The sequence below is a fragment of the Lolium perenne genome, chromosome 3 (assembly GCF_019359855.2).
Source record: "Lolium perenne isolate Kyuss_39 chromosome 3, Kyuss_2.0, whole genome shotgun sequence".
NCBI lineage: Eukaryota > Viridiplantae > Streptophyta > Magnoliopsida > Poales > Poaceae > Lolium > Lolium perenne.
The window spans coordinates 16,155,759-16,227,847 of record NC_067246.2 but is presented as its reverse complement, the minus strand read 5'-3'; the positions used below and the strand labels follow the sequence as shown (position 1 = coordinate 16,227,847).

At 45.1% G+C, this 72,089-nt stretch overlaps 3 protein-coding genes across 3 annotated transcripts; 2 read left to right on the top strand and 1 right to left on the bottom strand.

Moving 5' to 3' along the window:
• The first annotated feature begins 37,591 nt into the window (after positions 1-37,591).
• Positions 37,592-38,309, top strand: LOC127341114 (16.9 kDa class I heat shock protein 1-like). The gene has a single exon (XM_051366888.2). The coding sequence runs from the start codon at positions 37,690-37,692 to the stop codon at positions 38,143-38,145; it is 456 nt and encodes a 151-aa protein (XP_051222848.1). The 5' UTR covers positions 37,592-37,689; the 3' UTR covers positions 38,146-38,309.
• A 2,231-nt stretch (positions 38,310-40,540) lies between these two features.
• On the bottom strand, positions 40,541-46,586 carry LOC127341115 (LEAF RUST 10 DISEASE-RESISTANCE LOCUS RECEPTOR-LIKE PROTEIN KINASE-like 1.2). Its single transcript, XM_051366889.2, has 4 exons — positions 45,797-46,586; positions 42,335-42,370; positions 41,912-42,175; positions 40,541-41,613 (listed from the first exon to the last, which is right to left on the bottom strand). The coding sequence occupies exons 1-4, from the start codon at positions 46,533-46,535 to the stop codon at positions 40,694-40,696; spliced, it is 1,959 nt and encodes a 652-aa protein (XP_051222849.1). The 5' UTR covers positions 46,536-46,586; the 3' UTR covers positions 40,541-40,693.
• Positions 46,587-53,195: 6,609 nt separating this feature from the next.
• LOC127341116 (LEAF RUST 10 DISEASE-RESISTANCE LOCUS RECEPTOR-LIKE PROTEIN KINASE-like 2.4) lies at positions 53,196-56,483 on the top strand. Its single transcript, XM_051366890.2, has 3 exons — positions 53,196-53,876; positions 54,893-54,925; positions 55,050-56,483. The coding sequence occupies exons 1-3, from the start codon at positions 53,204-53,206 to the stop codon at positions 56,150-56,152; spliced, it is 1,809 nt and encodes a 602-aa protein (XP_051222850.1). The 5' UTR covers positions 53,196-53,203; the 3' UTR covers positions 56,153-56,483.
• The last annotated feature ends 15,606 nt before the right edge of the window (positions 56,484-72,089 follow it).

The following is a 72,089-nucleotide window of genomic DNA, read 5'->3' as shown; positions in this document are numbered from 1 at the left end:
ATTGCTATCTCGGTAACAAGTATCTTATTCATGCATACTCATATAGCACCCAACCTCTTGTAGGTTGCACCTTGGCATGAAATTATTTATTTCGAAAATATTGCGGTTATTGAAAAATCCTTTTTAAGAAAACTTCTTATTGTACATTTGAGTAATTTGAGAAGATGCATACGATGGGAATATATATATAAATCATGTTTATGATTCACCTATCCCAAATATGCCCTCTAGCAATTTATTGCATATCAATTCCTCAAAGAACTCTTATGTGCAATATTGATGAAATTACGAAATAAATCCTATTTGTGATACTTGTTGCCTTTCTCAAAACATTCCAACTAGCTTTACTTCCCTTATTGTTAGTTGTGATGTTTCTGAGATTTTCTTGGTTGAAGCTCATTCATATACCATAAGAAAAAATTGGAGCCATAGGCTATATATGCTTTATTAAGCAAACATCCTTTGGTATATTTTATGACTTCATCTTGGATATCTTGTCTTATTTGTTTTATTAACCTCTTGTGTGTGCATGTTCCTTTGTGGATCACTTTGTCCACTTTAGAAACTTATATACATGAGAGCGTTAATCCATCACCTTGATATCCTTGTTCTTTGCCGACCATCTTTTTATCCTTTTGACTTTAGTGGTGTCGGTAAAGAAGATTTATGAGTGCTTGGTTTATTTGTTTTTCTTCATGCACTCATATCTCATAATTGTTGGACTCAAGTTGCTCTTGATAAGCATATTCTCTTTATCTTGGTTGTGTTCTAAATGATATAGAGGGAGTGAGGATTCCATGTTTGTGCATATTGTATTCAAATGCAAACATTATAAATTGTGCACGAACCTTGGGGAGCTTCCTTATTTTATTTAGAGCACTATATCTCTCTTATCATGATATCTTTGTTTGTCCAATTGGATCTTTGATTGCTTGCTTTATTTGTTGAAGTTTACTTCACCATGTTATCTTTTTGCAATCTTTGGTCCTCAATATAGTTTGACTTCCTTCAAGTATTCGTCATTGGATATGTGCATTTGATTTCACTCAAATTATGAGAAGTGCACACCTTGGGGAGGAACTCACATTATATTGGCTTTCTAAATTTTTCACCCATTTTGGCACTTGATGCCAATGGGGGAGAAGTTTAGAGGGTTTAAGGGAATGGTTTTATACTTAAGTTTGGTTTGTGCTTAAGTGTTTTGCCTCTCATGCATTCCATATTTATATGTCTTGCATGGTTGTATATATATAGTGGAAACTGTCCCGAAGGTTAATCTTGACAATGTATGCAATGAATTCATGTTCATCACACGTGCATACATTGTGGGGGAGTTTGCTCTATATATGTTGGTTCTACTCACATCCCTTGCATTAGTTGTAGTTGTGTGAGTAGAGCTGGTTTTGATATGGGCTAATAGCTTTGTGTTACTTGACCATATCAAATACAACCTCTTGTATACAACTTATTCTCGGATAAGTTGCATACTTGTTTCTAATATTCATCATATAAACCCTCTTATTGTGATTGTCATCAATTACCAAAATGGGGGAGATTGTAAGGGTATATTGCCCCTATGTGTGGTTTTGGTAATTAATGACAACCCCTATGGACTAATGTTTTCATTGAGTATTATATGAAGGAATATTCCATAGGTACTACTTGTAGTCCATGTGTTGGATTCAAGTATGGATGCCATGAAGATAAAAGATATACCTTGAGTATTGGCATCAAGATCATCTATTTGAAGACATATATGTGATATGATCAAGAAGAAGAAATGGAGATGGAGTTTCTATGTGGAACTCAATATTAGCCATGCTCTAGCTTATGTGATAAGCAATGAATGATCAAGATCTTGAGTGCTTGATTCTAAGTGAAGAATTCAAGTTATGGCTGTAAGTCGGTGTCATGACAGTCTCATAAGTTGAGCTATGGTTGACTAAGATTTAGAGCATGCAACCAAATGAAGAATTCTTTATACACCTCAAGATAGTCGATAGAGCATGAGAAGATACAAGGTTGACCAATACAAAGAATGAATAATACATTCAAGTTTGGTCAACACATGAAGCATGAAGAATGTGCCACATAAAGTCATGTGGTATGGTAAGCCTTGGCAATTATGCTTTATGAACTAACCCATCATATATGTGCACTTGTGTTGTCTATGTGGGTTAGGTATCTTTCCATGGGCATGCATCAAAAGGGAGATCTCATACAGCCCATGAGAAGATGACATCAAGTGGTGATCGTCATCAAGGTTGAGTTGGGAAAGTTCAAGTTGAGCATCTCAAGAGGATCATATGCTTGAAGCTTGCCGTCCATTTGGTGATAATGGACATGTGAAGATGTGCATCAATGGAGCTTTCCCATCATGGTGTATGTGGGAGCATTTGTGAGTTTTCACGAAGCAACAATGATCAAGTGAGGCATTCCGGCTTGAGTGGAGCTTGAAGAGTTATCATCAAGATCAAGCGGGATGCGCAAGGCAAAGGTATGGCCTTGCTAGGTTTTCCTTTTACTGGTCTCAAGGTGGTTGATGGGAGACCGGATTATAGGATAGATAGCCGCACTATCAAGAGGGGCTTTCGGTTGGGTAACTTGATCACATCGTCTTAGGGAGCTCATTCCTTTGCATACTTTGCATATCCCTATTGCTTCTTGGTGTTTCTCTATGTGAGGTTCTTGAGCTTGTTGCTAGCTTTACAACAAGCCCAAGTTCATCGAAAACGGAATCCACATGCATCTTCTATTGCGTTTTCGAGTTTGGATGACTTCACCGTTTCTTGACGGTGGGAGACTCCCTCTCTAGAGTCATCTAAAATATTCTGTGAGGAGTCTCCATATTTCCAGTTGTTGTTGGAGTTCTATTCGTCGTTATCTTTCCAACAAAATTGGTTTCATCTCAATCGGAGTTCGGGAGCATTTTCTATTTTATAGAAAAGGGCTGCTCAGCCTCAGGTCGGCCATAGGCCCGGCCGACCGGCCGTGGCACCGGATGGCCCGGTTCCGACCGGCCCCAGGACCGGTGCACACCGGGCTCATTCCAGATTAGTTTTCAGCTTTGCCCGATGCTGGCCCGGCCTGTGGTCCGGTTTGGACCGGCCGGGTCCGGCCCCTCGTTCGGTCTGACCGGGCGGTGGACCAGCCTCCCCGGCGCACGTTCTGCCCGACAAAAATCCCGCTCCGGTCAATCGCCCGGTCGACCGATCTGTGGACCGGACGGCCCGGTCGGTAGCCCGGTCTGACCGGGTCCTGAACCGGACGGCCCGGCCCCAGGCCCGGTTGACCGGCCTCCTCGATGGTTGACTCAGTCCAACTTTTCCCCAACGGTTATATTTGCTCTTGGGCTATAAATAGCCCTTCTTCCACCTTGGGCTGGATATGTTCTTCCATTCTCTCTCCTCCATTGTTGACTTTGAAGAACTTGCCCTCTCTCTTGATTCCCCCCATGATTCTTGCTCATTCTTGAGGGATCTAAGAGAGGAGATCTAGATCTACAATCCCCACCAATCCATTTCTCCTCTAAGTGAGGGGAACCCCTTGGATCTAGATCTTGGAGTCATTTGTTGATTTCCTCTTTGTTCTTCCTCTCCAATCTCATCCTAGCATTTGTTGCTTTGGTGGGATTTGAGTGTGAAGGACTTGAACACCTCTAGTGTTCTTGCTTTGCATCATTGCATTGTGTTGAGCTCTCCACCACGATTAGTTCGAGTGAGAGACTGTGAGCTTGTTACTCTTGGAGGGAGACCTCCTAGTTGGCTTGGCGGTTGGTGCTCCGGTGATCTCTTCAAGGAAGATTGTGAAGAGGCCCGGGCTTCTCCTTCGTGGAGCTTGTGAAGTGGTTGTGGAGCTTGCCATCTCCGGAGTGGAGGAAAAGCTAACCATAAGGAAAGGGCCATTATCCTTCGTGGGTGTGGCTCGGAGAATAGGGTGAGCCTTCGTGGCATTGGGGAATCCTTCGTGGGACCTCCACTCCTCCAAACGTGACGTACCTTCTTGCAAAGGAAGGGAACACGGGAATACATCCTCGTCTCCGCGTGCCTCGGTTATTTCTATACCCGAGCTTACTTTCCTTGTGATAGCCATCGTGCTTGAAGTACATATATCTTGCTATCACTTGTGCTACATATATCTTGTGCCTATCTTGCTTAGCTCTAGTTGTTGTTGTTGCACTTAGGTGAGCCTAGCATATTTAGGGTTTGTGCTTGTAGAATAAACATAGTTTAATTCCGCATTCTTACAAGCCAAATCCGTAAGAGTTTTTAAACGCCTATTCACCCCCCCCTCTAGGCGACATCTCGTCCTTTAAATTGGTATCAGAGCAAGGTCTCTCCTTGTTTTAGGCTTCACCGCCTTGAGAGTAAAGATGTCGGCTAGTAATATAGTGCACAATGACACAATTATCTTTGATGGCACACATTATCTTTTGTGGGGAAATCGCTTGCTTTGTAATCTCCGGACCTTGTGTCCAAATATAGAGCGATTTCTAGATGTAGGTTTTTCTCCTCCGATGGATCCTCAAAATCTATCTTTAGAGGATGAGAAAAATTTGCATCTTGAAGCTCAAGTATCTAATGAGTTTATATCCTCTTTGAGCCCAGAATTTCATTCGTTCTTGAGAGATGATATGAAGTGCAAGTCATCTCATGATTTTTGGACCAAGATTAGAGGAGCATTTGGTGGATCCATTTCTCATTTGGTTGGTGGTGTCTCCGAGGAGCTCTCTTCCCATTCACATCACGAAGAGCTCCAAGTTGCTTCCACCTCCAGCCATGATGATTTATCATCTTCTTCCACTTCACCAACGTGTTGCAAGACACAAGGTAATGACATGGTGAGTGGTGATGGAAATTGTAATGTTGATATTGTGCTCACTATTTGTGATCCTTCATCTCTATCCCATTGCAATGTTTCATCTTTGGACCTAGATACATCTAGCACCAAAAATGTCTTACATACTAGTGTTGATAGTCCTTGCATATCATGTATAAACTCCCTACATAAATCCCATGATGATATGCTTGCCTTGTCTTGCTGCCATAATCAAAATGCTTCTATTTCCTCTAGTTGTTTGTTGACTAACAATGTAGAGGAAACCGAACACTCTATGGATCAAGACACGATTTCAAATAGGGATTCAAGAATATCCTCATCTTCATCCTCCGGTATGCACATGTGCCTTATGGCAAATGGATCAAAGTTATCTCCTACTTTGACTCCTAACACCTCCTCTAATGAGGAGAGTGATGATGATAATGATGAAGAATATAATACTTTGTTGCATGATATGGCGCTTGTATATGCTTCTCTTCGTGGTAACAAAGAAGCTCGTGCTAGTCTCGAACACTCTATGGAAACCTTGAATAAATACAAGGAAACCATAGTGGAGTTGGAGTCCCATGTTGAAAATGGGAGAATGAGATTCAATCTCCTCAAGCAAGAGCTAAAAGATGAGAAGCATACTAATTTTATGCTCACACAAAAAATTGAATCCTATGAGCTTGAAAATGAAAAATCTATTGATGATGCTTGTGCTACTAACTCTACTTCTTGTGAAGCATCTACCTTAGAGGAGAATGTTGAGCTAAGGGCTCAACTTGAGTTGCTAACTAGCAATTATAGGGAATTGGAAGAAAGTCATAAAAAGCTCTCGAGCTCTCATGATGATCTTCTAATCTCCTATGATGGGATAAAGTTAGCTCATGAGGCAAGTATCACTAAAGTAATATCTTGTGAGCCTCATTTGGACATTAGCACAACCTCAACTCAAAATGCTATATTGCCATGTGCTAGTCCTAGTAATCCATCTAGTGAAACTAGTGATACACCTTGTGTTGGATTACTTGCTTTGCCTTGTTGCTCTAACAATGAAGCTTCTACTTCCTCTAGTACTTGTATTTCTACTAACCATGTAGAGGAAATCGAAGAGCTCAAGGCCCAAGTTCTTTCTTTGAAGAAAGACTTAAAAAAGCGTCATGAAGGGAAATCCCGCACTTGACAAGATGTTGAGTGTGCAACAATCCCCCAATGACAAGAGTGGACTTGGATTCAACTCCAATAACAAGAACAAGTCCAAGAGCAAGAGCAACAAGAAGAAGGGCCAAGACAAAGTCAAAGATCCGGCCAAGTTGGTTTGCTTCAAGTGCAAGGTTGAAGGGCACCATGTTAGATCATGCCCATTGAAGAAGAAGAAGCACTTAAGTGAGAAGCAACAAGGGAAATGGCCACAAGGTCAAGGTCAAGCTCATGCTCGACCTCAAGTTGAAGATAGGCCACTTCCCAAGAAGAATCAAGATAAAGTTCCCCAAGAGAAGAAATCAATAAAGAAGAGAAAAGGGAACACTTGCTACTTATGCCGTGATAAGGGGCACCTTGTTCTTCATGTTTAAGTGGTACCTTATCTAATCCTATAATTGTTGATGATGATTATTCTTTAGGAAAGGATAAGGATGGCAATGTGTTTGCCAAATTTGTTGGAACTCAAAGTGGTTTTAAGAAAAGAACCATTTGGGTTGCCAAGCCTATTATGACTAACCTCTTAGGACCGAACTTGGTTGGGAACCAACAAGCTCAAACTTGATCAATAGGTGTATGTGGAGGGCATTGGAGACTTGGCTACTTCATGAAGAATTAAGGGATCTTCATATATTATATCTTTATCAAGCCAAGTCATAAGGATTATCATCTATATCTTATATCCAATGTTCCTCCTTGCGGTAACTTATACTTCAACTCATCATATTTATTGTAAGTTACTTGCCCCTTTGCATGTTTGGTTTTTTACCAAATATGTGTTTGTAGGTGTTGTGTCTTACTTACCTATCTTGTGTATTCAAGTATGTTTGTTTGACTCATCATCTACTTGTGTATTGTTTTGAGCCTAATGCATCTTGATGACATCTTATTTGGCTCTCTTTGAGTGATTAATGGAACATCCCATTTTGGGGGAGTGATATGCCTTGTGCATCTCTCTTCCTTTAAAATGTGTGTACATGGGTACCACAACTTAGTATTGATATTGCAAGATTATCTAGTCACTATGTGGTGTGTCATACTCATGAGAAATTCAAATTCTAAATGTCCATTAATCATCTCTAGTCGATTTTAATTGCCTCTTGATTAGAAGAAATACTTTATCACATTATGGGGGAGTAATATGTTTTGTACATATCACAAACCTAGAAAATGTGAACATATGAGGTTATGCCACTTAGAGTTGATACTCTTAATTATCTTGTTCCTAAGTGGCATGGTTGCTCAAACAAGCTTACACTTTTATTAAAAATCTTTTATTGCTCATCTTATGGATTCTTGTTTGAGTAAGAAATTCTTGCTACGGTTTTCCTCAAATACATATCTCTATATCTTATTTGGGATACCGTTTGCTTCAAGCTATTCTAATCATTGCCGTGCGTGATTGTTTGACTAGTTGAAGCTATCAAGAATCTTCATTTGTGCATAGTGCTTAATCCTATATATATTAATCCTATGCCTTTTATTCTGAAGATGATCCTTACTATCATTGTCAATACACCACCGGAAATTATTTCCAATATACACATTGTCTTTGACAATTGATAACCTTGTATGTGGTTGAATCTATGGATCACCTTCACCTTGGATTGCTTCTTATTGCCTTATTTTATTTCCATGAAATCTTTGTTGCTCCCATGTGTCTTCCTTGTCCCTTTGAAAAATCTTTTGATAAATTCGTTTAATTCATATCAAATGTTTGTTTTGGAAGACAAACCTTTTCTTTACGGTACATTGTGCCATTGTGAAAAGTGTAGAGGGTTTGGTTTATTTGTTGGAACCTTGCTCTTTCGGGAGTGTGTTGTCTCATTCCTTCTTACATGTTTTATTTGCTTGAATGAGATAAATCCTTGAGCATGTGTGGATTTGTTCATCTTTTATGCTCAATTATTTCTACTTAGTTCATTTGTTGAAATTTTTTGAACAAATCTTTTGTGATTTGCTTCTTTGATATAATTTGGACAACAAATTTGTTTGGTCACACCTTTATGCCTTCTTGAATTCATTTGGTGTTTTGTCCAAAGTATGTCTTTCTTGGATCTTTAAAGTCTTTATGCGTGCTTATATGTAATTTGTTTATATTTGTAGCATGCTTGCTTTCTTTGATCCATTATATAGGATATACTCCATCAAATCCTAAATGGCTAAGATGTGCATGAAATTCAAATTTCATCTAAATATGCACATATTTATATGGAGTGTGTCCTATATATTGTGGTTAGTCTAACCATGTTGGACCCAATAAGTTTGCGGGACCAAGATGTACTTGAATATTGTTTTAGGTACATTGGAGATGCAATGGAGGCTTGTCTCATCTTTAAGGAAGGTGTTGTCACCATATGAGAATTGGAGTCAAGCTAGGATGATCGATGAACTCTTATCTACTATGTTATGCCATTGCTATCTCGGTAACAAGTATCTTATTCATGCATACTCATATAGCACCCAACCTCTTGTAGGTTGCACCTTGGGATGAAATTATTTATTTCAAAAATATTGCGGTTATTGAAAAATCCTTTTTAAGAAAACTTCTTATTGTACATTTGAGTAATTTGAGAAGATGCATACGATGGGAATATATATATAAATCATGTTTATGATTCACCTATCCCAAATATGCCCTCTAGCAATTTATTGCATATCAATTCCTCAAAGAACTTTTATGTGAAATATTGATGAAATTACGAAATAAATCCTATTTGTGATACTTGTTGCCTTTCTCAAAACATTCCAACTAGCTTTACTTCCCTTATTGTTAGTTGTGATGTTTCTGAGATTTTCTTGGTTGAAGCTCATTCATATACCATAAGTAAAAATTGGAGCCATAGGCTATATATGCTTTATTAAGCAAACATCCTTTGGTATATTTTATGACTTCATCTTGGATATCTTGTCTTATTTATTTTGTTAACCTCTTGTGTGTGCATGTTCCTTTGTGGATCACTTTGTCCACTTTAGAAACTTATATACACGAGAGCGTTAATCCATCACCTTGATATCCTTGTTCTTTGCCGACCATCTTTTTATCCTTTTGACTTTAGTGGTGTTAGTAAAGAAGATTTATGAGTGCTTGGTTTATTTGTTTTTCTTCATGCACTCATATCTCGTAACTGTTGGACTCAAGTTGCTCTTGATAAGCATATTCTCTTTATCTTGGTTGTGTTCTAAATGATATAGAGGGAGTGAGGATTCCATGTTTGTGCATATTGTATTCAAATGCAAACATTATAAATTGTGCACGAACCTTGGGGAGCTTCCTTATTTTATTTAGAGCACTATATCTCTCTTATCATGATATCTTTGTTTGTCCAATTGGATCTTTGATTGCTTGCTTTATTTGTTGAAGTTTACTTCACCATGTTATCTTTTTGCAATCTTTGGTCCTCAATATAGTTTGACTTCCTTCAAGTATTCGTCATTGGATATGTGCATTTGATTTCACTCAAATTATGAGAAGTGCACACCTTGGGGAGGAACTCACATTATATTGGCTTTCTAAATTTTTCACCCATTTTGGCACTTGATGCCAATGGGGGAGAAGTTTAGAGGGTTTAAGGGAATGGTTTTATACTTAAGTTTGGTTTGTGCTTAAGTGTTTTGCCTCTCATGCATTCCATATTTATATGTCTTGCATGGTTGTATATATATAGTGGAAACTATCCCGAAGGTTAATCTTGACAATGTATGCAATGAATTCATGTTCATCACACGTGCATACATTGTGGGGGAGTTTGCTCTATATATGTTGGTTCTACTCACATCCCTTGCATTAGTTGTAGTTGTGTGAGTAGAGCTGGTTTTGATATGGGCTAATAGCTTTGTGTTACTTGACCATATTAAATACAACCTCTTGTATACAACTTATTCTCGGATAAGTTGCATACTTGTTTCTAATATTCATCATATAAACCCTCTTATTGTGATTGTCATCAATTACCAAAATGGGGGAGATTGTAAGGGTATATTGCCCCTATGTGTGGTTTTGGTAATTAATGACAACCCCTATGGACTAATGTTTTCATTGAGTATTATATGAAGGAATATTCCATAGGTACTACTTGTAGTCCATGTGTTGGATTCAAGTATGGATGCCATGAAGATAAAAGATATACTTGAGTATTGGCATCAAGATCATCGATTTGAAGACATATATGTGATATGATCAAGAAGAAGAAATGGAGATGGAGTTTCTATGTGGAACTCAATATTAGCCATGCTCTAGCTTATGTGATAAGCAATGAATGATCAAGATCTTGAGTGCTTGATTCTAAGTGAAGAATTCAAGTTATGGCTCTAAGTCGGTGTCATGACAGTCTCATAAGTTGAGCTATGGTTGACTAAGATTTAGAGCGTGCAACCAAATGAAGAATTCTTTATACACCTCAAGATAGTATGATAGAGCATGAGAAGATACAAGGTTGACCAATACAAAGAATGAAGAATAGATTCAAGTTTGGTCAACACATGAAGCATGAAGAATGTGCCACATAAAGTCATGTGGTATGGTAAGCCTTGGCAATTATGCTTTATGAACTAACCCATCATATATGTGCAATTGTGTTGTCTATGTGGGTTAGGTATCTTTCCATGGGCATGCATCAAAAGGGAGATCTCATATAGCCCATGAGAAGATGACATCAAGTGGTGATCGTCATCAAGGTTGAGTTGGGCAAGTTCAAGTTGAGCATCTCAAGAGGATCATATGCTAGAAGCTTGCCGTCCATTTGGTGATAATGGACATGTGAAGATGTGCATCAATGGAGCTTTCCCATCATGGTGTATGGGGGAGCATTTGTGAGTCTTCACGAAGCAACAATGATCAAGTGAGGCATTCCGGCTTGAGTGGAGCTTGAAGAGTTATCATCAAGATCAAGCGGGATGCGCAAGGCAAAGGTATGGCCTTGCTAGGTTTTCCTTTTACCGGTCTCAAGGTGGTTGATGGGAGACCGGATTATAGGATAGATAGCCGCACTATCAAGAGGGGCTTTCGGTTGGGTAACTTGATCACATCGTCTTAGGGAGCTCATTACTTTGCATACTTTGCATATCCCTATTGCTTCTTGGTATTTCTCTGTGTGAGGTTCTTGAGCTTGTTGCTAGCTTTACAACAAGCCCAAGTTCCTCGAAAACGGAATCCGCATGCATCTTCTATTGCGTTTTCGAGTTTGGACGACTTCACCGTTTCTTGACGGTGGGAGACTCCCTCTCTAGAATCATCTAAAATATTCTGTGAGGAGTCTCCATATTGTTGGGGTTCTATTTGTCGTTATCTTTCCAACAAAATTGGTTTCATCTCAATCGGAGTTCAGGAGCATTTTCTATTTTATAGAAAAGGGCTGCTCAGCCTAAGGCCGGCCATAGGCCCGGCCGACCGGCCGTGGCACCGGATGGCCCGGTTCCGACCGGCCCCAGGACCGGTGCACACCGGGCTCATTCCAGATTAGTTTTCAGCTTCGCCCGGTGCTGGCCCGGCCTGTGGTCCGGTTTGGACCGGCCGGGTCCGGCCCCTCGTCCGGTCTGACGGGGCGGTGGACCGGCCTCCCCGGCGCACGCTCTGCCCGACAAAAATCCAGCTCCGGTCAATCACCCGTTCGACCGGTCTGTGGACCGGACGGCCCGGTCGGTAGCCCGGTCTAACCGGGTCCTGAACCGGATGGCCCGGCCCTAGGCCCGGTTGACCGGCCTCCTCGACGGCTGACTCAGCCCAACTTTTCCCCAATGGTTATATTTGCTCTTAGGCTATAAATAGCCCTTCTTCCACCTTGGGCTGGATATGTTCTTCCATTCTCTCTCCTCCATTGTTGACTTTGAAGAACTTGCCCTCTCTCTTGATTCCCCCCATGATTCTTGCTCATTCTTGAGGGATCTAAGAGAGGAGATCTAGATCTACAATCCCCACCAATCCATTTCTCCTCTAAGTGAGGGGAACCCCTTGGATCTAGATCTTGGAGTCATTTGTTGATTTCCTCTTTGTTCTTCCTCTCCAATCTCATCCTAGCATTTGTTGCTTGGGTGGGATTTGAGTGTGAAGGATTTGAACACCTCTAGTGTTCTTGCTTTGCATCATTGCATTGTGTTGAGCTCTCCACCATGATTAGTTCGAGTGAGAGACCGTGAGCTTGTTACTCTTGGAGGGAGACCTCCTAGTTGGCTTGGCGGTTGGTGCTCCGATGATCTCTTCAAGGAAGATTGTGAAGAGGCCCGGGCTTCTCCTTCGTGGAGCTTGTGAAGTGGTTGTGGAGCTTGCCATCTCCGGAGTGGAGGAAAAGCTAACCAGAAGGAAAGGGCCATTATCCTTCGTGGGTGTGGCTCGGAGAATAGGGTGAGCCTTCGTGGTGTTGGGGAATCCTTCGTGGGACCTCCACTCCTCCAAACGTGACGTACCTTCTTGCAAAGGATGGGAACACGGGAATACATCCTCGTCTCCCCGTGCCTCGGTTATTTCTATACCCGAGCTTACTTTCCTTGTGATAGCCATCGTGCTTGAAGTACATATATCTTGCTATCACTTGTGCTACATATATCTTGTGCCTATCTTGCTTAGCTCTAGTTGTTGTTGTTGCACTTAGGTGAGCCTAGCATATTTAGGGTTTGTGCTTGTAGAATAAACATAGTTTAATTCCGTATTCTTACAAGCCAAATCCGTAAGAGTTTTTAAACGCCTATTCACCCCCCCTCTAGGCGACATCTCGTCCTTTCACCCGGCCAGTAGGCTCTAGGGTCTTCTTTGTAATGTTACTGGCAATATATAAGCCACACCACCCCTCTCGTGCATGGGGACGATGGATCACTTCTCATTTCCATACTGAGAGCTGCTCGGAGAGAGGTCTTCTTCCACCTCTAGCCCTCTCCTAGCAGTCGGATACAGCTCAAGGAGGACCTTTGTATTGTCAAACTTCATATACACTCTAGAGCAGGAGTAGGGGTGTTACCTCATTACGAGGGCCCCGAACCTGGGTACGTCGCTGTGTCGCTCGTGCTCATACCCGCATCCGGATACCGCCGTAGACCGTAGTAGGAACCACCTAATTTAAGCCACCCTATGGCATATGCCGTGACGATACCACGACAGTCCTCACGACCCTAACTGGGCTGGAGCAAGGAACTGACGCTGAAGAAACTCCGCCCAACGCCGGAATTCCAGGCCCGTCAAATCCGGAGACCCCACGTCGAGTGCGTTATCGCATTGTGCCGGATCCTAAAGAAGGACGTGTCCTCGAATTTGGGGAAGACCTGTCCATAGAAGAGCTCGCTAGGGCAGCAGGCCGGGGTGCCATCGCGCACTCGGAAATCCTAACCAAGCCAATAACTCCGAAAGAAGCCGCAGACCCGGAAGCTCTAGAAGCCAAAAGGAAGGAACTGCTGGCTACCGCTGAAAAGTTCGCCAATACCGTAGTACTAATGCTGGAGGAAAGGCAAGACGCGGAGGAGCTGATGGAACTGGTTGGTGAGAATGAGCGCGGAACCACAGAATACCTGTAGAAGGCCAAAGCGCTCAGCGATCGGTGAGAGACTATAGTCAAAGATGCTAACAGGGAAGCAGCAAGGATTCGCGAGGAAGCCATTTACCCCCGGAAGATCAACTTTGACAGCCCCACCAATCATCAGCCACTCGCAACCCCAAAAGATAATATGAAGAAGGCTGCAGAGCTACTGGCCAAGGATAACAAAGAAATCAACATCAACCACCTCCGCACACTCATAGCTTCAGCAATGAAGCAACACAGTAAGGCGGATACTTCGCGCAGGATGGAGTCCAACCCGGATCAATGCGTATCCACCGTGCAGAAGAACACCTCAGGAAGGGAACATCGTGATGAACACTCGCGTACTGGATCCACGGAGCGCAAGAGAAGAACCAGGGAACATCCAGATCCAATCCCCATACCCTCGGAAACTCCTCCGGCGGACAAGAACAAGGGAAAGGATCCGATGTATACTGGCAGGGACAAGTACCGGAACCCGTCGCCTCCGCCGCAGAACCCGCGTCCTCCTCCGCCACCTCAGCAACGAAGTCTAGCTGGAAACACCAGACCCCATGGGCCTGGTGGAATTAATATCCGCGACAACGTTGTTCCCCGAGGAGCCGGAACAAGGAGCGCACGCCGGAGTCCTGCCAGAACCGGAATGAAGAACGTGAGCCTGAGCCCCGTCGGAGCCGGAACGAAGAACGTGGTCCTGAGCACCGCAGAAACCGGAACAAGGGAGGCGACCGCCATCATAGCGAAGGTAGCCACCGTAGCCGGAGTCAGCATCGTGAAGGACGCGGAGAATCTAAAGCCGGAAGCAAAAGGTCTCATCGGCCCCCTCGCAGACCTCCCTCCCCACCACCTAGTGGGGGAGGTCCAGGCGGAGGCGGAGGCCGAAGGTCTCGCTCCCGCTCAAAGCCTCCCGCTCGCAACGGCCCACGCGACGCACGGGAACGCCTCGACGAATACAGGACGGAATACATCGGCCCAAAGTGCTTTGGCAGTATGATCCGAGAGGAGCCAACGCCAAAAGGCTTGAACCTCAAGCTACCCGGAAATCGGAAGCATTACGATGGCAGCGAAAGGCCCGATACCTGGATCGATGTCTACTTTAACGCAGTCAGCTTTGCCAGAGGGACCCCCAATATGGCCTGCCGCATGCTCCATGATAAGGGGGACCCCAGCAGATCCTCCTTGGTGTTGCCCGATCTTTCACAGCGAGAACCCGGGTAGATAGATACCTCCAATTACGCGCGGAACGCAACCTGAAGTAGGGTATAAATCCAGCAAGCAACGTGATGAAGATCACCACGCCTCAAGACCAAAGCACGACAATCCTTGATGAACACAAGAACCTCCGCAGCAACGATAATAGATAAACGGCGGCGCCGTCCCCGGAGGGATGCTTCACCAAGCACACACACGCGATAGCGTTTAGACTAAACTCAAATTGGTTCTAACCCTAAACCTAGCCGTGCCCACCCTTATATGAGGGGGTGGCCGGCCAGCCCCTAGTGGGCCTCTCTACCTTGGTTTGGACAGGCCCAAACCAAACTGACTCAACTCAATAAAATCCCTAATTGGCCCACATATGACCATAGACATAAAATACGATAAATAAGATAACTAGCTAGGTGGAGTCCTGAAATTGGGCTTCACCTTGGCCTTCATGCCCGTATCATCCTCCCCCCTTCAAGAAGCGTTGTCCCCAATGCGAGAGGGTCTTCTGGAAAGGTGACGTGATACGAACATCACACGTTCGCGCCGTCCTCAAGTCTTGCTTGCCTTCCACACCACATACTCCCTCGCGGCTTGCTTGACTTGATACAGCACTTGGCGCCTCCTTTCTTCTCCACATGAGCTTGGACTTCGGCACCAATACCTTCTTCTTGCGAGGTTTTGATGGACCCCTGTGTCGCTGAACATGACCCTGCACAAGATGTGTAATGCATGGGCCACATAAATGTCTCACACGTCCATCCTTGCCTCGATGCATCCGCGGTGTCGCGGAAAACTGGACTGCAGTACTCCTAGCACGGTAGTGCCGCTGCTCACTGTCTCCACTGACGCGCTTGCCTCCCACACCTTCCACGTGCATCTGCGCCATATGCACTGAAACACTATCAGCACACACATCATCAGTCTGTATCCTAGCATCAATACAAACTGGAACTGTAGCACTTGCTGCAACATCCACATCAACAACAAGTGTAGCTTCATCTGGCTTGTCACCAACAAGAACTGGCTTGTCATCTACAGGCATGGCTGAAACATCACCAACATCAATGCTCGGAACATCATGCACCTCATGCTGCACTTTAAGCTTGTGCAACTTCTCCTTACGCACCACTAACTCCACATCGGACTTGATATGATCATCACCCATAGGCTTCAAAGTCCGCTGTTTGCCACCATGCATAAAAGAATATGTATTTGCTCTCCCAGCATGTGCCACATTACGATCATACTGCCATGGACGCCCAAGTAACAATCCGCACACCTCCAATGGCAACACATCGCACTCTATCTCATCAACATAGTCATCAACTGTAAATGGTACACGCACCTTGTGAGTAATCTTTAGCATACCACAGCTATTCAACCACTCAAGACGTTTAGGTTCAGGAAGACGCCATGTAGACAACCCCAATGCTGCCACCATCGCCTTGCTTATGCCATTAGTACAGCTACCACCATCAATCATCAAATTGCAAGCCTTGCCCTTTATAATGCACTGAGTCTGAAGCAAACTCCACCGCTGAACCTTGTCAACTATCTTGCAAGCATCACCTTGTACCTTCTTGAGTTGCATATTCAGCCCGCACAATGGTACATCCTCCTCCATAATCACAGTAGTTCCCATGGTATCAGAGCTAGGTTCCTTCTCCTCTGAAGATATCACCTCGCCCTTAGTGACTGTCGGTACTGGACCAACCTCCTGAATAGGAATTACGCACTTGCCAACTTCCTCTATTGCATGCACAACTCCGGACGGCTGCTCACTTTCCTCCATATATGGTAACACGAAACCACCACGAAGAAAAGTCTTGAAGTCCTCCCAAGTACAAGCAAATTCACCTCTGTCAACCGCATCACACCACCAATGGTCTAACTCCTCGTCCACACGCCGGTGAGCAAGGACATATGCATCATACCCACTGAACTTCCCATTGTATGTGCGACATCTAATGAAACCCAGTTCCATGTTCCTCTCCCAATCTTCATAATCCTCAACTGTCGCCAAATGGTGTAGATACCAACTAAGCTCGGATGCATGACATTGTATTCGCCGCCTGATATCAAGATAGTCATTGAAAATAGCACTGGACTTCTTGCCACGAGAACACCGAATGCCAAAAACATCACGTGGAAACGAATCAACAGCATCAACAGTCAAAACAACAGGAGCAGACAACATCGCCGGAGGCAACATAGCAGCAGCAGCAGCTTGGCCGGTCAGAGAGCCGGTTTGTCCGGACTGGGCACCGGCCTGGCCGGTCTGTGGCCCGGTCATGCCGGCCTGGGCACCGGCCTGGCCGGACTGGGGCCCGGTCACGCTGGCCTGGGCGCCGGACTGGCCGGCCTGGGGCCCGGTCATGCCGGCCTAGGCACCGGCTTGGCGGCCCGAAGCCCCTGGAACTGGCCCGGTGTGCACTGGCCTGGGAACCGGTTTCGGCCGGGTTGGCCGGCCTGGAGCCCGGTCCGACCGGGTCTGGCACCGGCCTGACCGGTCCTGGAGCTGGTCGACCGGTCCTGGGACCGGATCTGATCGCGAATTGCCTTCTTCTTCCCGATCCCAAACACCAAATTTGGTGATTTTGACATCTGGAACAGCCATGGATGATAGGCAAACTGCACCACAACAGCACCAAACTTCCTCCAACCAACCTCCTTCAACCTAGAGCCAATCTCCTCCGATGCAAACCGATCTGAAGAGATCGATCAGAACAACCTCGCCGTGAGCAACCCAAAAATCTGATACCACATGATAAGGGGGACCCCAGCTGATCCTCCTTGGTGTTGCCCGATCTTTCACAGCGAGAACCCGGGTAGATAGATACCTCCAATTACGCGCAGAACGCAACCTGAAGTAGGGGATAAATCCAGCAAGCAACGTGATGAAGATCACCACGCCTCAAGACCAAAGCACGACAATCCTTGATGCACACAAGAACCTCCGTAGCAACGATAATAGATAAACGGCGGCGCCGTCCCCGGAGGGATGCTTCACCAAGCACACACACGCGATAGCGTTTAGACTAAACTCAAACTGGTTCTAACCCTAAACCTAGCCGTGCCCACCCTTATATGAGGGGGTGGCCGGCCAGCCCCTAGTGGGCCTCTCTACCTTGGTTTGGATAGGCCCAAACCAAACTGACTCAACTCAACAAAATCCCTAATTGGCCCACATATGACCATAGACATAAAATACGATAAATAAGATAACTAGCTAGGTGGAGTCCTGAAATTGGGCTTCACCTTGGCCTTCATGCCCGTATCACTCCAGTTGTACCTTGTTGGTCCAGCCCGTACTTGGCTCAGCGACCTCGAGGAAAACTCCATCTTTTGCTGGTTTGACATGAAGATCGCTTTCGAGAAACACTTCAGGGGCACCTACAAAAGACCCTCTACAACCAGCAACTTACAGCCTGTATCCAGAAGAAGAACGAAACCTCTCGAGCCTTTCTCACTCTATGGTTAGCAACAAGAAACGAGTGCGAGAACATGGATAACCGCACAGCAATGCTAGCCTTCATTGGTGGCTTGTAGCGAGGAGGGCTGCTCCGGCACAAGTTAACTTGTCTCGTTAACGAGCAAAAACTGACCTTGGATGACATGATCTCCATCGCCAGCACTCACACCACCGCTGACGACGACGCAGGTGGAGAACTTCCAGCCACAGCCATACCCCTGCATCAGCAAAACAAAAACCGTGATGACGGCAGCAGCAGCAACAAGCGAAAGAACCCCTCTAAAGACCAGAAGAGTGGCGGATCCGACATGGTCGCCATGACGTTCCAACGCGGAGGTCAAGGAGGTGGAAGAGGCCGCGGCCGTGGTGGCGGAGCCGGCAGAGGCCAGCAACGCGCTGACGAGGTCACCATCGCTGGGTTCCGCGCTCCTCAAACCTACGAAGAATACAGAGACATGCCGTGCCTGGCCCATATTGATCCGGCTACTGGCAAATCCTCTCACACCAATCGCAACTGCAAGTGGGTCAATGCTGGCGTGCTACAGGGATTGCAACGGAGCCAGAAAGTAGCTTCCTTGTGACGGTAAAGTACTCGTCCGTTGGGAACCCCAAGAGGAAGGTGTGATGCGTACAGCAGCAAGTTTTCCCTCAGTAAGAAACCAAGGTTTATCGAACCAGTAGGAGTCAAGGAACACGTGAAGGTTGTTGGTGAAGGAGTGTAGTGCGGTGCAACACCAGGGATTCCGGCCCCAATGTGGAACCTGCACAGCACAATCAAAATACTTTGCCCCAACTTAACAGTGAGGTTGTCAATCTCACCGGCTTGCTGAAAACAAAGGATTAATCGTATGGTGTGGAGAATGATGTTTGTTTGCAAAGAACAGCAGAGAACAATGATTGCAGTAGGTTGTATTTCAGATGTAAAAGAATGGACCGGGGTCCACAGTTCACTAGTGGTGTCTCTCCAATAAGATAAATAGCATGTTGGGTGAACAAATTACAGGTGGGCAATTGACAAATAGAGAGGGCATAACAATGCACATACATATCATGATGATTAATATGAGATTTACTTAGGGCATTACGACAAAGAACATAGACCGCCATCCAACATGCATCTATGCCTAAAAAGTCCACCTTCGGGTTAGCATCCGCACCCCTTCCAGTATTAAGTTGCAAACAACAGACAATTGCATTAAGTATGGTGCGTAATGTAATCAACACAAATATCCTTGGACAAAGCATCGATGTTTTATCCCTAGTGGCAACAGCACATCCACAACCTTAGAACTTTCTCACATCGTCCCCGAGATTCAATGGAGGCATGAACCCACTATCGAGCATAAATACTCCCTCTTGGAGTTACAAGTATCAACTTGGCCAGAGCCTCTACTAGCAACGGAGAGCATGCAAGATCATAAACAACACATATATGATAGATCAATAATCAACTTGACATAGTATTCCATATTCATCGGATCCCACCAAACACAACATGTAGCATTACAAATAGATGATCTTGATCATGATAGGCAGCTCACAAGATCTAAACATGATAGCACAAGAGGAGAAGACAACCATCTAGCTGCTGCTATGGACCCATAGTCCAAGGATGAACTACTCACGCATCAATCCGAAGGCGGGCATGATGATGTAGAGTCCTCCGGTGATGATTCCCCTCTCCGGCAGGGTGCCGGAGGTGATCTCCTGAATCCCCCGAGATGGGATTGGCGGCGACGGCGTCTCTGGAACTTTTCTCGTATCGTGGCTCTTGGTACTAGGGTTTTCGCGACGGAGAGTATAAGTAGGCAGAAGGGCAGAGTCGGAGGAGGCACGGGGGCCCCACACCATAGGGCGGCGCGGGCCCCACCTTGGCCGCGCCGCCTTGTGGTGTCGGCCCCTCGTGGCCCCACTTCGTATCCTCTTCGGTCTTCTGGAAGCTCCGTGGAAAAATAAGACCCTGGGCGTTTGTTTCGTCCAATTCCGAGAATATTTCCTGTGTAGGATTTCTGAAACCAAAAACAGCAGCAAACAGGAACTGGCGCTTCGGCATCTTGTTAATAGGTTAGTACCGGAAAATGCATAAAAATGATATAAAGTGTATATAAAACATGTGAGTATTGTCATAAAACTAGCATGGAACATAAGAAATTATAGATACGTTTGAGACGTATCAAGCATCCCCAAGCTTAGTTCCTACTCGCCCTCGAGTAGGTAAACGATAACAAGGATAATTTCTGAAGTGACATGCTACTATCATAATCTTGATCAATACTATTGTAAAGCATATGAGATGAATGAAGTGATTCAAAGCAATGGTAAAGATAATGACTAAACAATTGAATCATATAGCAAAGACTTTTCATGAATAGTACTTTCAAGACAAGCATCAATAAGTCTTGCATAGGAGTTAACTCATAAAGCAATAAATTCTTAGTAGAAAGTTTTGAAGCAACACAAAGGAAGATATAAGTTTCAGCAGTTGCTTTCAACTTCAACATGTATATCTCATGGATAATTGTCAACACAAAGTAATATGATGAGTGCAAATAAGCAAGTATGTAAGAATCAATGCACACAGTTGACACAAGTATTTGCTTCTAAGATGGAAAGAAGTAGGTAAACTGACTCAACATAAAGTAAAAGAAAGGCCCTTCGCAGAGGGAAGCATGGATTACTATTTTTGTGCTAGAGCTTTTATTTTGAAAACATGGAAACAATTTTGTCAACGGTAGTAATAAATCATATGTGTTATGCATAAGACATCCTATAAGTTGCAAGCCTCATGCATCGAATACCAATAGTGCTCGCACCTTGTCCTAATTAGCTTGGATTTCCATGGATTCTCATTGCATTACATATGTTTCAACCAAGTGTCACAAGGGGGTACCTCTATGTCACCTGTACAAAGGTCCAAGGAGATAGATCGCATTTGATTTCTCGTTTCTGATAGATCTCAACTTAAGGACATCCATACCGGGACAACATAGAAAACAGATAATGGACTCCTCTTTAATGCTTAAGCATTCAACAACAGATAATATTCTCATAAGAGATTGAGGATTAATGTCCAAACTGAAACTTCCACCATGATACATGGCTTTGGTTAGCGGCCCAAAGTTCTTCTCTAACAATATGCATACTCAAACCATACAACTCATGGGAAATCACCCTTACTTCAGACAAGACGAACATGCATAGCAACTCACATGATATTCAAAAAAAGTTGATGGCGTCCCCAGAAACATGGTTACCGCTCAACAAGCAACTTATAAGAAATAAGATACATAAGCTACATATTCTTTACCACAATAGTTTTTAAGCTACTTTCCCATGAGCTATATATTGCAAAGACAAGGAATGGAATTTTAAAGGTAGCACTCAAGCAATTTACTTTGGAATGGCAGAGAAATACCATGTAGTAGGTAGGTATGGTGGACACAAATGGCATAGGTTTTGGCTCAAGGTTTTGGATGCACGAGAAGCATTCCCTCTCAGTACAAGGCTTTGGCTAGCAAGGTTGTTTGAAGCAAACAAAAGTATGAACCGGTACAGCAAAACTTACATAAGAACATATTGCAAGCATTATAAGACTCTACACTGTCTTCCTTGTTGTTCAAACACCTTAACCAGAAAATATCTAGACTTTAGAGAGACCAATCATGCAAACCAAATTTCAACAAGCTCTATGGTAGTTCTTCATTAATGGGTGCAAAGTACATGATGCAAGAGCTTAAACATGATCTATTTGAGCACAACAATTGCCAAGTATCAAGTTATTCAAGACAATATACCAATTACCACATGAAGCATTTTCTGTTTCCAACCAAATAGCAATGAACGAAGCAGTTTCAACCTTCGCCATGAACATTAAAAGTAAAGCTAAGAACACCTGTGTTCATATGCAACAGCGGAGCGTGTCTCTCTCCCACACAAAGAATGCTAGGATCCAAATTTATTCAAACAAAAACAAAAATAAAAGCACACAGACGCTCCAAGTAAAGCACATAAGATGTGACGGAATAAAAATATAGTTTCACTAGAGGTGACCTGATAAGTTGTTGATGAAGAAGGGGATGCCTTGGGCATCCCCAAGCTTAGATGCTTGAGTCTTCTTGAAATATGCAGGGATGAACCACGGGGGCATCCCCAAGCTTAGACTTTTCACTCTTCTTGATCGTATTATATCATCCTCCTCTCTTGACCCTTGAAAACTTCCTCCACACCAAACTCAAAACAATCTCATTAGAGGGTTAGTGCATAATCAAAAATTCACATGTTCAGAGGTGACATAATCATTCTTAACACTTCTGGACATTGCACAAAGCTACTGAAAGTTAATGGAACAAAGAAATCCATCCAACATAGCAAAAGAGGCAATGTGAAATAAAAGGCAGAATCTATCAAAACAGAACAGTCCGTAAAGACGAATTTTTTCGAGGCACTTAACAGGCTCAGATGAAGAAGCTCAAATTGAATGAAAGTTGTATACATATCTGAGGATCATTCACATAAATTGGTAGATTTTTATGAGTTACCTACAGAAGGGGCTACTCAAACTCGTGACAGCAAGAAATCTGTTTCTGCGCAGTAATCCAAATCTAGTATCAACTCTACTATCAAAGACTTTACTTGGTACAACAATGCAATAAAGTAAAGATAAGGAGAGGTTGCTATAGTAGTAACAACTTCCAAGACACAAATATAAAACAAAATTGCAGAAATAAAATAATGGGTTGTCTCCCATAAGCGCTTTTCTTTAACGCCTTTCAGCTAGGCGCAGAAAGTGTAAATCAAGTATTATCAAGAGAAGAAGCATTAACATTATTACCAGGGGCTTTGCACCTCCCCTTCTTACTCTTATTCTTACTCTTTGGTTTAGGGAATATATGACCGCATCCGGGTGTAGAGGTAAAATTTAGAGTGCCCTTCCCCACATCTATGATTGCTCCCACGAGTTTCAGCAGGGATCTTCCAAGTGTGATTTGTCCTGTCCCTACACATTCAACAACGAGATAATCAGTGGATACTGTCCTTCCAAGAAAGGTTGTGAACACACCTTCAGCTATTCCCTTAGGAATTATAACAGAGTTATCAGTAAGAGTTATTCCATCTCCTCCTTCAGTAAGTTCCCAAAGTGTCAAAGATTCATAAATACTTTTAGGCATAAGGCAAAACTCAGACATAATATCACAACGGGCATAAAAAGTTTCACCACAAATAGCAACCTTAATAGTAGGCACCCACATTGAAGGTTCAAAGCTTACTGGAACATAATCATAATATTCACGAATCTGGTTGTACCCTTCTTTTAAACAAGATATATTTGTTTCGAGAGTGTTTAATCTATTATGAATGCTAGCAAGAGATGAATCAAAATTATTAGCGGAGCTAGATGATGTAACCAATTTTTTATGGCATTAAAAGCTTGATCCCCATCACAGTGAAGGAAATCTCCTCCCACTACAGCATCTAAGGCATATCTATAGCGAAGAATAAGCGCAAAATAAAAGTTACTAAGAAGCAAACTTAGAGTCATTTTAGGTTCAGTTTTAATATAAGAATCAAAAATCCTAGACCAAGCTTCTTTAAAACTCTCCTCACCCCCTTGTTTAAAAGTAAAGATCAATTCCTCATGTGATAGAGTAACAGCTACAGGACTAGTCATGATAACAAAATAAAGTAAATGCAAGTAACTAATTTTTGTGTGTTTTTGATATAAAGAAAGCAAACAAAGCAGAAAATAAAGTAAAGTAAAGCAAGATAATAAAAAAAGTAAAGAGATTGGATGTGAGAGACTCCCCTTGCAGCGTGTCTTGATCTCCCCGGCAACGGCGCCAGAAAAAGAGCTGCTGGCGTGCTACAGAGATTGCAACGGCGCCAGAAAGTAGCTTCCTTGTGACGGTAAAGTACTCGTCCGTTGGGAACCCCAAGAGGAAGGTGTGATGCGTACAGCAGCAAGTTTTCCCTCAGTAAGAAACCAAGGTTTATCGAACCAGTAGGAGTCAAGGAACATGTGAAGGTTGTTGGTGAAGGAGTGTAGTGCGACGCAACACCAGGGATTCCGGCGCCAACGTGGAACCTGCACAACACAATCAAAATACTTTGCCCCAACTTAACAGTGAGGTTGTCAATCTCACCGGCTTGCTGAAAACAAAGGATTAATCGTATGGTGTGGAGAATGATGTTTGTTTGCAAAGAACAGCAGAGAACAATGATTGCAGTAGGTTGTATTTCAGATGTAAAAGAATGGACCGGGGTCCACAGTTCACTAGTGGTGTCTCTCCAATAAGATAAATAGCATGTTGGGTGAACAAATTACAGGTGGGCAATTGACAAATAGAGAGGGCATAACAATGCACATACATATCATGATGATTAATATGAGATTTACTTAGGGCATTACGACAAAGAACATAGACCGCCATCCAACATGCATCTATGCCTAAAAAGTCCACCTTCGGGTTAGCATCCGCACCCCTTCCAGTATTAAGTTGCAAACAACAAACAATTGCATTAAGTATGGTGCGTAATGTAATCAACACAAATATCCTTGGACAAAGCATCGATGTTTTATCCCTAGTGGCAACAGCACATCCACAACCTTAGAACTTTCTCATCCTTTGTCCCAGATTCAATGGAGGCATGAACCCACTATCGAGCATAAATACTCCCTCTTGGAGTTACAAGTATCAACTTGGCCAGAGCCTCTACTAGCAACGGAGAGCATGCAAGATCATAAACAACACATATATGATAGATCAATAATCAACTTGACATAGTATTCCATATTCATCGGATCCCACCAAACACAACATGTAGCATTACAAATAGATGATCTTGATCATGATAGGCAGCTCACAAGATCTAAACATGATAGCACAAGAGGAGAAGACAACCATCTAGCTGCTGCTATGGACCCATAGTCCAAGGATGAACTACTCACGCATCAATCCGGAGGCGGGCATGATGATGTAGAGTCCTCCGGTGATGATTCCCCTCTCCGGCAGGGTGCCGGAGGTGATCTCCTGAATCCCCCGAGATGGGATTGGCGGCGACGGCGTCTCTGGAATTTTTCTCGTATCGTGGCTCTCGGTACTAGTGTTTTCGCGACGGAGAGTATAAGTAGGCGGAAGGGCAGAGTCGGAGGAGGCACGGGGGCCCCACACCATAGGGCGGCGTGGGCCCCACCTTGGCCGTGCCGCCTTGTGGTGTCGGCCCCTCGTGGCCCCACTTCGTATCCTCTTCGGTCTTCTGGAAGCTCCGTGGAAAAATAAGACCCTGGACATTTGTTTCGTCCAATTCCGAGAATATTTCCTGTGTAGGATTTCTGAAACCAAAAACAGCAGAAAACAGGAACTGGCGCTTCGGCATCTTGTTAATAGGTTAGTACCGGAAAATGCATAAAAATGATATAAAGTGTATATAAAACATGTGAGTATTGTCATAAAACTAGCATGGAACATAAGAAATTATAGATACGTTTGAGACGTATCAGTCAACGATCTAAAGACCGACCCGGAAGCAGGATACAAGCGCGCTCGGAAGCACCGCCCACGCGGCAAAGGAGGTAAGGGCAAGAACAAGGATAAGGATGAGGATAGCTCCGAGGCGATGGAAGAAGGTGAAGCTTCGCCGGATCCCAAGGAGGGTTCCGCAGCTAACAAATCCAATCCATTCGTCAAAAAGAGTGCAGGTGCATACCACACCTTCCTCGGAACTCCGACGGTCCGGGCCAAGAAATCAGCCCTCCGGATCTTGAACGCCACGCTTCCGGCTGTGCCATAGTACGTCAAATGGTCGAAAAACCCGTGCACCTTCGGCCGGGCAGATCATCCGAATGTCATCCCTAAAGAGTGCTACGCTTTGGTTGTTAGTCCCCGCATCGACGGGTATGACTTCTCCAAGTGCCTCATGGATGGCGGAGCCAGCCTGAACATCATGTGCCTGGAGACTCTGGAGAAGATGAACCTTTCCAAGGAGCAGCTCAAGCACAGCACCACGGAGTTCCATGGTGTGGTTCCGGGTAAAAAGGCTAACTCTCTGGGTAGCATCAAACTCCCCGTGGCCTTCGGCGATGTTAACAATTTCCGCGAAGAGATGATCACGTTCGAGGTTGTGCCCTTCAAGAGCTCCTACCATGTAATCTTCGGCAGGCCCACCTACCACAAGTTTCACGCAAGGGCGTGTTACATCTACAACAAGCTCAAGATTCTGGGTCCTAACGGCATGATTACCGTATCTGGAGACTACAAGAAAGCTCGAGATTGCGAGGAGGGCGAAGCCGCCTTTGCATAATCCGTGTTGTCTGAGGTGGAGCTGCAAGGCTACATGGCCGCGGTAGATCCGAATGAAATGCATACCACCAAGAGGCAGATCTCCGACCAGAAGAACTCGTTCAAGGCCGCGATAGACACCAAGAAAGTTGACCTCAAGGTAGGCGATGATACCAAGCAAGTGTCCGTCGGAGCTAGCCTGGACCCCAAATAGGAAGACTCGCTCGTCGAGTTCCTATGAGCTAACATGGATATCTTCGCATGGCAACCTTCTGACATGTCCGGAGTACCAAGGGAACTCGCCGAACACTACCTCAACATAAATCCGGGTGCAAAACCGGTGAAGCAAGCTATGCGACGCTTTGGAGACAAGAAGCGCCGCGCCATAGGGATGGAATTAGCAAAGTTACTAGAGGCAGGATTTGTACTAGAAGTTATCCATACTGATTGGGTCGCAAACCCCGTCCTTATACCCAAAAAGAATTCTGAAATACTAAGAATGTGCATCGATTACTCTGGCTTGAATAAGCATTGTCCGAAGGATCCGTTCCCTTTGCCGCGCATTGACCAAGTCATTGATTCGACGGCAGGAGCGGAACTTCTGTGTTTTCTTGACGCATATTCCAGGTATCATTAGATCCGGACGAAGAAGTCCGACCAAAAGGTGACCTCGTTCATCACACCCCTTGGCACTTACTGCTATGTCACCATGCCCTTTGGTTCGAAAAATGCAGGTGCCACCTACCAGCGTACGATGCAGCGGTGCCTGAAGAACCAAATTGGCCGGAACGTGCACGCTTACATCGACGACATCGCGGTCATGACCCGGAAAGGATCCGACTTGAACAGCGATCTCGCGGAAACCTTTGAAAATCTCCGACGGTACAAGATGATGTTGAATCCGCTGAAGTGCGTCTTTGGCGTGCTAGCCGGAAAACTCCTTGGCTTCATTGTATCTCATAGAGGCATTGAAGTAAACCAGGAGAAAATCAAGGCTATCCTAAACATAAAAAGGCCAACTTGTCTCAAAGATGTGCAACGATTAACTGGTTGCGTCGCTGCAATCAGTAGATTTGTTAGCCGTCTTAGCGAGAAGGCACTACCTTTGTACAGGTTGTTGAAGAAAACAGACAAATTTGTCTGGGACGACGCAGCAGACGCAGCACTTCAGGGGTTGAAAGAAATTCTCTCCTCCCCGCCTATATTGGCATCTCCGGAAGAGTCAGAGCCTATGCTCCTCTACCTGGCAGCCTCCAACAAGGTTATCAGTCTTGTCATCGTGATGGAGCGAAAAGAAGAAGGACATGAGCACGGAGTCCAAAGACCAGTCTATTACATTAGTGAGGTCCTAACGGAATCCAAGCAAAGATACCCTCACTTTCAGAAGCTAGCCTATGGAGTGTTCCTAGGTAGTCGGAAGCTGAGACACTACTTCCAAGAGCATCCTATGACAGTTGTGAGCAAGGCTCCATTGTCAACGATCATCAACAACTCCGACGCAACAGGGTGCGTAGCGAAGTGGGGAATAGAACTTTCTGCCTTTGACATCAATTACAAAGCCAGAACTTCAATCAAGTCTCAGATTTTGGCGGATTTTTTCGTCGATGGACTGAAGCGCCGGAGGGCACACCTGTGCCGGAACCTGAAGCTTGGGTCATGCACTTTGACGGATCCAAGCAGCATCAAGGCTCGGGGGCTGGAGTTACCCTGAAGTCACCTACCGAGGAAGAACTGCAGTACGTTCTGCAGATTCACTTCGAAGCTACAAATAACATGGCGGAATACGAGGCCCTGCTACATGGACTACGCATCGCTAAGGAAATTGGGATCAAGCACATCATATGCTGTGGAGATTCTGACCTGGTGGCACAGCAAGTAGCCGGAACCTGGAACGCCAGAAACTCCGTTATGGTGGCTTATAGAGATGAAGTTGACGAGATTGCCAAGTGCTTCCTCGGATACGAAGTCAAATACGACAGGAGAGACGACAACACAGCGGCAGACATGCTGTCTAAGCTCGGATCCGGCAGGAAACCCATTCCGCCTGGAATTTTCCTTGAGCACCTACGAACACCCTCAGTAAAGGGCGCTAACCCGGAAAAACCAGATGTGGAAGTGTCTCCGGCTAAGGAAGTGATGGTTATCATTCCGGCTTGGACCCAGCCTTACCTGGACTACCTTATTGACTAGAAGTTGCCGGAGGATGAAGTTCTCGCGTGACAGGTCATCAGACGAGCAAGGTCCTACACAATAGTTGATGGACAGCTCTATAAACGAAGTGCCAACAGGATCTTTATAAAGTGTGTCTCAAATCAAGATGGCATCGAAATCTTGCGAGAGATCCACATCGGTGATTGCAGGCATCACGCCGCTCCTAGGTCCCTCGTGGCAAAAGCTTTCCGACAAGGTTTTTACGGGCTAACAGCTAAAGAAGATGCTGAAAAGATAGTCAAAACTTGTCGAGGTTTCCAGTACTACGCTACTCAGCCAAATGCTCCGGCTCAGGAGCTGAAGACCATCCCTATCACTTGGTGGTTTGCGGTCTGGGGGCTCGACATGGTCGGAAAATTGAAGAAATCGTCTCCTGGCGGTTTTGAGTACTTCCTGGTCGCCATTGACAAGTTCAGTAAGTGGATCGAGGCAAAGCCAGTGAGAAAATCCGATGGTGCTACGGCACTAAAATTTGTTTGCAGCCTCGTAGTGAGATACGGCATCCCACACAACATCATCACAGATAACGGCACGAACTTCACGCAGGGAGAATTAAAGGATTATTGCAATGACGTAGGGATCCGGCTCGACCTTGCCTCTGTGTCTCACCCACAGTCCAATGGGCAGGTCGAACGAGCCAACGGCCTCATACTAGCCGGAATCAAATCTCACCTTGAAGCACCGCTACAGCGAGCAGCCGGAGCTTAGGCTGAGGAGTTAGATCCTATTCTGTGGAGTTTATGAACTACCCCTAACAGATCAACTGGATTTACGTCTTTCTTCCTAGTATATGGATCTGAAGCTGTGTTGCCCTCCGACATCATCCATGATTCCCCGCGAGTTTCTGCCTACAATGAAGAAACTACTAACGAGGCTCGACAGCTATCTGTGGACCTGATCGAAGAAGCTTGGAACCTAGCTGACCAACATTCCACCATCTACCAGCAGAAACTCCGACGCTATCATAGCCGTCGAGTTCGGAATCGCTCGTTTAAGGAAGGTGATTTGGTCCTCCACATTCGGCAGGTGAAAGAGCATAAGTTGCAATCTCCATGGAAAGGACCTTTTGTCGTCAGCAAAGTGCTGCACAACGGATCTTACTACCTGGTTGATATCCGCGAATTAAATGATAGACCTGCCAATTGGCATCGGAAACGCAAGAGGGAGGAACCGGGTGACGTCTACGATGAAACAGACCGCCCTTGGAATATAGCACAGCTACGTCCTTTCTACACTTAGCAACTTTCACTTTACATATTTTGTAATAGTTATTATACATGATCAATGAAATAAAGTTTATGGTTCACTCTTTGAGTCCTTTACCTCCTTTACTTTTTCATTTTTGGATCGTGAATGTTTTCCCACTAAAAACCGCAGAGCTGAATGTTTCCGCCTAGGTGTGTATAAAAGTTGTGATTTTCAAAATCGTTCTTTAGGACGTAAGCTTAAGTTTTCTGGTGGATGAGTTTTTTGTTGCGAACTTATGGATTCCTTGTAGCGACTTCCGGCACCTCAGCCGGGGGCTTGTTTCCGCGATTATTGATGAATTGCCATTGGGCTTCGTCGCCGTTGGCGAGCGTTTCCGGCTAACGGTCTTCCGGCTCGTGGAAGGTCAAATAAGTAAGCCGGAAAAATTCGAAACTATCACTTGCTTTCCAAACAACGAAACATGCATATTTAACTTACTTAAACGGATCGCAGGATAAGTTTCTTCCGCCCATAACATGCATTTGTTTCATCCTAGCTACTTAAAATACTTATGTTTTATTACAAACCCTCGAAAGGGCCAAAATGATGCAACTCATTGTTTTTCCAGGAATCATTCTGAAGATTCCGGCTTGTCATCGGAGGCTGCGTAGGTGCTGCCCTTGCCGGAGCCATCACTAGATTCATCACCCGACTGATGCGCGCTGGACCCGGAGCCCTCCGCTTCGTCATCTTCCTCATCGTTGGAGAAACCAGCCGGAATGTCATGCTTCTTGTACCACGACGAGTGATCCACTCGCTGGGCAAAAAGTGTGTCAAAACCTTGAGTTTCCGCGAGGGCTAGCTTGACATTGGTGGCCTTGGGGACTCCGCGTGCGATCGTCGCAAAGTTAATGGCGGGAAAATGCGCTTTGCACATGGCTAGGGCACAAGCAGTAGCTCCACGAGCTGAGGATTCTTGCCAGTCCCCGATCAGACCCGACACCAGCTTCATCAGCTTCGTCATTGTATCGATGACTGTGGTGCGGGCTTTCTTCAGGGACAGCTTCTAAGCAATGGTCCGGCAAGCTTCAATGAGGTCATCAATGGAATTTCTGGCTTCTTCATAGGCTTCAGTCCTGGAGAGTCCGTTATCCTCCTTCCACTCAAATCCCAGACACGCTGATATACACAAAAGCATCATGCGATCGGATTCCGGGTGGGGAAGAGAAGAGTGCAATATATGCCGAAAACATGAAGTCCTTATGGAAGATCATCTCGTCGACATCCGCCGCTTCCGCCTCAGCAGCTTTAAGCTTAGACGACAGAGTCTTAGCTCTGCTGTTGCTGGCCTTGAGCTTCTCAGCCATCTTCGTCATCGCCTAAGTATGCTTCTCCTCTAGCTCCTTTTTGGTTCTAGTCTCACGTTCGTAAGACTCCTTGAGGGATTGCTGGAGGGATTCATGTTCGGTTTCCAGCACGGTGAGCTTGGTGGAGATTTCATCAATGGATGGGCGGTTGGGAAGCAGTTCCGTAAGACGGAAGGCAAGTTCAAAGTAAAAAACATATTCAAATAGCAAGAGCGCGTTGAGGAACCTCTAATAGGGTGGAGACGTACCCTCGTTGTTTTTCAAATGAGTCTCTAGGTGTATGATCGCCTGCCGATCCTCCGCCTCCTTCTTGTTCAGCCGCTCAATCTCCGACTTCTGCTCCAGCACTAGTGTGCACAGGTCTTCGTGCAGCTGGCGAGTGTTCTGTGAAGCAAGTAGGATTGATTAGCCAGAAATTTAAAATCTGGAGGGCTGGACGTGAAGTTAAAGTTCTGCTTGTGCTAGGAAATTTCAAGTTTCCGCTAAGATCCAACCAAGATAATACAGTTGAAGCATCGGCTCACAAATTTTACTCGGAAATATCTAAACCAATGCTTGGGGGCTAGTGTTACCTGGCGCACGGCTTTGTGCTTCACAAAGAAGACACGGAGATTGTCCTCCAAGGTTGCCAGGTCATGTTGTTCTGTCTCCGCCGACCCCCACACTTCATTCATCCAGTTTGTCACTTCCGTGTGACGCTGGTGTAGGGGAGCTTTTCGAAGAATCGGAAACAATTGTGGGTGCGTTTGGGGTGTACCAGTGGCACCACTTAGCAATAACTTCTTTTCGGCATCATTAGCCGGGGCTTCAGCCGAGGTGGATTTGGGTTCTTCAGGCAGAGGTTTGGAGGAGGAAGCGTCTTTGCCGGAGTCTGTGGTAGGTGTCGGAATATCATCAATGTTGATGACATTCTTGGGATCTTGTGCGGTAGATGAGGAAGGCTTTGGCGGAACCTCCACTTCCGGAGTGACTGGCATAGAAGCAGGCGAGGGCTTGAGTTTCTTCTTCTGGGGCTTACTTCCGGCAGCTTTGCTCCATGATGAAGAGAGCATGACACTTAGCAGATTTCGAGATGAGAATGCGGAAAGAGTTAGTCGGAAGCTGAGTTATTTCCTAGGTTTGTTGAAGAATCTCTCGATGCTGGCTTGCGAGCTCCTGCCGGTGTCAATCTCCTTGAGGCGTTGTTTCTCCTTCTCGAGCTTCTTGGTGGCCGCGGCGCTGAGGGTATCACGCGCACGTTTGGACGTTGACCCGGAAGCTACACCTCTTTATCGTTTAGCGGGAGGAGCGGCGTCAGGAATTTCCGCGTCGGATGCGGCTTCCGGGTTAGTCGTGCCAGTGTGCGGGACTCGGGTCAGGGTCCCCAGATCCTTCTCCTCGAGGGAGTCGAGCTGTGTACACAAGACAAAGTCCTTAGACAAATTTGCAGGCATAAAAAGGGAAACAATGATCAGTCGGAATTCTTACCGCAGTGCCGGCGCCATCCGTGTAGATGTCAAAATGACACGCGTGAGAGTGAACGTCACGCGGGATCTTGATCATAACCCGGAGCCGCTTGTCCAGGGCGTCGGAGGAAAGGTTATCCTTGGTGGCGCGCATGGTATCATCGCGGCCGCTGTACTCATACATCAGACGATCACGATGTTGGAGGGGTTGGATCCGCTTGGTGAACCAGGAAAGCGTCAGGTCCTTCCCTGAGAAGCCGGACTCCATCAGCTTGCAGATCCGCCTAACCATCCTTGTCAACATTGGTGACTCGGAGATGTTCGGGCAATTAGTCCAGGCGGGAGTCTCGCTGGCGGGTCCCTCCTTGAACGCCGGCAGAGTCTTCGGGCTGGCCGGATCCGAGACATCCTTCACGTAGAAGAACCCCCTAGACCAGTACCTCACAGACTCGTGACGATCCGTGTGAGGGTAGATGCCGCAGGTGGCGAGCGAAGAAGTCTGCGGGACCATCTCCTTCTTGACGGAGAAAAAATATTGAAAGAGGGCCAAATCAGGTTTTACCCGGAGATGACCCTCGCATTGAGCGACATGGTTGGTGATGGCGAGGACGCTGTTGGGGGAGATGTTGTGGGGTTGCAGCTTGTAGGCCTCGAGGATTTCCGCGCTCCACCAACGCCCTTGTCAGCACCCATTCTCCGGCTTCGGGCGCCTGGCATAGGGCTCCCGGAACCACTCTCCAGGATCCAGGTTTGAGAAACCCTTCTGCCTCGAAGCTGCGAAGTTCATCTTCAGTGGTGGTGCAGAGCCACCATTGCCCCTTAACTTCTCCTTCGCGAGATCGGGCCTTAGATTTTTTGGTGGCGGCAACCTCCTCCACCTTCTTCTGCATTTGCTCTTTTCCGGTTAGGTCTACCGGATCCGAGCTGGCTCCTTCAATGAACTTGTAGGATCCTTGCGCAGGATCCAACTGGACATGGATGAATGGCGGAGGGGCGGAGGAGATGGGCGTAGCCGAGATTGGCTCCGGTTGCGATGGAGGCGGAGCAGAGGAAGACATCTACATTGAGAGTAAACTAACTTAGTCGGATCTACGACTACACACTAGTCATCCCTACCAACACCGATGAAAAGCTCGAGGCCGGAATACTTACCGGAGATGGATGCTGCGGTGGTCGGAGTTGCCGGCGACGAGGTTTTTGCTGCGGTTGCTCGCCGAAGTTAAGAACACAAAGAACGCTTCGCGGCGGCGCTAGCTCCAGCGAAACTCCGGCAGACTCCGGCACGGTGGAAGCAAAAGCTCTCTGGCGGCGCTCGGAGGAGAGGTGAATTGGGGGAGAATGGTGATTATGAAGTGTGCGGCGGGGATATTTATAGGCGCGGGATGAGATTCGTGCTCCGCATCCTGTGGTCGGAACGCAAGCGTCGCACCGTTGGATGATGGACACGTGTCGAAAACCCTAGCGGTAAAAATGGCTAAGGATCAAGTTACCGTTCAAATCACCCGAAAATGGCGCCAAGATTGGCGGATCCGTTTGAACCCTTCGAGGTTCCGGGTAAAAGTTTTAAATAACAAGCTTTTATCTCAGCTGGGTAGTAACTCGGAGACTTGTTGTAACCATAAGGTCGATGGATGAAGTCCCGTGGGATGGAAGATCTTTCCGGCATGCAAGTTGGAAAATGAAGCTTCATGAAGTCGGAGTTCTTCAAGTTTCCCCAAGTATCCGGGAAGATTGCCAGACATGAAGATGGATCGAGCAAGATGGATAGAAGAGGTGAATCTCGGAGAACTCTGTGGGCTACTGTTGTGGGTATACTTCATAGGTGTATCATCGACGGTGGCTAGATCCGGAGAGCCCGGGTGGCCCATAGACGGTGATGGTGGCGTATGGCCCATCGGGCGGCCCAGTTGCTGTTGATCAAGATGGAGGAAGTCCAGCCCAGGAACAAGGAGCCGGATCCAGCCGACCTGTATTGGAAGTCGGATCTAGCCTGGCCCATCAAGGGTAGCTGGATCTAGCACGACGTATAAGGAAAGGCGGATCCTTGACGCACACGGCAATGTATATTCTGTAGTGAGGCAACTTATATTCCGGCTAGGACTCTCCGTGTAAACCCTAGATCCTGGCGCCTTTATAAGCCGGATCCCGGGAGCCCTAGAGGCACAACCACAACTCATTGTAACAACGCGAAAGCGCCCAGATAATTCAAGACAAGCAGCAGTAGGCCCTGTCATCGTGCAGGTGTTCCGAAGCTAGGTAAATCGCGTACCACCGTCCCGAGGACTCTCCGCCCAATGGCCCCTACTTCTTCTTCCCCTCGTGAGGATCCCTCCTCCGAGGTACCGTCGAATAGGCAACGACAGATCCAGTAACTCATTCTTCGAGGAGTACATGGACATCTTTTACCCAGCCACTGCTATCACGACCGGAAATGGGTGGCCAGAAGGCCTGTTTTTGGGAGGCACCATGGCTAGGTGGGAGGAAGCCTAAAGAAATTGCGCCTATCATATTTGATATACCAAAGAGAAACAATGTTGGAAGGTTAATAAAGCCTTGAAAGATAATGCTTGGGTAGGAAAAGTTGATTTGGGAGAAATTTTCTCTATGGAACACCTCATCCAGTTTGTAGAGCTTTGGGTTAGCATACAAAATGTGCATCCTGCTGACAATATGGACGAGGACATTAGTTGGAAGCTCACGGCCAATAGACAATATTCTGCCAAGTTGGCCTATGAAGTGCAATTATTCAGCTCTATATCCTCCGTCAAGTACAAAATAGTGTGGAACGCTTGAGCACCTCCTAAAGATATTTTATGCAAAATAGAATTTGTACCGCGAACCTCTTACAAAAAATGAGGATTGCCGAATTGTGGGATATGTCCTTTATGCAAACAAACCGCGGAGCCAGTTTGTCGTCTCTTCGTCAGTTGTGGATTCACATCCCCCCCCCCCCCCCCCCCCCTTTGCAATACATCATAGATGGATGGAATATCCGATATCCATCATAATCAATGAACATGCGTCACGAGCAAGAACTGGTGGAGCACGACGATGGATGGTTCCATCTCCAACCACAAGTCCATTGGTTCCCTCACATTGCTAGTCACATGGGAAATTTGAAATGAGCGTAATGCACGGGTGTTCCACAACAACCATACACCTCCCCTTGTAATAATCTTATAAAGGAGAGGTGAGGTTCTCGTAAGTTTTCACTAGTGAGGAAAAGGTACTTATAGGTTGTAAATCGTGTTCCACTCCTGTTGGTGAAGCATCTGGAGTTCCCTCCCGTCGACGAGCTAAATGCCTAAATCTCTTCCTCTTTTTCAGCCTACTACTTTTCTAGAGCACTCTCTTGTCTGCTGTTGGTGGGTGGGCCTTCCACTTTAATTCTAGAGCTTCCTGGGCTATCTAGTTGTGTTTTGTTCGTTGGCCGCTACGTTGTACTCGTGTGGTTGTCTTCCAGTTTGCCAGTAAGAAATAAATTGTTTGGACTTTGGGAGTGGCCCATAATACTGCATTTCTTGCTATTTCCTGTGCACGGGCACATGGAGTTATGATTCTGAGAATTATGGAAGATCGATGACCCTTCTGTTTAATATTTTCAGATGGCTGGTCAGATTCAAAAACAATAGAGACAGGGGCATAAGCAACGAATAGTTTGACGACGAGCTTTTGTGCATTTCAACTGCCGAGTCACCCGATTATAGTACATCATCTCTTCATCACTTTGAGCTAATTAGCCATTTCTATTCTATGCAGGTGTAAGTTAGTGGTAGACATAGATAGACTCACGCCACCACAAGACTGATAAAAAAAAGAGCATGGAAAGGGCCTAAAAACTGCATGGAAAAGCATAAAACTTATTATGAACAATTAATATATAATAATAAACACTTTTTATTATTGCCTCTAGGGCACTATATCCAACAGGTTACACAATATTTATACTAATCTCTTTTATTTATTAATCAATGCATTATTTTCCATGTGGGTTTAGCAATGCTCAGATTAACAAAGTAATGTATATTACAATTTTAACATGTTTAATTACATTTATAAATCATGTATTTTTTAAACAATCGTGGGATTAATTTCTGAAAAACTATTTGTCAATAGTTCAGAAAACTTTAATTATATTATATGTTATTGCTAACTAACTATATGAATTATCATGACTATCAAACTTAAAACTTAATTGTCTACAATATTCTTATTTGATGATTACATGGACCTATGATAATACACCACACAACATTTTAATCAATATGCCCATGTTGGTGTCTTTGCTCAGGTTGACGTGGCATTGCCAAGTTTGCGAAATGTAAATCTAGATCGGCTACTTAATTAGGCTGTTGGTACAAATTTTCATGTTTACTCAAATTTCATACAGCTGGATGCATTCCGTAGAGATGCATGTTGGCCTGATCATTAATTTATATGTAGTTGAGATGTGCATACTTTTTTGTGTGAGATGATTGGACAATTTTCAGGGGTGGTAAAAAAATCGGAGACGAACAAAATTTACAAGATTGTGATCTTTCTCATCTACGGTGGCTTGAGGTTTAGATGGCGAGGTACTCATACGTTTTTATTAGCGAGGAAAAGGCACTCATAAGTTATAAATCGTGTTCAACTGCTGTTGGTGAAGCATCTGGAGTTCACTCAATTACTCCGGTCGACGAGCTAAATCTCTCTATGTTTTTCAGCCCAGAACACCTACTACGTTCTAGAGCACTCTTTATGGGTGGGTCATCCCCTTTAATTCCAGGGCTTCCTACACTGAGAATGAAAAAACATGCAAAATCCAGAGAACTCCAGGTGCATCAGGAGCGGCACGATGCATAGTCTCCTTGACGAAGCTATAAATAGACTGTCGCGCACTTGAGCTGAAACCAACGAAGAGCGCGAATTGCAGAGCAAAACAACAAACAATCCAGATCAATTTACCATTTTGTAAACACTCCTCAGTTCACCTGTCCAAATTCGCACGCACCAGCAACAATGTCGATCGTGAGGCGCAACAGCGTGTTCGACCCCTTCTCAGTCGACCTCTGGACCGATCCCTTCGACACCTTCCGCTCCATCATCCCGGCAATCTCCGGTAACAGCGAGACGGCCGCTTTCACCAACGCCCGCGTGGACTGGAAGGAGACATCGGAGGCGCACGTCTTCAAGGCGGATCTCCCTGGCGTGAAGAAGGAGGAGGTCAAGGTGGAGGTGGAGGACGGCAACGTGCTGGTCATCAGCGGCGAGCGCACCAAAGAGAAGGAGGACAAGAACGACAAGTGGCACCGCGTCGAGCGCAGCAGCGGCAAGTTCGTCAGGCGCTTCCGCCTGCCGGAGAACGCCAAGGTGGAGGAGGTGAAGGCCGGGCTGGAGAACGGTGTGCTCACCGTCACCGTGCCAAAGGCAGAGGTGAAGAAGCCCGAGGCGAAGGCCATCGAGATTTCCGGCTAAATTTGTCGATGATGTGTGATCGATCAGCTTTGATTTGTCGCAGATGTCTTGTGTTCTCGTGGAGTCGTACTACGTACTAGTTGTGTTTTCTTCGTAGATCGCTTCAATGTATGTACTCGTGTGATTGTCTTCCTGTTTGCCAATAAGAAATAAGTCGTTTGGAATTTGAGAGCAGTGCATAATTTTTCTTACTCTCTCCTTCACGTTGAGCATGGACGCCCGGAGTTACGATTCTGCGAATTGTGGGAGATGACACTTCATCTTAAATATTCTCAGATGGCTGGTCAGATTCAGAAACAGTCGAGACAGGAACGATGATGACTAAGAGCAAGTATCTAATTATTTATTTCGTGGGTTTTAACTTTTGTGCATTCGGGCTGCTGAGTCGCTGGATTATATTACTACCTTCATTTTTAAAATAAGTAGCTTAAAGATGTATCTAGACTGACTTTAATCATCAATATATCCATATAAAAAAAATTGAGACACTTATTCTAAAATGGAGGAAGTACTACATCTTTATCACCTTGAGCTAATTAGCCATTTATTGTGCAACTGTAAGGGGCTGTAGGCAGACATGAACTCCCACCAGAATGGGTTTCATAGTTCAGAACGAAAATAAAAAATTGAAACAGGAAGTGCCCAAAAAATACACACATTAATTAGGAAGGTGAGCTTACATGATAATTTCTTCTGATAAATTTGGTTTATTAATTAAGAGTTTTAAATATTACGCTTGGCCTGCCTAACAGACACACACAACCACTCAATGCGATACAAGCAATCATCTCACGAACTTTATTTTTTTCGAAATAGGGTACTACCCTCTGCATCGAAGAGATGCATACGACCTTTCTTTATTCATTTATTCAATAAAGACTAGCAAGAAGCCTTGCAACGGTCATACAAACGGAAGCCGCCAACCAAGGTGACAAATCACCACCAAACTAACACAACGATGGAGAAAATAAACGAGGCCTTGTGCAGCGGTGATGATGGTGATTATGAAGATCGATCCCTTGGCCTCTAATGATCCTAGCAGCGGTGATGACGGTTCGCTTCTTGTGAGTTTCACCTTCGGATCCCTCTCGAAGGTCAGGTTTCGTGGTTTTCTTGTGGCTCTGTGTCTCGCTTTTTAGATCCAACTTCAGGAGGTGATTATATATGACGAGGTGATTCTAATGATGGGTAGTACGGTCAGGCGGTACAGTCGGGCCTGACCGTACCACTGGTCGTTAAAACGTTTGGAAACGTCTCTTCACGAATGTTTTCCTTGTCTCGGTTTGGTTCATTGTTGGAAGGTCTTTATTGCTTCATACCATAATTATCTCGTCCTGATTTGTCCCCTTTCGCATTGGTTGCAAATTGCCCTCTTTATCTCCAAGATTACCTGAAACAAATAGAATAGGTGTGCGCTAACGCGGTAAAATACGAAAATCCTAATAGTACTCAGGCATTTAGGTGATATAAAACACGTTGTTTTTTGCACTCATCCCCCCCCCCCCCCCTACACACACGCACACCGGCAGGACACCACTATCGCCGCCCACGATTCAACGTGCTGATAGTTCAGCGGCATATACGGAGCAACAGGACGCAGTCCGCCCGCCCCGGCAATGGCTGCCTCCATTGTTTGGTGTCGTTGCTACCTAGTATCCGCATTAATCCACCGTATCCTAGGACCCATTGCTGCCTCCGACATGCCGAGCAGGAGCGGCAGAGATAGTTCTAGCAGCTCTTGTCTAGGCGATGTGAGTTCTTCTTCCAATTGCATTGTAAATATTTAGGGTTTAGGGTTCCAAGTTAGGATATCTTTAGTATATTGTACCTAGCTTAGATTTGGGGCTATTTTGCCGATATGTAGTACACAGATGAAAAATACACCTGTTTATTAGCTGATTTGAAAATGTGGATGGATACCACTGAGAGCCGTCTGGTGGAGCAAAACATGATTGAAAGAGAACTATGAGGAGCAAGATGGGGTTGTGCAAGATAGAGAAGGAGAGGAACTTGATGTGAAAGGAAAGAACTGAAGGAGGAGGAGAATAGGCTGAAATACATGTTGTTTGATCTTTTAAAAGCGAGATTTTTTCCCTTGAATCTTGTTGAGCATGTGCGCTCAAAATAAATTAAGTATTATATTTGTCCAAATCTAGTTGTCAGGTTTAATATTGTTTAAATTGTTGTATGAGACTAGTTGGTATAATGTTTTAGGAAAAATATGTCTTGTTTACAAAATGGAAAAAATTTGGCCGGTATTACGAAGGGGTCACATGCGTGTGCAGCTGACCCAACCTGCGGTAGATTGTATCGGTGTCCCTAAATCGGTTGTCCAACTCGCTGTTGCCGGACGCTATAGGGAACGCTGGTAGAGATGCCATTGGACTTGAAAAACTTTACTTTGGACAATATAATTATTCGAACGTGGCAGCAACTTTCACCGTGCCAATTTTAATTTTTGTGGCTGCTAAGAACAAACAGGTAGTGCCCATAAATTGGATGCCAAGATCAACATGTGTCCTGTAATTAACTTGGTGAACTGCTAGTGTCATGTGCTGTGATTGTAGGTCGTGGCTGGGCTGATCCACTGGTGCATGACGGAGTCAGGCGAGTCGTCCCTGCTCTCCTTCAGCAACTCTGCATCTCTGGCGGCACAATCTGCCTTCTCCATCATCCTCTGATGCGCCTCTCTGAGCACATCCAACACCTCACTGATGCACGGCCGCACGTCCTGCTCCGGCTGCAGGCACCGGAACGCTACCTCGGCCACGAGGTCCACCGTCTTCACCGTCTCGCTTGCCGCCGACCCGTACCCGAGCCGTAGGTCAACCAGCCGGTCTATCTCGCAGCACTGGATCATGCGCACGGCCATGCAGGCCAGGTTCACGTCGGCGCCGTCCCGGGCCATGTCCACCGCCGGCCTGGAGGAGACGAGTTCCACGAGCACCACGCCGAAGCTGTACACGTCGCTCTTGTCAGTGAGCTGGTACCTGTGGTGGTACGCCGGGTCGACATATCCCGGCGTGCCCTGCGGCGCCGTCGAGACGTGGGTGGCATCGGGAGCGAACAGCCGCGACAGCCCGAAGTCAGCCAGCTTCACATGGAACTCTTCGTCGAGGAGGATGTTGCTTGTCTTGACGTCACGGTGCACGACCTGGCGCGCATGAAGATAGGCTAGTGCAGCAGCCACCTCAACCGCGATACTGAGGCGGGTTGGCCATGCGAGGAGGGGCGCCTCACCACCGCAGTGGAGATGGTCAGCGAGGGTGCCATTGGGGACGAACTCGTAGGCGAGGAGGAGGTCGCGGCAGCAGCTGCCCTGGGAGGAGGTGCAGCCATAGAACGCAACAAGGTTGGGGTGGCGCAGCCGCGAGAGGATATCCACCTCGTTTTCGAACTGCTCTACACTCTTGTAGCTGTTCTTGTACAGACGCTTTACCGCCACCACGCTCCTGTCCCGGAGAATCCCTGCAAAAGCATACATCATGATGACATTATTATCTTCCTCTCAACATTGATGAATCGCCATGGTGGATTAGTGGATGGCTACATCCTAAACGTTTTTCAAGATGCATGGCAGTTCTACTTTATTATGTTCTTTCTTTAGGTGGTTGATATATGCTGCCACTTTGAGCGCTCCTCAATATGTTATACTTATATTTTATGACTATGCAATAAAAATAAGGCTGCGTGCATCGTTTTGATCCAGAGGCTGGGGCTTAGCTCCCATTTCGAAAAAAAAATGATGAAGCAAATGACTATTTACCTTTGTAGACTGTCCCAAAACCACCGGAACCGAGCACGCGTGTGTCGCTAAATCTGTCAGTGGCCTCGTCAAGCTCCTCGTAGGTGAAGATATGAGTTAGCAGTGAGCCGGCGAGGGTGAACTCCTTCTTGGGTGATGCTAGCGGCGAGCCTCCATCGATGGTGAGACCATCAAGTGAAGCAGATCGCTTTCTCTTCCTTCGGACATTGTGGACCATGCAGACAATGCTAAGTACAATGAGACTAAGCAGAGCCGTTGCGATTCCTGTTTATGAAAGTGGTTCAATATATGCCAAGAAGTGATTAGAGCAAGTTATAATCATTACCAGTTGATGTGGCACATCTTACACGGTACTTAAATATGGTTAACTAGCTGAGTACGAAGAACCAAACTATTTTGTTATGGTAGTAAAACTTTCATTACCTGTCCCAATGATCTTGAGCTTAAAATTTCCTCTATCTGCATGTGAATATTTCAAATGGAACATGATCAGGATTCGAGAGGTGATATTACAAAAAATTAGCGATCTACTTTTTCTTCAATGAAAGAGATATTTTTACTCATTTCTTCTGCAGAAAGTAAGAATGTACACATCCAGAACTATCCCTTAGGATATGATGTGATATAAAGGAAGATAAAAACAGTGAAAATTTCAAAACCTAAATCTGTATTAAGGGTATGTTTGGGTCATTCAATTGCATGCCCTACCAGTTCTTGCCAACCATTGGCTAGGTAAAAAATGGCTAATAATTTCTTGGTCGTTTGTTTGCCAAACTTTTGGAAAGTAGTGTGAGGAATGTGAAGTAGGTTAGAAACTTTACGTTTTCAACCAAAATTTTGGCTACCAACCAAACATGAGCCAATATATCATAGGAACAAACATTCCCTAACTTCAAAAGATTTGTAAGCTTGGTCATCCATGAAAAGTTAGTAATATGCCAACATACCTATGGAAAAAAAAGCATCGCAATAAATACCCAACCCCGATACTAAATACAGAATGGAAGTTCTTGACAGATGGTTGTTTTACATGCTTAATATGACAAGCACAACACATGTGCTTCGACTAAATATGTGTCAAGATCTTTAACGGTCATCATCTAGGATTTTTTGCCTTGCATTTGGTTCTAATTTTTTTTATTTTTAGATCATTTGACATGAACTCGGACCAGGATAGAGTGGCAACCATTTATGTTCGAGTGTGACCATTTCAATATTTTGAAATAACATTTGGACAGTCAAAGGGGAAGTCAGCATCATGCTTATAGACAAATCTCGTCTTCCTCTCAGCAGCCTACTTGACTTATCTATTGGCATTACTATTTTTATGTCGTGAAAGTTGTATGTTTAGATATCTTGTCTTAACTTTAGGTTCCATCCTAGATTAATCAAAAGCAAATCGACAGAATTATTCGAAGTATCTTTTGTCTCAACACATAATTTTAACTAATTTATGAGAATTATAGTAGAAAAATTAACAACATAACAAGCATCCTAAATATTATTATACATTTACACTCTCTACCACTGGAAATATTCAACAACCATAATTTATACATCATTTGTTTACCTTTTTAGACACTGTGCCATTTGAAAATCTTTGTTTAAACAAAATTTGGCTAGATCATATAGAAAAATATAAAATAACTAAATCTTGTATCATGATAAAACCATGTACTAGTTACATGAATTTAGGTAAATTTATGTAATCACATTTATCTATTTATACCTTACTACCGTAGTTTATAATAATTTCCTGACAAATTTTTTTAGAGGGCAAAGTATTATTTGTATAAAGAAGAAAAGGTCAGCAAGGACAACCACAATAGGGATTACATGAAACACTTATGAAACATTAATCATATTGTTAAACTTCCATCATGTGTTGGACAAATCCCATGGTCCGTACTACCACCTACCATGTTTATATGGTTGCATCTAGAAGCCATAGTGTCGTCTCACTTCTTTAATTACATGCTGGTGCGAAGAATACCTTTCTACTCCATCGGTTCCATATAAGTTACCATTGATTGTGATGTATCTAGATGCATTTTGTATATCGGAATTGCTAGTTCTAAGGCGCCTGAGATTTAATAAATCCCAGTCACCTAATTAACCAGGGAATTACTGTTTTACAATTTATACAATTTAGCTCTTGTTTTGTTACGTGGGCTACCATTTGCGTGCACGCTGCTTGCTGAAAAAGATTTGGTCTGGGCTGCCGCTGGGTATTGCTTTATTTATGGGCTGCTGTGGCCGCTGCTTTATCGTGGGCTTATTTTGCTTTGCTTCTGCCATGCCTTTGTAGCATGTAGCTTTTAGCAAAAAAATTAGTTTTTTCTTGTGTGTGTGTGCCCTGCTGTTGAAAATTCTAGAACACTGCAACTGAGAAAAATCCTTGGCCGTACGTCTAGATTCGTGCTAGCATGAGAAATTACACATTTGTTGCAATTAAGAGTTTTTCTCTTGCATGTGGCTCGCAACTGAGATCTTTCCAGTTGGATGTGGGTTGTAACTGAGATTTTTTTAATCTTTTCAATTTCATGTGGGTGACAACTGAGATTTTTCTAATTGCATGTGAATCGTAACTGAGTATTTTCCCATTTACATGTGGGTCGCAACTGAGGTTTTCTCATTTCACGTGGATGTAATGGATTTTTTTTTCTAGTTGCACGTGGGCTGTGACCGAGATTTTTCCAGTCACATGTGGGTTGCAACTGATGTTTTCTCATTGCACGTGGATGTAACAGATATTTTTTCTAGTTGCACGTGAGTTGTAAATGAGGATTTTCTGAGATTTTTTAAGTTCCACATGGTTGCAATTGAGATTTTTCCAGTTGCACGTAGATTGCAATTGAGAGTGTTCCAGTTACATATGAGTTGCAACTGGGTTTTTTTAAATTACAGGTGGGTTGTAACTGATTTTTTTAAAGGTTACATGTGGGTTGCAACTGAGATTTTTTTCAGTTATAGTGCAACTAAAATTTTACCAGTTACATATGGGTTGCAACTGAGACTTTTTCGGTCGCAACAAAGATATTTCTATTGTCATACATGGTTGCAGAAGTTCTTTTTAGTGAAAAATACGAGTACGGAGTTTGCAATCTTTTCTTATACTATTTGTGTATGGTAACGTGACACGCATTTAAAAGAAAATTGTGAATGCTTCCGTGGCCTTCTAGTGCACCTGCGTTGTACATTTAAGAACAGGCATACGGAAAAAATAGGAACGCGCAGAGGTTAAGGCATCCCACGAAACTCCAATGGAAGAAATTAGCTAATACACAATGGCTTAATAATATAGTGACGTCAGCAACTGAGATTTATTAAATCTCAGTCGACTGAGCTCTATATGCTCCCTTTGTATATATACATTCAAATCTGTGAGAACTAATGAGAAATGGAAAGGTATGATTTACACTATTCCCCGTATTAAAAAACAAAATTTAACCAAAATGTGGAGGGACTCCGATAGTTATAGATGGATGGATGGCCTATGCTGCACGGCAGTACGAGACATTACATGTTAGGAGGAGCATGCATAGGGTTGGACTATCTCCGCAGAAGGTTGAATGGTCGCATAAGAAAAAGATATGTGCAAGACAATTGATGCCCACTTGATAAGGATAGCATGACTGGTTGCCATCCCATAGACCACAGATTTGTACTGCCCGCCGAGGTTATCTCTAGAAACCACAGAGATAGACCAATTCTCCATGACCAAAGTAACTCAAAATGCAATATCCAAATTAACACTTTGACCGCCATTTCAATTTCTCAGTTGAAAGAAGTGGCATGGTGCAAGAGAAAATCTCAAATGTGTTACTACTGATTGTCGGAACAATCTATGCAAGGTAGTAAGAGAGAACACGCTGCGTGTTATACCTGGATGAGTAGTTGAGTTGGATTGGGCAAAACTGGGGCAGAGCTTCCCGTCGGGGCAGAAGCACTGGAACGAGAGTCGATCCAACAACCTGCACTCCCCGTGCACCCGTCTGCAGCCATCGCAGTCTCCCAGCGGCGGCGGCAGGTCCAGGAGGAACCCGTCGGAGATCAGCTGTTCGTAGTGCTGACGAGGCGGCTCCATTGCTCCACGCACCGGCACGCTCACCGACACACAGTTCCTCGAAACCCCCGGCTGCAGCGAGTCAACGCCGTTCCAGAGACCGGAGATGTAGGTTCCCATGGTGCGGTTTCCGCACGACCGCGGCAGCCGGAGCTCGGAAGGCACGTGGCAGTCGTAGAAGAACACGAGGCGCTTGTTGGCCGCGCTGATCTTGAACGGGAAGAGGGCGAGGCTGGCTGACACGTTGAAGTCGGGGACAGGGCAGCCGCCGTCGCCGGCGATGGCTGTTACCATGGAATTTTTCGCGTAGGATATGTCGACGACGTGGAAGAGGCGGTCCCTGAACGTCCTGCTCAGGTAGGCGCGGCCCAGGCCGGCGTCGCAGGTGAGGTCGAAGACCGGGTAACCGCAGTAGAGCGGCTGCGCGCCGGCGAGGGAGAAGGGGTACCCGATGGTCAGGTTCCCGCATGTCGCCTGCGCGCAGCTCGTGTTGCCGCCGCTAGTAGCTGAGCGCAGCAAGGAGGCGAGCGGGAGGAGCAGCAGCCAGAGCATCGGCATGGTCTGTAAGGAGGAGAGAAGGAGGTCGTTTGCATCTGCGCGCGCTCGTGCGTAGAGCCGTAGACTCGACTCTGTGGGCTGGTCACTTGTGTGGGAAGAAGCCATTGACCGGCATCGTTCCCGGGATTGGTAACGCGCGCAAGTCTCCATCACATCTTCCTAGCAGCAACGGCGTTACTCGCAGTCGTTTTCCAGCAACATGTTGCCCACTTACGGACTGGAAAATCTTATATACTCCTTCTATTCTAAAATAGGATGCCTATAATATTCACGTAAAGTTAAACTTCTTAAAATTTGATCAACTACACATAAAAAAGTGTCAACATTTATAATTTCAAATTAATATTTTTAGAACCATCATGAAATATATTTTTATATTATGTGTATTTAAAATTTTAGATGTTGATATTTTTTATATATAGTTGCTTAAACTTTAAAATGTTTGACTTTAGCTGAAAACTATAGGCATCCTAATTTAGAAAGGAGGGAGTATCACCCAATGCCAGTTTAGTGAAAAGCAGTTTTAGGGCAAAAAAATAAAACTCCCGCTAATAGCTTGATAAATCACGCTAAAACTTTAAAGTGGACAAGAAAATAGCGTTACTTTTATCGGCGGATATGAAAATTCCAACACTTAAATTTGAAAGCAGATGGGTCTAGGTATGTAATATGCATTTATGCGCTCCTTTTATTGCTACGATTATTATGGTTGTTCAATACACGTTTGTATAATTGAATCAATTAATTTATGTCAATACTGTTTCAATGATATGGATAAATGATGCCTAAGTTTTCGAAAAGTTTTCTTGTTTTCAGGAAAGAAAATGCTAAATAGCTTAGCTTTACTATAGCGAAGTTATAGCTTTCTTAACTTCTAGAAAATACCGCCGCTAAGATGTGTATCTCGCTATTTAAACTTTTGGTTTTCATAGTTTTCTCCTAATTTTCTGTTTATTGATCTGTTTTTTCTTGTGGTTGGGTTTTTCTACACTTTTTTAAAAATCTAAACTTTCTAAATCATATTTTTTTCAAATTTGAACAACTTTGTACATCTAAACATATGTTGAGTTTTTAAATTTATATGTTTTTTCAAATCTGTAAAAATCAGGAAAATGAAACTAAACACTCGTCGACCATCATAAGGGGCACAAGGCATACATTTCATAACTAGTACAGTCATCCACATGCGTGCATACATGAAACCTTGCACAGAATACTCCTGTGTTACGCACGCACACAAAAAGGCAACTACTACCGCTATTTATAAATAGATTTTCAAAGTTTGTCTAAATTTAGATGTATCTGAACACTTTAGTGTATAAATACATCAAAATTTTAACAAACCAACGGAGGAACCGCGGGAGTACATTATTTTAGCACCAAAAGCCAAAAGTCCCAACTATTCTTATTCGCAGCGGAACCCCCCACTACATCCACGTCTTCTGTGTCAATTGGCTTCTTTACGGTCTCCAAACCTCTTCCTCTCCTCCACAATTCGCAGACTAAGTAATTGCGCTGCAGGTATACGAGCGGACGATGTACCCCTTAAATACCCTGCTCCACTGCGCTAGGCTATGTATCCATCATCCTCGAGACCTGCACCAGAGTTGGACGGCCGCACAACTGTTCATATGATTGTTTTCTGTCCCTTCCCTACTCTATCCCATCGATGCCACCAGGTTGTGCTCCATTTGATGCTTCCCATAGCCACATCAAGATAACGGGAGCGGCCGTGCCCAAGGTCTGGTGGAGTAGGTTGTTTGATCAGACATGCCCGGCGATGGTGATGAGGCCCCGTGGCGGCAGATATGCACCGAGCAGAGGAGTTCTCGAGAAATCATAAGATAGGGAAAGGCTACATGTTGAATCCACCGAGATGGGGTCAACGGGCCAAAAGGTTCTGAAATCAGTTGTCTCATATCTTGATTGATTCATAATCAGGTAAGAAAGTTACTAGGTTCTTCCACCCTTTTGCAATTTGATTCATTAACATCATTTCTTCTGGGGATTCCATCCTCATGACATAGAAAAACCGGCAGGATTTCTGGATTTTGTTCGCCTCGCAGAAATGGCCAAATGTGCTGTGAAAAAAAAAAGCAGGTCGTCAGTTGTCACAAACCATCGCTAAATATTTCGTTCCCTGCTATGCAAGTTCTCAAATGGAGATGGAAATAATTTATACCAGCTTTCACATGGCTTGGAAGTCCCGTATTTAATTTTTATTCGTACTACCTCCGTCTCGGTTTATCAGGAACGCACGCAGTTTAAGATAAACTTTAACCATTGATTTAGTCAATAAAATATAAATTATATGTCTATAAAATCTATATCATTAGATTCGTATGCAAAAAAGCTTTCCAATAATATAATTTTTGACATATATTTCATATTTTATTAACCAAAATAATGGTCAAAGCAATTTCTTAAATAACATGCGCACCTGTTAAATCGAGACAGAGGGAGTAGTTATGGTAGAATCACTTGACAGAAAGGAAATTTCCCGGTTGGATGCTCTACTACTCTATGTACCATCGTTCCTTACAAACGTATAATTTTCAGAGGATGAACAAAGCAATTGTATTGATGAAAAAATATCTGCAGATTAGGAAAATATGACGTTATATATATGATCTCAAATCCATTCAAAAGTAAAATCCAGCAGTGTATTTCCATTCATATCTTACACTCGCTTCACCCCAAAAAAAAGGCTCAACATTTCTTAGATACGGGTGTATCTATAGCCAAAATATGTTAAGCAGCTTTTTTTCAGGAACGGAAGGAGTACTAAATACCATAATTGCCTTTTTTTACTTCTATAAACATGTAATTTGTTATTTTATTTATATGCTCCTGCCGCTTCCACATCATAACATCGTTATTATGTTTGTAAATATATAAGCAGTAATGTAATTAATATTTGTGTAAGCCATATCTTAACCACATAATTCAAAAATTCATGTATCGTGTATACCGATATTTTCAACTAGGGGTCATACATCTAATATTCAGATAAATAACTGTTTGATTTGTATGATACCATGTGTGTAGCACTAAAACTTCGCGCCGCAAGGCGCGGGGAATCATCTAGTTAGGACAATAATGCACACCATACCTTAAAGGGATCAAGGTCTGCAACATGTCACCCTCGTGCTGCAACCGCACCGCGGACCCTTGGCCATGCGCGCAACGCGGGCCGGCGAGCTCGACGGAGCCGCGCGCATCGACCTATCGATGCACACCGGCGCCGGCGAGCAAGCCAGCCGCGCCGCCGTGATTCCGTCGCGTCTCCCCTCCCCGCCTCTCTTCTTCGTTAAGTGACAGGCATAATAGGCTTTGGGCCAATATCTCCGCGCCGGCGAGGGGAAATGCGGCTAGGGTTCTGGTAGGCCCGGTTTTGTTCTCTTCATCGGACCGCATAACAGGCTTTGGGCCAATATCTTCGTCCTGCGCGCGTTCTTGGCAGATATTTAGTCTCTCCCTCTCGGCCCAAAACCAAAAGACCAAAACTTTTAGCGCCTATGTCTGAAACTTCGGTCTCACGCGCGAAGGTTTGCTGCGTTTGCATGCTACGAAACCAGCACACATGCATGCATATATACGTACCAGCTAGTTTACCAAATTTAGCGTGCAACCAGGGCGAACTGCTCTTTTCCTGGGCCCAAACTTATCTTGCAGGTAATCCTGCAAATCCTGGCCTCCCTGCAGAAATTCGCAGCGGGAATCTGACCTTTGCATACCCGTTCTGGCTGGCCGGCCAGGACCAAACTTCCTGCGGCTCACTGACGTTTCGCCTCACATGCAATCCAACAACTCGGCGTCCTTCAGTGCGTTCCGGACCAACTCCTACAGGAAGGTCCTCAGCGTCGGCTACGGCAGCTGCTCCCTGGTCGCCGTGCACCGTTGCTCAAGATTGAAGTTGCTTGATGCTCAGTTGCTCACCTCTTGTTGCGCCTCTTTTTCTTCACTTTTAGTTTCTCTGTCTACTGCAGCTAGAGCTAGATTAGTTTTCGTCTTCCTTACTTTTTTCGTCCTTTTTATTACTATTACTGTATCTGTCCAATGCATGATGCCATCAACATGATATGCATCCGGCTATGGTGCATGCTAGTACGATATGTTCTGCTGTTTTGGCAGTTATGTATTACTTTTTTCAGGGTTACATCTAATATTAATTGTATTCTCGTTAGGTATTTAGAGGTGCATGAATGTAATTACTGTTCTGAATAGTCGCCTAACACTTGATGATAGGCTTAATTGTCAGATTTGATCTTCAGAGTGTCAATAGCAAGATTCTTATCCTGGTGGAACTCTCAAGGCCTTCCCCTCGTCCTAGGGCTTCTCTGAATTCTAAACCATACAATTAGTCAGAGAAGCCTCACACACATGCTTAGACTGGAGATCTTTTACAAGCCAAACTAATAGGGCGCCTGCTATTGGTGACAAGCTGGGTTCCCAAAACCAGCCTGCCTTCATAAAAGGCAAGTTAATCATGGAAAGCGTGGTCTTTCAGTACGGAAGTATTCAGGCAGTGTCCTCTTCATATGGGAGTGGTTTGACTTTGAAATTAGTTTATGCAAAACGCATACAACAAAGTGAAATGGAAATTCTTAAGAGCAAATGTTAGGTTCTACCTTATATCCACCCCGTAGCGTTCTAAATATTTTCGGCAATTGGCTAAACGGGGTTGACGCTAGGTATAAGACGCTTATCAGGATGGGCGTGATTGCTGTTGTATGGTCGCTTTGGCTATGTAGAAATGACAAGATTTTTAATGACAAAACTTCTTCTCTTTTGCAGGTTGTTTACCGTGCTACGGCTTTGCTCCGTTCATGGTCGCCACTCCAGCGTTTGGAGGATCGCGACCTCTGCACGGAGATATCTACACGATTGGAGAACACGGCGAAGGAGTTTATTTCCCAACATGGGTGGCAGCATAATAGGCGTCTTGAGGCAATTTAGGCTGTGCCGGAATTATCCATTTTTTTTAGCTTTTTTCGTCTATGAGCACTGTGTTTGATACGTTTGATACTTTGAGCGGCAGTGTGCATCTTAGTTATGCAGAGGCTGGGTGTAATGCTTAAACTTTTTAAGTAATAAAATACCCTTTATCGAAAAAAAATGTTAGGTTTGAGGGGTTTTGGAAAAAAATGAATTAGCTGAACTAAATCTGCTATTTACAACGGATCTATTTGTCTCAGCCTCAATGATTAGTGCTGTTCTTAATTGCTGGAGAAGGGATGAAACTACTATTTACATTCCTCTACTTGACAGTGAAGTTACTCCGAAAGAATTTCATTTTGTTAATTTGATCTATGCTCTTCCCGCTCGGTGTAAATTTAGCTCACAAAGCAGTAAAGTTATTTTGAAAGAGTTTTGTGCTCATTTGATCTATGCTCTTCTATATCATTCCGCGAAGATTGAACTCACAATTAGATGTAGAAAGTGCAAATTCTACCTGTCCTGGTGAAGCAAAACATGTTCTTAGTAGACACAGGTTGAGGAGACAACACTTGTAAATTTAGAAATCATAAAATAATTAACAATTCTCTGAGAAGGTGGCAGGATTGGACGGGTATATTCTCCTATTAAACAAGGGCATCATAATTCAATATTGTAGCATAAAACCTATTAACTTGCATGCACGGGCAGGTGTGAAGGGTAAAATATGGCCAGGAGACAGGATGGCTCTGTTTTAGTGTTGAGAGATTTGAGTCTGAAATGGCGAAGGAGACTGGGAAAGTAGATTGATATTGTTTTTTCTGGATTCAACTAATGATAAAATGGCTACTTTATCTACAGGCGATTTCAACCACTCAATCGCTAATTTATAGTAACTTGGCTATATTATACACTAACTCAATCCCATAGACAACATGATAAACTCCAACTGTACTTGCATATAAAATTGGTGTGTGGCACCCTCTAATCCCAGTGCCTATGCCCATGACAGGCTCTATTTGAAATTAACATCTACTACATCTATTCCAGAATATAAGACGCTAAATTTCGGAATGAAGGTAGCAGTTTGTAAGTTACCATTGATACGTCAGCATTATGCAAGCTGATTTTTCGTTGGGGACAATAACGAATACAGAAGGGGTGATGTGATACCTTTGCGTGCATCATGGATAGTAGCAGTTACTGCGTATATGCTTTGCGGACTATTGGAACTGTGGTCCAAGATCATCAATGCCAAGATCAAGACACATGCTAGTAAGTTCTGCAAATAAAAAAAGCATTAGCATTTGTTTCACGACAAAGTATTATAGTAATAGTCCAACAGAAAAAGGAAAAAGAAATAAAGAGGTGATGCTGAAATTTGAATTTCGAACATCACTACCATGGTTTACAACTTGTGACATACGGCCAACAATGCTAGTAAAATTTCTTCCTACTGGCTTCAAGAGAGTTTCTGAGTAGCTCGGGTGAGGACTACCATCCCAAGAGACGAGTGAATATTATCACAGGTCACATGAAGACCTTTCCAACACTTCATTCACGTTACTGACCAGTCTCATCCAATGACTGAACTGCTTAGTCAAGACTAAGTCAACCAGACAGTAACCCGTGTTGGGCCTCAGTATAAAACTAGATCAAAGCACAAGATAACCACACAACTACCTTCTAACTGAACCACATCGTCTGAGTCCTCAATGCAGCTATTTGCGATGTTCCACACTGTTCTGCTCTTGTGGATCTTAGCATCTTCTGTACAAGACTTAAGAACAACAAGCATGTCGCAAGTAACAGCAAGCTGCCCACCCAAGACCTGCGGCAACCTGACTATCTTAGATCCATTCTGGCTTGTCCAAGAGCAAGGAATGGAGAGGCCATGTGGTCTGATAGACTACCAGGTCTACTGCTATAATAACAGTGCATTCCTTCGGAGCAGCATCCATGACGGGTTAGGGATCCTCAACATCTTCTACCAAAACCGCACCTTCCTCACTGCCGATATTAGCAAAATGGAGGACTTCGACCGCTGCCAAGTTCCGATCACTAACACATCCTTCAAACTAGGTTTTCTGCCATTCAATATCAGCCATGCGAATCGAGATTTGTTGTTCTTCTATGATTGCATGGATAACATAGTACTGCCACAGCTGAAACATGGACTTGTTCCAATGCAATGTGGAAAAAACGCATTTGTTCGTCTCGCCAGAGGGCCGTACAGTGGTTCTCATGACTATGCAGAGTACTTTGTAGATGGTTGCAAGACCACTCTCGTGCCAGTACTGGGGGCACCAGTGAAGAGGATGAACACAGGCGACTACAAGGAATTAATCAGCGATGGTTTTCTGTTATCGTGGCCGGTGGTACCTAGCCAACTTTCAAGGGAAGGTATGGTTATCAGTTATTACTGTGTCAAATTATATTTGCTAACATATACGTGCAATACAAAGGAACTTCATAAATAAGCTTTACAAAATTCAGGTAAATATATGTACCCGTAGATGGCAGTTTTCAGGGAACCAAACGTTAATTTTTTATTAAATAAAATGCTATATGGGTGAACTTAGCCAGCTTGTTTCAGCTGAATTTCTAGAATTTTTTTTTTACGAAATCAACTTCTATAGACTATTTTTTAGAAGAAAAGAGTATGGCCACTGTTCCACTTTCCTGAAATGAAACAGCAGAGTAAAATCGTTTCAGCGCAACAATACATCTTCAGGTTACTAGCATCACCAACCAAAAAATACAAGCTAGACAAATGGAACCTGAAAACTGATGCACTGATCCTGGTTCCCAACTATAAGAACAACAAATATTTAGCAAGTATGGTAGAACCAGGGATAGAGGTTAAAACAGGCATCTCTAGTTGGTTTCATTGACTCCCTTCGCTTGATCTCCACTCCAGCAAATATGGACTATATTTAGTTGCAAATATAGACTTAAAATTACTTTTTAGCTACTTTAAAATAAAGCTGATAGAGTTCTTTTTGTATAAAATGGTCGAACATGCTTACTAATCCTTTCAATAACTTAACAAAGATTAATCAAGCTGAAAATGGTTCCCAGCCTCTTGAATGAGAACATCAAAGATCGGATGACAATTGAATCGACAAAAAGATACTAAATTAGCACCATAGTCGCCCTACTACTGTGAATCATCTAATGTTTACACTCTTAACCATACACAAATGCTATCATGAATCAATACTCATTGAGTTACATAATTTCAATGAAATAGAATAAATGACAGCTTTCCTCTAAAAGAGAATAAATGCCAGCTATACTAATAATGTTATTAACCATTTAATTTTAAATCTTTCACACTTTTTTTTTGGTTGTTCATTTTCATGTTTCTCATTTTGTGATTTGATACACATTGTCTCACCATCATAATTTTACTGCAGCTGGTAGGCACAACATCAAGTTGATTTTGATAGGTATGTCTATTGTTTTCATTGCTCAGAAAATGCATGATGTTTCAGTTTGCTTGTCATCTTTTATTCAAAAATGCATGATACTAATATACTATCTAACTGCTGTTCATTTTTCTTTTGTTTGCAGTTTCCCTGTCTGCTGCAATCAGCTTGCTTTTTACATGTCTTGTTTGGGGGAAATACCGCCAAAAACAGAAACTAAGTCTATTCATCCTCCCAAAGCAGACTCGTAACAAATCAAGCACAGAAGAAATGTTAAGAAGATATGGACCTTTGGCTCCTAAAAGGTACATGTACTCAGAGCTGAAGAAAATGACTAGCTCTTTCAAGGATAAACTTGGAGAAGGTGGATATGGCACAGTATTTAGAGGTAGCCTACAAGATGGTTGTATGGTAGCTGTCAAGATCCTAAAGGGATCTAAAGGCAATGTAGATGAGTTTCTAAATGAGGTAATAAGCATCGGTAGGACATCACATGTTAACATTGTCGGTCTACTTGGTTTTTGTTTAGAAGGACCTAAGCGAGCCCTTGTTTATGAGTACATGGCCAATGGTTCATTGGAGAAGTATATTTACATGGAGAATTCAGATCTGGTTATTGGATGGGAAAAGTTACAGCAAATAGCAGTTGGAATTGCACGAGGATTGGAATATTTGCATCAAGGATGTAGCACTCGCATCATCCATTTTGATATCAAGCCTCAAAATATCCTTGTCGATGAAAACTATTGTCCCAAAATTGCAGATTTTGGTTTAGCGAAATTGTGTCACCTCAAGGATAGCATCCTCTCTATCGCTGAAGCAAGGGGTACCATTGGATTCATTGCTCCAGAAGTATTCTCCAGAGGCTTTGGTGTCGTTTCGACAAAATCAGATGTTTATAGCTATGGAATGCTGCTCCTAGAAATGGTAGGAGGAAGGACCAACAGAGAAAAAAAGAATACCGAGAACTCAAGTGATGCGTATTTTCCAAACTGGGTCTATGACGCTATAGCGGAACAGGTACAGAGTTGTGAAGTCCTGTGTGACCTTGAAGAGGACATGAGAAAGATGACCTTAGTTGGTCTATGGTGCATACAAACTAACCCTGGGCACCGTCCTTCGATGAGCAAGGCAATCGATATGTTGGAAAAGAACATCAACGAATTGGAGATGCCACCGAAGCCATTCCTTTCATGTCCATCAATCCCATCAGATTTGTCGCCTCATACAAATTCTGATTATTCATAAAATTTTCTGTGTTCCCTGCTATGTTACCAATTTACCATAGCCTCGACAAATGTAAATTCTAGTTGTTGCTGCATTTACCAATGATATTCTAGTGACTGGCCATTGTAAGATAATTATGACTTTCCCAATGTTACTTCGTTTATCTGAGAATGGCTGAGGTAAGTTTAAATCAAAGCCATTTGAGATTGTTATATTTGATCCTAACCGGAAGTCCAGAACAGAACAACCGAGTAAGAATTGTTTGGGTGATTGATGAGTCTGGTGTTCTCTGATGCCTCATCCCAAAAAATCGTGGAACCCATGAATCTATAAGCACATTACTTAAGGTTAGCACTCAATAAATGCTAGTTCTTAGATATGAATAGATAGATTGACTAGTCAAATCTTGCATCGGCACAATAAATACCTCTGTATATCTATAAACTTTTGATGCAATGGTCAATGTATAGGAGTTGCCAACAGTCATTGGTTTCCGAGATGTTAGTATGTCCAAGGAAGATGAGAAGGATTCCAATACTGGGAGAGAGATTTCTATTAGCCTTGTAATCATAACCTGGCAGCGAAAATGCTGCCAATACTGTACCAATAATTGAGAAGCAACATGCCTGGAGTCAGGTTGTGACTGGAAAGCCAAGAAAAATCCCTCTCTCACTATTGGAATCCTTTTCACCTTCTTTGGACATAATAACACCTCTGAAACCAATGACAGTTGCAAACTTATACGCCGACCATTGCATTGGAAGTCTACTTCTAGAGTGTTGATGCATGATCTGACTAATCAATCAATCTATAGATGTCTAGGAACTAGTGTGTTTTGGGTGTTGTGTTCTAACCTTAATTAATTTGCTTACAGACTGGTAGGTTCCGTGAGTTTTGGGATGAAGCATCAAAGAACCATCGAAAGGGCCGAATTCGTATGTCAGAGGCAGGCGACTACCAAGACTGATCCATACATATAAGTAATAACTAGGCTTGAAAAGTAATTTCATCCACAACTCTGAAAGTCTGAAGGATGTGTTCTAAACACATCCCTACAAAATTCAGAAATCAGGATGCATCATTGTCAGGTGTATCCAACTAAAAAGTGTGAGAAATACCTAATAAGATTCAAGTATACCTTATCCATGAACCTATCATTATAGGAAGATGAAAATTAGTATACAGAGGCAGTAACCACCAAAATTGCTAACATAAGAGCAAGCAAATTAACCGTAGGAGCATACTTACATGGCCCATTGCGGCTCTTTGCGACAACTCAAGCAACAACCGCGCCGCCGACCACTTCCCCCTGCGCAGATCACCCCTCCTCCGCAGGCCTGCATTTCCCAACCTAACTACCGCCGCCGAGGCTAGCCATTGTTGGGCCATTTTTTCCCGCGGTCAGGATGCAGCAGCGTCGGCACAGTAAATGGCGCCGGGAATCGAACTGTCGAAGCATACCCGCAGATGACGGAGGAACGTTTGGCCGGACCTCCAGGTATCTTGTGTGCACTACGGGATAACTGCAGATGGGCCTAGCGAGATGGAGTTACTCCGGCGAGGTGGGACGGAGACTGCTGGCTGATAGTCCATGCCGCTCCTCCCGGCGAAGAACTTCCCCTGGAAAGTTGGCGCCGGTCCGGCAAGGTGGAACGGCGAGGTCGATGACGCTCCTCCCGGCCTCCTGTTGGTCCTCTGAGTCAAACCGGACGGCGGCCAGGGATGGCGCCGAACAACGCTTAGTGTGCGGGTCGAGCACCAACGGCTGGGAGAGATGAAGCAGCTCAGGGGGAACGGAAGCTCTGCGTCGCGGTGGTTCGGCGGAAGCGGCGGCGTGGTGGGTCATAGGGGGTTACAGTTTGGGGGAGAGAAGAAGCAGATAGGGATGGGGTAACGGGTTGAAAATGAAATGGAAACGGATGGAAACATGCTTTATCTTTTTTTTTTCCTTCTATCTTATCGGAATCGAAAATAGAATCAAAAATTCTGGAAAGGAATATGAAAACAAAAATCATCGGATATAAATACAGAACGGATACGTAGCGGATACGTTACGAAAACGGATATTTGCCACAACACAATGTGGCATAATACCTTGATTAGTAGACCGAAAGACACACATAAATAAAAAGACAATAAGACAAAATATATCACTTAACTTCGACAAGCGCCAATTTAACATAAAGTAACACACATAGTTTAACAGCTGCATGCACACACAATTATATAAAGTGGTTACGGTTAGAGTAATTAGTGGACTTGATACGTGGCTAAGCCCAGTTTCATGTGTAAATGTAGGCCTACTAAATGCACGAGTTTCTCTAGGTTATATTTCCGGAAACTTTCCGTATTTATTTTTCCGGAATTTCCTCTGCCATTTCTCTTTCCGTCGGAAAGGGCTCCCTCGTTTTCTTTTCTGTTTCCGTTTATTATTTTACCATTTCCGTTTCTTTTCCTCCAAATGCCGCTTCCTTTTCCGTATTTGGCCCTCCATTTTCTTTTTCTTCGGAAACGGGTGGAAAGTTTCCCTTTCATTTTCAACCCTAGGTAACGGGAAGAGAGATTTAAACCACCTCCACTTGGGCTCCTCAGCCCGAAATCGGACGCTATTTAGCGCCGGATGGATGTAAAATTCGGTCTAGCGAGGCACATTTTCCCAGCGGCGAGCCCAGGTAATGAACAAATATAGGCGAATTCAAACATTACCAGACGAAATAGTTCAAACTTAGGCTTAATTTAGAGATATTTAATATATATAGACGAGTTCGTACATATATGGGCCGAATTCATAATATATTTGAATTCGGCCAGAGGGAATATAAACTAAACTTAAAAACACGGCGTTCTACATGCCGAAATGGCGGTAGAATGCCGTGTAGTCGCCGCTGTCGTCGTCGCTGGAGTCGCCGGCGTCCTAGGGCGGTGGCGCCTGCTGGCTGCTGCTCTGGCCAGGGGCTCCCCAACGGCTGGAACCCTGCCCAGGGTCGCCGTGCGCGTGGAGGCGACGGCGTTGGCCGCTACCACTCATCATCGCTCGAGTCCTCGAGCTTGATGAGCGGCGCGCCGGGGGAGGGTTTGGCGTGGCGCCGCGCGGTCGCCAGGTCCAGCAGACGCCCGTCTGCTGCTCCGCCTCCTCCCTCTCCCAGTCTTGTCTCGACCAGGCGAGCGCCGCGTCCATCGGGAGGGCGTTGTCGGCGGGGACGAGGTCGTTGAGCGAACTCGCGATGGCCTCGTGGATCGCCGCATCCTCGGCCCACGCGGCCTTCTCGGCGGTGAGGTCGGACGTAGCTGCGGCCGCTCCGTCCTCCTTCTTGGTCTTCCTCTTGCGGTCGCGTGACGGAGACGACGAGGGGCGCCCCCTCGCGGATGATGAGGGCGCCGCTGCTGCGCCCTCTGGTTGGCGGTGGCGACGTCGACTCCTTCTTGACGGTCCTCGGCGTGGCTGGTGGAGGCGCCGACCTGCACGAACGGGATGCCGACCTCGACGCCGACCCCGACGACGCCATCCGCCTTGGTATCCACGAGCTTCCGTGTCGGTGCAACACGGAAGGCACCACCGTAGGCAGCGGCATCTCTAGTACGGGGAAGTTGCCGCCCTCGATGTGTGCGAACACGTTCTCGAGGGTGCGGCCTGGCGCTGCGGTTACCCAGCATACCACTGCATTTTGTAGTATACAAGTCATTGATATGACATTCATGAAGGGGCTTCTTCACAAATATCACATCTCTCAGAGTGCTACAACAGAAACATTGCAAATCATAACACTCCATATAATTATTACAAACAAGGTTCTTAATAATTTGGCATTCTCACAGGTCCGGTGAGAACACCCTAATAGCTTAACTTACTTAGGTAGCATTACAACTTAGAACTGGAAAGTAGACATGACGAGCTCAGCAACTTATTTAAGTAAGTCACTACGCTGCTCGGCTCTGATATGCCTACGATATGTCTCTACTCCTCCGCCTCCACTTCATCAGTTCCGTAGACTATCCCATAGTCTACTCCTTCTACTCCTCCGGACAAGTTTGGCTACTCGTAGACCACCTCGTATTCTCCTTCAGATGCTCCGGTACAGGCCTCCTCTTCATGCTCACAGTCTAACAAAGGTGTCGAAAAAAGTGAGTATAGAGGTACTCAACAAGTTCAAAAGAGAAAAGGTGTTTGATGCACTAGCTACGACCATTGATCAGAAAATTTCAGGTCAATGCATGTTTCGCAAACATTTCTTCAAAAGGTTTATTTTATTCTGAAAACTATGCCCGCCAGTTTTCATAGGTTGACTAGAACTTCATGGAGTTCCTTTCCTGCCGTGTTCGTAGTTCCCTTCCCCGAACAGGGAGTGACAAGCCACAATTTGATACACTCTGCAAAGGTGCGTTACATTTCCCATAAGAGAACTTATCCTTGTTGCCAACCAGGCGTACTTTCCCATCCACACTTCCTTGGTGTGAGGCCCAGTATAAGAACCAAGCCAATCACTGCCTTCTCCGCGACCCCGCATACCCACATTTTTGTATTCAGAGGGCCCTCGATCGCTTACTTATCTAGAGTGCTTGATCCTCGGCCATGATACAATCCATCATAGACCCTATTGCATAAGACATCCACCTGGGACCGGAGAGCTTGATGGCCTCTCAACCTTACTGTGGGACCAGCAGCACCCCACAACTACGGCAAATAGGCATCTGTTGATATGCGAATGGGAGAAGTTACAGATGACTTCCCTAGAGCCATTATAGATCTCATGGTTAACGCGAAATGTATGGCGCTAGAATCACTACACGGCATTGGTGATTAGCCCTAGATAAGTAGAACCCTTGTAATGGAACCTCCACCATCAACACATACCATGGTTCCATTCCCCACCACATAGCCATATTCATAATTGGAAAAGTAACTTTTCATTTTCAATGCAGGAGTGATAAGTATATTGCTTTGCAAATAAATTGATAGAAAATAATCAATATGACATGAGCAAGAGTGAACTTGCCTGGAGACTACGAGATAGTGCAGTTCGAGGGTTTGGATGGAACCTGGACCTCGGGTTCTGAAAAGAAGCATCATTGTCCGATAAGGACAATGTTATAAAAATGCAAATGATGTATGCATGGTGGATTTATTTTTGGTTGAATACCTTTCCTCGGAGTATTTTCTTAAGATTTGTGTGGTTAAATCTTTACTGGGATATTAATCCCTTGAATAATAATTTATAACTCTTTAATGAGGATTTTCCTCAAAAGGAAAAGATTTGGAATAATAGAATTTTCCCTTTTAAAAATATTTGATTTACCTCAACAGAAAATATTTGGAGTATTAGAATTTTCCTTTTTGAAAATATTTGATTTAACAAATATTTAAAGTCATTTGGAAATTTTCCTTGATTTTTATATCAAAGGAAAATTTCAAATCTTAAATTACAATTTGGAATACATTTTAAAATTTCCAAAATTTAAATTTGTATTGTTTATTTTGCTTCATATTTTATTTTGATTAAGGAATAAATTTAATGAAACATTTCTATTTTTCTTGAATTTTTGGAGTTATTCATGATTTATTTGAAATTTTTAGAGTGGAAGGGTTAAATTTATAAGTGAAAGGACTAAAATGCCCCTGGGCCCACTGGTCAGGTCAACCAACTGGTTGAACCGGACCAGCCCACCACGGTCGGCCCACCGGCCTCTTTCAACACTCCCTCTCAGCTTAACCCTAATCCTAACCTCTCTCAGCTCCCGCGATCCCCAAATCGCCTCGCCGTCACCGGCAAGCTCCGGCCAACTCCGGCGGTCCTAGACCTTGCCGTTGGTCGCGTTCGAAGCGCAGCATGACGGCGCACCTTTCTATCCGCGTCGATCTAGAAGACGCGGCCTCCCCTGCTCGTGCTTGACCCCTACTGTGCCTAGGGTTTGCGGTGGCTGCAGCAATTCTCGTCGGGCTGGCACCCCTGGACGTGCTGGTGCTGCTCGACGACATGCTGGTGGTGGTGGTTGGTACGGCACCGGAATGGTCGCGGTTTGGCGCCGCCTTGACTGGCCCATGCCACCGTGCTGCCGTGGACGCCTCCAAGTACTTCACCAGGTACTCACCTCCTCCCTCTCTGCTCTCCTCTCTCCTTCTTCTCCCCTTGTGAAAGGACACGGATGTCGCCTAGAGGGGGGGGGGGGGTGAATAGGCGATTTAAAACTTTTACGAGATGGGCTTAACAAATGCGGAATAAAACTAGCGTTTACTTTGTCAAGCCCAAAGCCTATATACTATGGTTCATCTATGTGCACCAACAACTTATGCTAAGCAATACAAGCTACTATGTGATAGCAAGATATATAACTTCAAGCACGATGGCTATCACAAGGTAAAGTGCATAAGTAAAGAGCTCGGGTATAGAGATAACCGAGGCACGCAGGAGACGATGATTTAACCCGAAGTTCACACTCTTGCGAGTGCTAATCTCCGTTGGAGAGGTGCGGTGGCTTAGTGTTCCCGAACGCCACAAAATGCCTCACCTTGAGGTGTGGTTGCTCGATGCACACCAACGCCACAAAGGCCTCACCCCAAGATGCGGTACTCACACCACACACCGAACGCCACGAAGGCGCCTCACCTTATTCTCCGGTGACCCTCGCCACAAAGGCCTAGGTCACGGTTCCACTAAGGGATTTCCTTCGAGGCGGAAACCGGGCCTTACACAAAGCTTGGGGCACGCATCCACAACTTAATTGGAGGCTCCCAAGAGATCACCACAAAGGCCTAGAATCCGTCTAGGGTTCCAAGAACCCAAGAGTAATAACCTTCTTGATTTCACTTCCACGAATCACCATGGAGAACTCAAACCGATGCACCAAATGCAATGGCAAGAACACCACAAAGATGCTCAAGTCCTTCTCTCTCAAATTCCAACAAAGCTACAAAAGCTATTGGGGGAATAAGAGAGGAAGAACAAATAAGAGGAGGAACACCAAATTTCTCCAAGATCTAGATCTAGTGGATTCCACTCACAAAGATAGGGATTTGATTGGTCAAGATATAGATCTAGATCTCCTCTCTCTTTTCCCTCAAATGGGGGCAAGAATCATGGAGGGATTGAGAGATAGAGCAAGCTTCTCTAGTTCAACAATGGAGGAGAGAGAGAGTGAGAGAAGCACCAGCCCAAGGAGGAAGAAGGGGGGTATTTATACCCCCCAAAAAATCGAGCCGTTGCAGGATATCAGGGGCTGGATAATCCGGTGTAAGTCGGGGCCGAAAAATCCACCCCCCCCCCCCCCCCGGAAAATCCGGCCTCTGGAAAAATCCGGGCAAAAGTCCGGCCTCGATCCAGGGTTCCTTCGCCAGAAAGTCGAAAATCCGGCCCGGAATTTCCGCCCCCCTGAAAACTGGCAGAGACAGCAAACCGAGAAAGAGCATAACTTGAGCATCCGGACTCGGATTTTGATGATCTTGGACTCGTTTCGAAGCTAGTAACGAGCTCTACAAGATCATGCAGGGAACCATCATAGTCCAGGAAGGGAGTATAGAAACAAATGATGAAAGGTTTGACCTATCTAAAAAAGACATACCGGTAAAACCTCCAACCTCGAAAATGCAACAAGTTGTCTATGCAAAATCCGTTTTCGATGAACTAGAGCTTGTCATGAGAATAAGAACAAGCTCTAAAACATCACATGGATAAGATCCAAATAACAACCAAGAAAGATGATGCAAGGATGCAAAGGTTTGAGCTCTCTCCGAACGATACGATAGAGTTACTCACTCGAGAGCCCTCTTGATAGTACGGCAACTAAACTATAAACCGGTCTCCAACTACACTATGAGACCGGTAAGAAAGAAACCCTATCAAGAGCAAACCTTAACCTTGCGCATTCCACTTGATCTTGATGATGACGATCTTGACCGCAACAAGATGGAACGCCTTTCTTGATTGTGCTTGCTTGACGAAGTCTTGTGGATTGCACCCCCATAATCCACCATGGGAGAGCTTCTTCTTCGGCGCAACTTCACATATCCATGAACATCATATGGATGGCAAGCTTCAAGAAAATGATCTCTTCGAGTTGGCTCATCTTGAACTTGCACTTCATTTCTTCATTCTTCATCATGTTGATTTCTTGAAGTTAAACTTGAGGGATCACTTCATCTTCATCTTCAGGACATACTTGACACTTAATATTCTTTATTTGCTTCTTATTGCAATCTTGAAGCCACCATATGGTTCAAGCATTGCCTATGGACAACTCCTACAAATATAACTCAATGCAAACATTAGTCCATAGGGATTGTCATTAATTACCAAAACCACACATGGGGGATCCATGCACTTTCAATCTCCCCCATTTTGGTAATTGATGACATTCTCTTTGAGAGGGTTTATATAAGGAATTTAAGTAACAACCAAGTTGAATACATAGAGCAAACTCCCCCATAATATATGCATGTGTGAATGAACTTGAATATCATTGCATACATTGGCATTCAAAACCTAGTGGAGTTTCCTCTAAATATTCAACTATGCAAAGCAACAAGATGCAATGCAAGAAAGGCACATGCTTAAGCACAAAGCAAAGACATAACCAAATTCCCTTAAACCCTCCAAACTTCTCCCCCATTGGCACCAATTGCCGAAATGGGTGAAAAATTTAGAAGACCAATATAGTAAGAGTTCCTCCATACCGTGTGCATTTCTCATAATTTGAGTGGAATCAAATGCACGTATCCAATGATGAATATTCGGAAGGAATTACACTATAGAGAGGATCAAAGATTGCAAAAAGATAACAAAGTCAAGAAGCTTCAACAAATGAAGCAAGCAACCAAATGAACCACAAAGAAGATACCAAAAGAAAGATAGATATTATGATAAGATCAAGAAGATTGTTCTAAATAATATGAGGAAGCTCCCCAAGGTTTGTGCACAAAACTGGACAATTTGCATTGGAGTATAAAGTGCACAAACATGGAATCATCACTCCCATAATATCATTCAAAACAAAAGATACCAAGTGAATCAAACTCTAATGATCACCACAAAATAGTGCCTTAAATAAAATGAGGAAGCTCCCCAAGGTACATGCATAAATTAAAATATTGCATTTGAATACAATATGCATAACATGGAATCCTCACTCCCTCATCACCAATTAAATGCACGAACATTTGCAATGAATCATAGATAGAAAATTAAGCTTAACACTTGCAACAAACAAATGGTTGAGCAAGAAGTAAGAGGCACCATAATAAAAGGCTTAACCAAGAGGATATGTGAAAGGCATGACAAAGCATATTATAAGACTATTACAAGGATGAGCAAAAAGCATCATCATAGTCTTCAATGAATTATATTGCTTAGCATGACCAATCAACACGCAACAAATAAATAAGATATCAAATGGAGATGTATCATCTCTTATGTGTATAAGTTTCTCTAAGTGGGCAATATCACAAAGATATTTCTCCACAAAGAAACATGCACACACAAAATAGATACACAAGAAATATAACATGATATCCAAGACGAAGTCATGCAATATACCAATAAGAATTTTTGGTTAATAGCATGGCCAAAGGCTCAATTTTATCTTATTGTACATTCATGAACTTCAACCACAAACATCTAAAATACATCACAGATATCAACAAGGGATAGGAGATAGTTGGGATGCATTGAAAACGGCAACAAGAATCACAAACGAGGATACCAAAAGAAATAACTCGACTTGCACTTTCATCGATATTGCACATGTGAGAGGATTGAGGAATTGATATGCAATAAAATTGCCAGATAGGCATAGTTGGGATGGATGAATCATGAGCATGATTTAATATACTTCCCAACATATGCACTCATCTCAAATTACTCACATTCACAATAAAGAGGTTTCATTAAGACTTTTGCAAGAAGCACAACATTTGCAAATCAAGAGATTCATGCCAAGATGCAACCACATGGTTGGATGCTAGAAAAATATGCATGAGAAGATACTTGTTACCCAGATAGCATTGGTGTGGATGTAGTAGATATGTGTTCGTTGACCATCCTAGCTTGCCTCAAGTTGCCATTGAGTCACCACTTCTTCCTAAGTGTGAGACAAGCATCCAATGTATCTCCTTGTACCTAAAACAAAATTAATCACAAAATGGTTCCCAAACTAATTAGGTCCAAAGTAGTTAGACACACTACAACATATAGGACAAACTCCACAAAACTATGTGCATATAGATATGAAATTGAATTTCATGCACATCTTAATCAAATTAGGATTTGATGGAGTTTACCCTATATATTGGATCTAAGAAAGTAGCACAAGCCATAAGATATACATATATTAAATATGCATGCACAAGACTTTCAAGAACTTTCCTCGACGAAGTCGAGAATTTCTCGGGTACAGTGCCTGTCAGTGACATGCGCACTGTGCCTGGCACGACAGTGTCAGAGGTCACTTCCCTTCGACTTCGGCGCCAGCAATTATGACGCCACACCGGATCCTCGCTGCCGTTCCGGATCCGTGCGGCTTCCCTGTGGCATTCCGTTTTCCGCGCGTGTATCGTTGCGCCACGTGGCGGCCCACCAGGCGAACCGTCGTGGCCCAGCGGTTGCCGGCCCACGACCTCCTCTCTCTATTTAAGGGGGGCGGAGGTTCCACTTCGTCTTCTTCCCACATTCGCACTCCCAGAGCAGCTTGAGCCCTTCGCCCTCTGCGCTCCTCTCGCCGCCGGTCGCCGCCAAGATCCGCTGTTCCGCCAAGATCCTGCGAGGAAGTCCCGCGAAGCTTTGCCCCGCAGCGCTTCACCGAAGCTCCTCCGCCGATTCCATCTCGAGCTCCGCCCCGGCACCTCTTTCTCTTCTTCGCCTCCGTTCGTCACCGCAGCATCTCCGGCGACCAACATCCTCGCATCCTCCGCCTCATGTTAGCCTCGACCCCCTTGCGTTCTCTCTCTTTTGCTTTCTCGTACTTGGGCCGATAGGGTATTTATCTTCTCTTTTCCTTTGTTTTTTCTCTTACTCGTAGATCTTCGCGAACGGGTAGATTCGGGGAAAGTTGTTTCTAGATAGACTCGAGCTCTTTTATCCGGTATGTCTTCCGGAGAGTATGTCTCGGATTCTTCCGGCAGCAGCCAGCGCAGCGGATCAACCGGCAGGCTCGAGGCCGAAATCGACCGAATGAACCTCTCGTCTTCTGCTCCCGAGGCCGGAACTGGGAAAGGCCAAGAAGCCGGTAGCTCCAGCCAAGCAACCGGCGCGAACCTGGCGGCCGTCACCCGCGGAGCCTGGAAAGGTTCCGACGTGAAGCAGCTGGAGATTGACTGGCTATACCGCTCCCGGAGGATACCGGCTGAGGTAGCCTGCCGGCTTCCGCGCGGCGAGATAGAGCCCGCGCCGGAAGCCGGAGAATATGTAGTTTTCTCTGCTCATTTCGAGCGCGGTTTCGGCCTCCCGGCCTCTAATTTCTTCCGGGAGTTCCTTGACTTTTACCAACTCCAACCTCATCATCTTCCTGGCAACGCCATTTTCTATCTTTCTTGCTTTGTTTCCTTCATGGAGGCCTACATAGGTCTCCTTCCTTCAAAAGAAGCTTTTGCTCGCTTCTTCGGCTTTCGGATCAACTCGGTCCAAGGCAAAAACATTCCGAACCCCAAACCTCCGGTTCAGTGCGGTTCGTGCATTATCAGCGCACGCCAGGGGAGCCCCTTCTTCAAGTTCTCCGGTCTGGAGTCATGCCGGGCATGGCAACAGACATTCTTTTATGTGAAGAACAAGGGTGTCGTAGATTTTATCAACCTGCCGGCCTACCAACCGGGGACGCCCTCAAAAACCAACAGGACGTACAATCCGGCGACCAACCATATCGAAACCAACCGGATCGTTCGCTTTCTGGAGAAGCTCAAGAGAGATACCGACATCTACTCTGATGATATCATCCGGGCATTCATCTCCCGCCTGGTGCTTCCTCTCCAGCGCCGGGCTCACAAGATGAGCCAGATGCGCGGCCGCCGCGATCCGACAAAGATTACGAGCTTCGCACTAAGCAAAGAGGACGTAGTCCTCAAGGCTAAGCAAATCTGCCAAACAGAGATGCCGGTGGACTGGGAGTGGGGCCTCCTTCCTCTCAGCGCTATGAACCCCCCAACCGCTGAAGTAAGAACTTAGCAATCCGGGCTGTTTTTCCGGTATCTTTTAATGTGTTGCTAACCATCTTTTTCCTTTCTTTTTTCAGACCTGCGAGCGCTTCCCTCGTATTACTGCGGAGGCGCTACAAGGCCCCATCTGCAAGCGCCCTTTGGACGAGGAGGATCCGGATCCTCTCGCAGCCGGGCACAAGCACAAGATGGGCAGGACCCACACTTCGCTCCCCGGTAAGTTCTCAACCGCAGCTTCTGGTTCCTTGGTATTATATCCTCCCGGTATCTTATACCTTGTCTTTCTGCAGACCTCCCCTCTGCCAGTGCCAATCCTCCGATTGTGGAGCATGCCACCCCGCTGGAGGCAGTGGTTGGCCAGGAGTTCCTGGACAAACTTGCCACCAGAGGCCAGAAGAAGAAGGCTCCGGCACCTGAGGCCGGCGCGAGTGAGGCTCCTCCCCCCGAGCGCCCGCGGACGGAAACTGTTGCCGGGAAGGTGGTCACCTCCAAGCGCTACCGGAAGCGGGAGATGCCGGTATCTTCTGGGTAAGCTTCCGTTTCCCCTTCCTTTTGTCTCATGACTTTTCTTTTCTCCGGAAGCTTTTTCTGAACTTCCTTTTTTCTTTATCTCTTTAGCCCTCCGCTCAAGATTGCCAAGAGCGCCACCGGCATGAGGCCGGAAAGCACTGAGGGTGCCGCCAGGGCCCCATCCCCTCGTCAGCCAAGTCCGGTACCATCTGGTGCCGGCAAGTCTCCAGCCTCCCCACGGGGAGGCAACACAAGTGCGGGGCGCGCGGACCCTGAACCTTGAGATCACCGCGCGGAGGGGGATTTCTCTTCCCCTCCAGAAGTTCAAGACACCGGCGCCACCAACATTGGCGCCGGCACAGAAGATGCCGGGAGGGCGGAACCTCTGGTTCCTCCCGTCCCGGAGAAGACTACATCATCAACTGTCTCTCCCTCTAAGTCCGTGCCGGATTCTTCCGTGCCGGCAAACTCCTCTGTGACCAAGGACACACCGGAAGCTCCTGCGCCTCCACCGGCTGCTCCTACCGGCACACCAGCCGCCGGCCGGCCTTCAATTCCATCGCAAGACCCTGCCGCGGTGGCCAGCGCCGCCAGCTCTCCTTCCTCTGGCTCGCGGAGCCTCGTGCTGCACGCCAGCCGCGCCACCCATATGGCCGGAGAAACGGCCTCAGCTCCGCTGGGCCGGATCACCGAGCTCACCCGCGGCGGAGCCGACCTGGGCCACCTGGCCGATTACGCTGAAAAGTGGAATCGGGCAGATCTGTCCCCATCGACGCTCGGTCTGGGGAAGGACAGGCTACCGGTGGTTGATCCTGCCAGCCCCCGGAGCACCGGTCAGCACTTTGGCCGGCTGCGGCGCGCGGTCAAGGAGTTCGACACCGCGTGGCATGACGCCAACCATAACGTGGCGGTAAGTTGCACAACCTTCACAACTCTTTAAGTTTATGCCGGTTTTACTTTTTCAAGATTATATATATCTTCCCAGTCCCCGAGTTTCGGGTTGAGAGCGCAGCTCTCAGCGCGAAACTTTATTAAAAACACAAGAAACCGGCATACCCAGTCCCCGGGTTTCTTACCGGCATCTTCTTACCGGAACTTTTTCACTTGAATAGAACACCTTCGACACCCGGAAGCGTCTCTTTGAGGAGCTTCTGTGGGAGCACCGGGAGCTTTCCGAGGCCCGCAGCAAATGCCAAGGTTAGTCTTTGTGCCTCCGGCTTCTTTTTACCGGTTGTTCCTTTCCAAGTACTTATATAAACTCTTTTGCATGCCAGCTGTGCCGGAAGCCACCGTCAAGGACCTCACCGACCAGCTCGCCACGCTCAAAGGTATCTTTTCTTTTCCGGTTGGTTTCAAAGGTTACCTACCGGTTTCATCCTGTTAACATTTTTCCGGTTGGATTGCAGCTGAAAAGGAGCAGCTCGCCAAGGAGCACCAAGAAGCTCTGGATGCTCAACGGAAAGTTACCGCTGAGCTGAAGGACAAGCTCATGGAGTCTGAGGTCCGACACTCTCAGGAGCTCAAGGATTCCAAAGCCACCGCTGAACTGAAGTTGGATGACACGTTGAAGGAGTTTACCAACTCCAGCGCGGTGCTGCAGACAGAGCTGGAAGAGGAGAGTAAGGCGCGGAAAGCCGCAGAAGAACGGATCGCCGCCCTCACCACGGACCAGGCCGCATATGACCAGCTGGTCGTGCAAGCCGATGCCCTGGCTTTCAATAAGCCCTTTTTTTCCTTTCTTTCGCTTAAAAGCTTCTCTGTTTTTCGGGCAAGATCTTTTCATATCTGTTCTCTGTCTTTTCTGCTTACAAGCTTGTTTCCTACCTTACCGGCAACATTTTCTCATACCGGTTCTCTTTTCTTTTTCTTTCCGCAGAGCTCTTTCCGGATTCACAGGTGCATGCTTCCAAGAAGGTGGTGGAATACAGGGCCAAGCAACCCACGACTAATCCGGATGCGCCCTGGGATTCCTACGAGCATCTTGTGGCGCTGGCCGCCCGGATCTGCCACATGAGGGCGGTGGACCGGCATCTGGTCGAGCTGCCGGAAAGGGCCATAGAGATTTTCAAAGTCCTGTGGCCTGAGGAAGCCGTGCCGGTGAATCTGACGCTTATCTCAGATCGGCTAAAAGATGCTTGCCAGAGGATCCGGGAGTGGAAATGGTCAGCGGCCCGTGCCGGAGCGGATGCGGCCCTACGCATCGCCTGCTCCTGGTACGAAGAATTGGATCTGGACGCTTTCCATAGCATCCGTGGCGACGCGCCCACAGATACAGATCCAGTCCTGTCCGCCAAGCGCCAGGACCGCGCATACAGGATCGCAGAGTTTGCCCAGACACGCACCTTCATCCCTCCTCCTCCCGGCGTCAGAGACGAAGTCTCCGACGACGAAGAAGATGCTGAGGACGAGGAGGATGAGGAAACCGCAGAAGGCAGCACTCCTCCGGAACAAGGTGATGCTCCTCCGGAAGCTTCCAAAGCCGGCACGCAGCCCCCGGTTGCTTGATTAACTCCTTATATGTATCCCCTGATATCTTAAAACAATAATCATTAAATTCTACCCCGGTATGCCGGGGTCTGTGATGTAAGATAATACTTGCCGATATCTTGGCTGTGCTACAACATTTTATGCCGGTAAGTTATACCGGTAACTTATGAAGTTTTAAGTTTGTATGCTATCTTAGCACTTTACTTATCGTTTGCTTTTATCCTGCACTGTGAAGATTCCGGAATTGTTTCGGCATCCAATCCGATGCGCACTTGGTTCTTTTACTTTGGCTCTGCCTACCTCTCTGGGTTTTTTGGCGTATGAGTTCCAAAGTTCTTTTGCCAAGCAAGCATTTTCTTGAACTTAGAAATAACTCGAAATTTTGCACAAAAAACCGGTATAACCGGGGTTAGTTAAAATTTTCCGGATTGTTCGTTCCCACTCCCTCTCTTCATCGTTCACGTGCTTAATTCCTACCGGTTTATCTTGCTTGCCATGAAGCCGGGTTGCGGACAGCAGCAAAGACGAAGACTCCGGTAAGTTTGACACGCTACTGAACCGGAAAGAAAAAATGTTCACCAAGCAACCGGTAACTGAAAAAATAAACATGTTACATGCAATTCCGGTAGAGATAGTCCCTGAGATTTATTCGAGGTTCCGGCATCTTTTATTCATAGCAAAATAAGGTACAAAAAAGAACTTCTTACAGCACATCTTCAGGAATAGAAAGGACGTAGCAAAGCTATGTTCCATGGGCGCTTGGTTTCATCTCCTGACCTGTCCGCCTTTCCCTTCTTCGATTCCTGTGCATCGATCAAGTAGTATGCA

Bases quoted from the DNA above. Each gene is read 5' to 3' on its own strand.
- LOC127341114 (XM_051366888.2), top strand. From the start codon at position 37,690: ATGTCGATCGTGAGGCGCAACAGCGTGTTCGACCCCTTCTCAGTCGAC.
- LOC127341115 (XM_051366889.2), bottom strand. From the start codon at position 46,535: ATGCCGATGCTCTGGCTGCTGCTCCTCCCGCTCGCCTCCTTGCTGCGC. The intron at 42,371-45,796 runs GTATAACACGCA...ATTCACATGCAG, and splicing joins CAACTCAACTACTCATCCAG to ATAGAGGAAATTTTAAGCTC. The intron at 41,614-41,911 runs GTAAATAGTCAT...ATGCTTTTGCAG, and splicing joins TTTTGGGACAGTCTACAAAG to GGATTCTCCGGGACAGGAGC.
- LOC127341116 (XM_051366890.2), top strand. From the start codon at position 53,204: ATGTTCCACACTGTTCTGCTCTTGTGGATCTTAGCATCTTCTGTACAA. The intron at 53,877-54,892 runs GTATGGTTATCA...ATTTTACTGCAG, and splicing joins TAGCCAACTTTCAAGGGAAG to CTGGTAGGCACAACATCAAG. The intron at 54,926-55,049 runs GTATGTCTATTG...TTTTGTTTGCAG, and splicing joins CATCAAGTTGATTTTGATAG to TTTCCCTGTCTGCTGCAATC.